Source organism: Dermacentor albipictus, chromosome 3 (assembly GCF_038994185.2).
Source record: "Dermacentor albipictus isolate Rhodes 1998 colony chromosome 3, USDA_Dalb.pri_finalv2, whole genome shotgun sequence".
Taxonomy (NCBI): Eukaryota; Metazoa; Arthropoda; class Arachnida; order Ixodida; family Ixodidae; genus Dermacentor; species Dermacentor albipictus.
Window position 1 is genome coordinate 167545855 of NC_091823.1, and position 67645 is coordinate 167613499.

At 44.9% G+C, this 67645-nt stretch overlaps 1 protein-coding gene across 1 annotated transcript; it reads right to left on the reverse strand.

The window, feature by feature from the left end:
* Nucleotides 1-9503: 9503 nt before the first annotated feature.
* On the reverse strand, nt 9504-46713 carry Pex16 (peroxin 16). The gene is made up of 8 exons (XM_065424669.1): nt 46560-46713; nt 39616-39728; nt 38797-38930; nt 35382-35545; nt 26009-26146; nt 21749-21821; nt 18623-18810; nt 9504-11315 (listed from the first exon to the last, which is right to left on the reverse strand). The coding sequence occupies exons 1-8, from the start codon at nt 46660-46662 to the stop codon at nt 11254-11256; spliced, it is 975 nt and encodes a 324-aa protein (XP_065280741.1). The 5' UTR covers nt 46663-46713; the 3' UTR covers nt 9504-11253.
* Nucleotides 46714-67645: the final 20932 nt, after the last annotated feature.

Here is a 67645-nt window from a genome sequence, read left to right on the forward strand (position 1 = left end):
CTCCTCGCGGGTCGTTGCACGTTGCCATTCGCAGCTGGTGCCGCCAACCCCATTGCGACAAGCATCTTTACCTACTAGTTTCGCAGTGCCTGCGGTGTACTGCTGTTTGCAGCGTACTGCACGGATTTAAAGGGACCCTGAAACGATTTTGGCGATTTTCTACAAACGTACTGAGTCGTTAGAGTAGGTTCTTCTGATCATTAATTGATGCATCTAAGTGCTCTGCGTAAAGCGTGTAATTTATTATAAGGTTTTAAAAATACCCATCGCTGCCGATCGCAGCGCACTGCTCGGCGGAATTTTAAGCCGCCCCTACCCATATGATGCAAATAACCCATATTACGTCACATGGGCGAGCTATCTGATTGGCTGACCAGGGCGCGTGGTCGATAATTTTTCCAACTTTATGGTGAACAAATGATGCTCGTAATAGTTGGAATGTTAGTTACCTTGTTTTTGTAAAAATAAAATAACTTAAAGAGAATACACAAGAATAGTTTTTTAGTACACTTCAGCACTTCCGGCACACAGCAAGTGTCGTCTGCTTGTGTTACAACGTACTCCATTTTGACGAGAGCTCCGCGGTCAGAGTCGGTCTCAGTCTTTTCGCGAGCACTATGATTCGACTTTGTTGCCTTGTGGACTGCAAACCTAGCGACCTGCAAACCGCGAGTCCAGTATTAGGGCAAACGCAAGCGCAAGGGGACAGGGTCTGGCCGCTTGACTGTGCCGGGATGAGCCACGAGATGTGCAGAAGGGCAAATGTGAACGGTCTGCACGGTGCAGCCACCTGGTGGCACAGAGCTCAACCATACACAGTAGCAGCAACGAAGTGTATTCTTTGCTGCTGGTGTGTATTTTTCGCAGGAGTGTAATCATCAACACGTTGATTTAAAAATGTTTAAAATGCTTTAGACTTGGTTAGAGCAATATTAGCGCTTTGTTTGACTGGTTAAGCGCTGCGCCAGCAAGTGTCTGGACCGTGCAGACCGATCAGGCTGCTCACGTACGTCTACGCTAAAGTTCCTTCATCAGCTTGAGTTTATGCCTCCAGTCATTTGCCGAAATGACCAGCTTGCCTGTTTTTAGCGGAGTACCGGACACGTTCGGCGCTACGACAGAATGCTCGCAACGCACGCTGCTTCGATAGCTCTCGGTCGACGGCCAAGCGGCTAGCGGAGAGGTCTCGCGCGGGAGGGGGCGTGCTCCTAAACAACCGGAAGTGAGCGATGTGACGTCGCATCGTGACGCTGAACCAGTGAAGGCGGAGCTTAGCGCCGCTCGCTCGGTGAGCGAGTTGAGGAGGAAAAGCATAGCTAGGGAGGAGGGCAACTTCTAATCGCTTGCAGCTCCATTAATACGTAACGCTTCACTTAAATTGTGGTGCGAATGTTCTACTTAAGCTGTACCCTACGCGCCTACAAAATTTGTCCGAACCGTTTCAAGGGCCCTTTAATAGGCGATAACCCAAATGTGATGCTGTTTCAATGCTGCAGGCAGCTGAATCGTACTCTGTCCTTCGGCTTTACCCAGCAGCTTGATTTGATTTCAGTCTCCTATGGCCTAATTAAAACAACAATATGCGATTCGGGCCGCTCTGAGGGCGGAATCCTATACCGGTTCGGAAAAACAACCATTCAATTCGCCGCTTACGTCACTAAATGTGCCACTCCCAAGCCGAAGGTGGAAGAAGGGAGCACGCGACCAATAGACTAGAACATGGATTGACTAGAGGGTACTACCTCTGAAGTGTACATCATCATATGACGAGCTAATCGAGGAGTTGCAGATTGTTTCTGCTTGCTGATTAGATATAAAATATAAATTAAACAATACACGGCAAGTTCCAATTAAAGTATACGCATGTGGTGCCAGGCGTTTATGCAATGCAGAAGTAATTTATTGATGTCATTCTTTTTCATTCTCTGCCAACAGACGAGGAGGTGCAATATGAGGAAGTGCAAAAGAGCTATAATGGAGTGTGCAAAGGGTGACAAGCAGGTAGCAGTCGGGACATTCCCAGGCAGGACAATGGACGCAGTACTGAGAGAAACAAAAAGCGAGCTTTGTGAGAATGTTGCAGAGCGCAATTTGGTAGTGGTAGCGGCGGGGCTAAATGATGTCTTGAATGGTGAAGCTGCAAAAGTAGTGGAAAGAGTAGCGGAGGGAGTTGACGATTTAAGGCCGATAGCACAGGAAGTCCAGATCGTGGTATGCACAGTGCCAGAGGTGCAAGGATGGAACGGAGAAATTACCAAGGACGTTGTGGCTGTTAATCGTGAGATAAGAAAGCTAAGCCAGGAGAAAGGATTTGAAGTGGCAGACATAAACAGAGAAGTGCATAGAGCAGGCTTTGGAGGAGGCTTTACACGAGATGGCATCCACTTTAATGGAAGGCTAGGAGCTGAGATCGGCTGGCGCCTGGCAGGTCGGGCAGTAGCTTTTTTAGGGGGTCCACTGCACCTCAGGGCGTTGCGGTAGGTAGAAACAATGTAGAAAGTGCAACAACAGAGGCTGACGCCAATAAAGTGGCCACTAAGAGGTCCAGAAAGAAAACTACAAAAAAGAAATTTAACACCAGGATCAGGTACATAATCATGCAAGGCGGTATAAAGGGAGCGAAGTGGTTAGAAATAGAACAGCAGTTAAAGGATGAAGAAGTACATGTATACGTGCTATGCGAAACACATACATCTCAGGGATCTAGAAGACCCACCGTTTATTGAAGGCTATGTCTGGGAAGGGAGCAATAGAACAATGGAGAGGAAGGGAGGAGGAGTGGGTATGCTGATACATCAAGGAACAAATTGGCAAAGAACAAAGATAACTTGCAAAGAACATGTCTGGGTATCAGGTACAACTGCCGGTAAAATGACATGGCTAGTAGCAGTTTATTTAAAGACAGCGGACAAATGTAGGCAAGAGAACAAGGATCTAGGGAAGTGTCTCAATGACGATATAAAGCAGTTTGGAGAAGGTGCCGACATTTGTCTGCTGGGTGACATGAATGGCCACATGGATACACAGATTGTAATAAGAAGTTGATGCTAGACTGCTGTGAGCGACACAACCTAGTTATAGTAAATAGAGAAACTAAGTGTGAGGGACAAATCACGTGGGAGTCCCGTAACAGACAAATGACCATCGACTACTGCTTAATGTTGCAGGGGTTGTATAGCAAGCTAGCAATAATGGAAATAAACGAAGAGGGGAAGTACAGCCTCGGAAGTGATCATAAGCATATAAGTCTACAGTTGGAAGCCCTGCTCAAAAGAGAAATGCAGGGAAGTCACAAAGAGTATGCAAAATTAAATGAGAAACAAATAGTGCAAATAGTGACCGGCATAGAGGAAGCAATAGAGAAACATCCCATAGAAAGGAGGGATTATAATCAGTTAGAACTACTCATTAGTACAAAAATAAAAGAAGTAGAAGGAGTAAACCGCTGGAGAGGAAGGAGGAAGCCACGAGGTTGGTGGAATAAGGAAATTAGAGAGGCCATCGAACAACGACGGTTGGCATCATGGGAACGCCGACAAGCAAAGAGGGCGCAGTTATCTGAAGAGGAAGTAGGCCAAAAATGGTAATCTTATCGACAAAAGAAACAACAAGTGCAGGTCCACGTCCAGGCTAAAATAAAGCAGTCTTCTGATCACTGGCTGGCTGAAGTTCGCGATGCAACTAAAGGGGGGTCAAGAAAATTCTGGAACCACATAAGCTGGCTGGGTAAAGCGAATCACAGAAAGGAGGAACAGATTCACGATGCCGAAGGAGATTGTTTAGAGGGAGATGACGCTGTAAACTACATTGGTTCAGTTATAGCAGAGTCATTTAGGAAAGACGATAGGGTAATCACACCAAATGTGGAAGCAACACAGCATAGCATAATAGAAAACAGCTTAGAACTGATCAATATTAACTGGAAAAAGGCAGAAGCAAATGTTCCAAAATGCACGTTCGCAGGGATAGACGAAATTACAATCAATTTAATTAAAGAATTTGGCCCAAGAAGCAAGGAAACACTGATAAAATCATTAGAGGCAGTCATAACAAATAAGCAAATTCTGCACAGCTGGAAACAGAGTAAAATCAATTTGATTTATAAAGGGAAAGGTGATAAGAAGAACATAAAATCCTTCCGACCAATTACGATAACATCAGTTATATATGGGCTGGCGATGCAGGCGGTGAAATTAAAAATGCAGTCATGGGTAGAAGGTAATAGAATACTCCGATAACTTCAGAACGGGTTCAAAAGTGATAGGCGCTTAGATGATAGCCTGTTCGTGCTTACTCAGTGCATAGAAATAGCTAAGGCGGAAAATAGACCTCTGTATTTAGCCTTCTTGTACATAAGCGGTGCATACGACAATGTGAACAGGAAACTCCTGTGGAACATATTAAAAGATGAAGGTATCGGTCATGAGGTAATTGATTTTGTACAGGAAATATATCGAGAAAATAATGTTGAAATAACATGGGAAGGAATTAAGAGTACGACAACTGTCGAGGTACATAAAGGATTAAGGCAAGGTTGTCCTCTATCACCGCTGCTGTTCATGCTTTATATGATAAGTATGGAAAGAAGGTTACAACGAAGCAATCTAGGGTATAATCTGTCGTACAGATTAGGCGGAAAGGTTGTTGAGCAACGACTACCGGGTTTAATGTACGCGAACGATATTGTACTGTTAGCAGATAGCCAGGAAGATTTGCAAACTCTGGTTAATTACTGTGGAGACGAAGGAGACAGTTTAGGTTTCAGTTTTAGTGCAACTAAGTCCGGTGGGATGTTTTTCAACGATGCAACTGATCAGGAGCTTACAATACAAGGCCATGAAGTACCCCGAGTGGCCGAATACAAATATCTCGGGTATGGATAAACAAAGGGCAGATGTACACGGAAAAGCACGAACAGTCTCTAATAGCAAAAGGGCGAAGAGATGCCGGGATAACGAAACATAGGGAATTGTAGGGGTACAACAGGTATGAGGTACTGAGAGGCATTTGGAAGGGAGTAATGGTGCCGGGGCTTACTTTCGGGAAAGCGGTCCTGTGTTTAAGGGCAGATGTTCAGTCGAGACTAGAAGTAAATCAGAGAGCTGTGGGAAGATTAGCACTAGGTGCCCACGGGAAAACCACAAACGAAGCAGAACGGGGGGTATGGGCTGGGCATCGTTCGAAGCACGGGAAGCTCAGAGTAAAATTTTATACGAAAAACATCTGAGGAAATCGGACGATAACGGGTGGGCAGCTAAGGTATTTAAATACCTCTACAGAAAGAGTGTTGACTCACAATGGCAGAAAAGAACTAGAAAGCCAACCAGTTAGTATGCCAGACACGAGGACGAAGAAAGACAGCATTAATGACAGGTTAAAAACGCGGAAGGTAAAAATTGGATAAATTCAATGGAAAAGAAGCATAGTGTGGAACTATATCGATACTGGAAACAGCTTATCAGGAAGGAAGCGTTTTATCATAACTCAAGAGGCAGTGCCCTACTCGTTGAAGCTAGGTCAGGATGTCTTAGGACGCGGAGCTAAAAAAGAAATTTAACGAAGAAGAAGACACATGTACCGTGTGTTGTAAATATGTAGAAACAATGGAACACCTCATCATAAATGGATGGTATCAATCCCGATGTCGATGCGGCCACAGTCACACTTCCTGATGCCCTAGGGTTCAGAGATAACAATAGCCATGTAAATAAGTATGTGGTGGAAATTAGCAAAAAGCGATTGGAGGATTGGTGGCTCAAAAGCAGAGGTGACTTAAGGTTAAAAGTGTAGGAAGACGAACTTATAACTTTTAATAAAAAGCTGAGCATGGTGGCAACTGCCATCACCCCGTTTCAAAGGGGACGCTCCTACCTTCCATCCCATCCATCCGTTTGGCAGAGCGCAGCGCTATGTCGTCTGCTACCAGGAGCTTGCACGATGCACACAACAGGAATGCACTGTTGCGCGACAAAACCGTCAACTTGTTCTTAGGGCAATGTTTTCTAGCCTTCTGTATCAATTTTCCTTCTTTTTTCGCCCTTCGTAATCGGCTCGGGCATGACTCTCTCGCCGCCGTTATCCTTGCGATTTGCCCCACGGCGCGTCATGTGACAGAAGCAATGGAACTTCAAATCGAACATTACAATATATGGGCCCTGCATTGACTGCACAAAGTAAAATCGGAGAGCGTGCTGCTGACAGTGTGCGCTGTGCCGTGAAATTGAGGAACAAAGTGCGGCACTTCCGAACTAGAGAAGAAAAGGCAGCCAAATAAGAGATCTCCACAATATCTGCCTGTCTTGACTGTATAGTTTTATCAGCCGAATGAAGGAAGCGCTGGACCAGCCTAGGTTGAAACCTTCTGATTGTTGAAGGCGATCTGCAAGCTATTCATGCTGGCGATAGCACTGGGAATTTGATCTCACCATGCAAATATCTCCTTCGTATTGGCTTTTAAGCCATGGGAAAGCTGACCCAGCCCTTCTATCGGCCAATACAGTAATTGCGAGAGCAACTTCATGGACAGTGTCGGCAGCAGAAATCTAGGCTACTCCGATGAGTGCTTCGCTTCCGACTGACCTCTGGGAGCTGCAGGCCAGTGGCGATGAACCGCAGCGTGTAATTCCTTCCTCTGCGTGGAATGACCACTGGTACGCTTGCACCCGTGCCTCCTCAAGTTGATAGCGTAGCTTGCAAAAGGTCCACTTGGAAAGCTGGCAGGGGATTTCTTCGAATGCGTATTGCACTTCCAGCCGTGGTCGACACTGAAAGAGCAACGCCAAGCAGACGACAAAGGCAAGTAACAGCCTTCAAAGCAACCAACGCATACACGCGCAACGCTCACGTGTCTCCAGGGTTGCGAGGTCGCGCGACCGGTGCACGGGGCCAGGGTCGCAAGCCAACAGCCAAGCCAAAGCAATGGTACCCAAAGTGGTCTACCCCTTCGCCGGTTCTGCTTTTAGCCAAAGATGGGTTCGCTTTGGAAATGATTGACAGATGCGTGAAGTGATCATAATTTGCAGTGCCGCCCCGCTGTCTCTGACGGCCTCTGTCGCAAGCAAAAATTTTGACCAATCAGATGAGACCAAGCGAACCATTCCCCTTCCGAACTGTTATAAGATTCAGTTCCTGGTCCCACCAACTGGATGGGCGCCGGCGTCTTGCGTTGAAACCATGTTTGCTGAGTGGTGAAATCAAAACTTACCGCCAAAATGCTCAGCCTGAAGAAGCTGCTGACCCAGGCTGAATTGAAGGAGCATGAATTCAGCATGAGCTGAATTGAAGGAGCATGAATTCAGCATGAGCTGAATTGAAGGAGCATTTTTGCAGCTTGCCGACAACACTCGTTTTGTGCCGTTTGGGCCCCGCCAGATCGGCATGATTTGTGCAACGCTTCACATTATGCAGATGTCAACTACAGTTGAATATGTGAAATTTTTGAAGTGAAGTTTTCTTTGCGTCTTCCTTCAACTTTTCCACTGCTTATGCCACTGTTGCTGCCTTGGACGCCATGTCGGGATGTGCTTCACAGCGTGGATATACATGGCAGGAGCACGGCAGAGAGGAAGGTGATGCGAGAAACACTCTTGGTCCTTTCCATTACATTGCTACAATAACCTCTGGAGCCCTCTGGGCATCGCCACAATACCCTCTTGATGGCAGTAATTATTCTTGACCCCTTGGAAAAGCATTGCAGAAACTGCAACACTTACTTTTGTACTAATTAACGTGCAACACTTCGGAGGGTACGTAGATAGAATGATGGAGAGAAACCAGCGAATGGGTAGAACTGACGCAGTGACAGAACGAGTGAATAACAGCTTTGCCACTCTTCGCCCACAGCTCCCATACATGGGGGGAGGGCGGGAGAAGGAAAAGGCGACGTAAGAAGGAAATGCTACTACTAGACATGACAGTGGTTGTGGACAAACAGGATAAATTTAAGTTCAAAGTATGGTATGGAACGTTTCTGCTATTTCTTAAAAATAAGCAATGTGTAAATTTGTCACGCAGACAAGTGACATAGGGCATGCAGCTGCAAAGCTGCATTAAAGCACCACAGCATCCAGGCAACACTATGGAATCGGCAGCTGTGCCCACCGTGGTGGCCTTGCGGCCATGGCAATGCTCAAAATCAAGGGTTCAATCCCGATAGCAGTGGATGCATTTCAACGGGGGCAAAGTACAAAAATGCTTGCGTACTTAGATTTACGTGCATGTTAAAGAATTCCCAGGCTATCAAAGTTAACCTGGAGTATCTAACAGGCACTGTGGCATGAAAGAGCACAATCTCATGAGATTACTAGAAACATTCGTAATCAGTCGTGTTGCATATGTGGTTCCTTACCTCAAGCTCTACGCTGTGGAGAAAGCCAAGATAGAGTGTATTATTAGAAGGGCCTATAAGCAAGCCTTGGGATTTCCAGGAAATACGTCAAACGAGAAATTCCTGGAGCTCAGCGTGCACAACACACTAGACAAACTTATTGAGGCCCAGAGAGTAGTACAGTATGAAAGGCTTACACAGAGTTTTACGGGGAGACACATCTTAGACGACATTGGAATAACCTACAAAGCAAAGCACGGAGTGTGGAGAGACATCCCAAGGAAAATAAGGGAACATCTCTCAATACCCCCAATCCCCAGAAATATGCACCCAGAGTTTCACCAAGACAGAAAAATCGCAAGAGCGAGAGCTCTCCAAAAAAGATTCTATAGGGCCAAGGACGTGGTCTGTGTGGACGCAGCGCAGTACGCAAATAGGCAGAGTCTGTCGACTGTTGGTAGGAATCTATAGGGTGATTCCAGAGTTAGTGGCACTGTAAATACAGGAAAGGCAGAGGTGGCAGAGGAGGCTGCCTTAGCACTGGCAATAGCCTCCACGGAGGCTAACACCGTAGTCAGCGACTCCAAGACAGCCGTCAAGAACTATGCCAAAGGAGGAGTCTCGCCAGAATTTTAACCAACTTTCGTGAAGATCGAAACGTTCACATTATATGGGCACTCGCACACTCCTCCCTTCCCGGGAATGAAATAGCGCACACCCTGGCTCGAGAACTGACGGGCCAAGCAGGTGAGATGCAAGTACTGGGAACAGAGAGAGACTGGTTGACCAGCTTTAACGAGATCGCCAAAAACTATAAGTTAGGAAGGGCCCATTTCCCTCTGGCACACTCCTCGGTAAGTAGATGGCAAGCGACGGCATGGCCCCTCTTACAAACAGATACATATCCGAATCCGGTGGCCTACCACTGATACTACCCGGACGTTTACAAAGATAGATATAGATTCTGTCAAAAAAGGGCGGATCCTACAACATATGGTTTGGGCTTGTCCTCGGACACCCACAGAGAATAAGATACACAAGACCAGAGAGCAGTGGGAGACCCCATTGCTCATCTGTGCACCAGAAGACCAACTTAAGGCAATCCAGCAGGCCAAAGATGCCGCCAGGGCCCAAGGGCTCGAGGCCGTCATCTAGGTAGAGAGGCCTTGGTCTCAAATCTGCTGTAATAAAATAAAGTTTATTCCTTCTCCTCCTCCACCACTACAATGTGCCTAATAATTCGATTCGGGTTTTGGCATGCACAGCCCCATAATTCAATTAAAGTTTGACAAGTCTGCCACAATGTGATGCTGTGTGAGGCAATGACAATGCTAACGTTCTCGGAGGTTATGAACAATGGCACACAACAGTGCCCCAAGCAAACATGTCTCTTTGCGTGTTCAGTGTACTACACAGACAAACAGCAGTGGTGCTTGCAAGGTAACATTTAAGGTCAACTCACCACTCTAATAATACTACATTAAATGCTGAAAAAATTAAACATTCACTGTCAGCACAACCGCCAATTATCCTCAATGAAAGCAAACAGCACAGAAAGCTTCGCTTACATAGATTCCCACAGTACGTGGGATCCGGATGATTTTTCAGTGACTTCAGATCGTACGTTTTTGTGGTTAGTATATTTTCTCTAGCGTTGCTTCTTAAGTGTAGGAACAAGGTTATACTGTGCATAAGTTTTTGCAATGAGGCATTCACTGCATTGCAAACTATAGCATCCTTAAATTTTTTTTATTTGTCAGTTCATTTATTCAGCCAGAAGTGGCAAAAATATGGTAATAGTAGTTTCGCAAAGTGGTGCCAAAACAAATAGCCACATCTTTCAATACACACAAGGAGATTCACGTTGAGCTCGTGATAAAGCAGCAACACTTTGTGCCCTATTTCCCAAGCAGAACCTTGGCATGAAAAAAGTAAGAACGACATAAACCACATACGCTCCTAAAGAATGGTGCTTTCAAGCAAGCCGTCTATTAGGGAGACAAAGTGTGATTCTTCCCACAACATGGGGCTATGCGAATGTATAATGCATGTTGATACAACTGCTGCACACTTCTTACACACCAATGACCTGACCAGGGTCCCAACACAAATCCTGAGCTTGCTCGTGTAGGACATAAAATGCAGGTCTCTGATAGATCACTCTGACTTGCTCACTGTTTCAGCTTGGCTGACAAAACTGGTGGCTTATGCAAATAATTTAATATAAGCAGTTGCTCATGTTAGGCCTGGCAAAAGAGGGCCTGCCAAAGAAAATGCTGATTGTTAAAATAGAAATCCACGCACGTGGCAGCAAAGAAAACAAAGCAGAAAAGATTAAGCTCTCACAGACTTCAGTAAGCAGGACATCACTCTTACCGTGGTATAATGCACAACCGTGCATACTTAAAGGTAAGTGCCATGTTGGTTTTGACGCATTGCCTGTTTTCAATCTGCCCGAAAGATACTGAACGAATTAGAGTAAAATTAGCAGCAATAACCGTTGTTGTTGTACATCATATGTTATTATGACATGACGCCTGGCATAATTATCTGCCGTGACAGCCACATGCTGCATATATAATGTATGGTGCAGCTAATGAATCATTCTATTAAATTCTCATCCAATCATTGCTACCTTCATGCCTGACAAAGGTGCAGAAATCTGTACCTTTGTCAAGAGCAGCCATGATAACAGCCACAGCATAGCTAACAACTGCTGAGTCACTCTTGAGTACAAACGAAACACCGTTGATGATGCTTGTCTGTTCACAATGGCATCAAGCTGTTCAAGAGGGATGTGGCTTCGCGACGGGCGCGCTAACAGCGAGGCTGCCGTAGTTTTGTTCACAGAGCATGACACGGTTGTGCGACCGACTGTCTTCAAGTGCTGTTCAAGTGTCCCAGACAGGTGCCCACAGGTTGTGTCCCTAGGAGGCCCAGTTGTGGCAGTATGTGCTCTGCCACTCGGGAATGTAGTCGGCCAGCGGCCCTGCAAATGGCACAAAACGCAGCAGACGGCTGTTCCGTACATGTGCACACACACACACGTACACGGCACGAGGCAGACAAACCTGGCAATACGCTAGAACACTCAACACGACAAGTGTTACCAATAAAGACCATCCATCAGGAAGTCCTGGATCCAGTGCACTAGCAACAAAACTTTAAAAGGGAACTTTGGACCTCGATTTCTTGACTAACAAGCAATTGTTTCTGGCCAAGGCCAATGGAGAAAAAACAAAAGTCTTAAAGAAGTAGCTCATTAGTTGAGACTGAATTATACCATCTCCGTAATGTTCTGTTAATGCATTCCAGCTCTGAATTTTTATTTACCAGAGAAGTACAGAAGCATCCTTACTGGTGGTGTAAAACTAAAGTATTTTATGTCGGTCATATCGACAAACATCATTTGGGGTATGCGATTTTAATTGTGACTTTTAATTTTAATTGTGACTTGAACAGCCCTGGTGATTTCATTCGTACTGAATTTGAACATATCACATTCAAATTTTTTCGGCACTAGTTCCTGGCCAGATTTGTAGGTTAAATGACCCCTCACCAGGCCACACAGCAAACTTCGGTTATACACTGGAAGTTGTTACATGTCCTCTGGGGAGCGTTCTGCCGTAAAGATTTTTCTAATTGGCTCATTAATAGCCGAGATATAAATATTTCAGTGCTGCAAACCTATGATTACAGGAGGCGAGCTCCACTGCCAAGCGAGACACTCTCTCCACTTGCCCGTCTAGCCTCCGCAAGCGAAATTCCTTCCTTGTGTTCTCCCGTACCAGACCTTGAGGATTGTGTGATGCATAAGTCATGGGCCCCGCTTTCATTTTTTTTCTCCTCACTTTCTTGCGTCGTGGCACACTTCCGCTTACGGCGTTGCGCGCGAGTGGTTGCAATTGTCTCGTTTCACGCTGCACGGGATTTTCTATGCTGTGCACGAGGAGAACTGACTAGCGTTATAAGTCTGTGCGACACGAATACTGAGGCAGACACAAGCGGATCAGAGAGCATGATCCCGCACTAGAATATGGTAGAAAATGACATAGTTTCGATGTCTGCGCACACGACTGCATGACGTGGGAACAAGCAGACGAAACGGAAGTACATCTCCCTTGCTGCGGTGCGGAGTAAAACAAATTTCTCTAAGCTTTGATTAGTTTATTCCAGCAACATATTACACACATAACAAATGTTGCCTTGAATAATTCTCGAAGTCACATGCCACTACGAGCGACGTCACAGCGTGAAAGCGTGTCTGTAGGCGCACTAGCATGAGTACGTCATCCTTCAGCTAAGAGTGCAGTGGCTGTGAGGAGAAGGGAAAACAGCGTTTGGTTTGAAATTTCAGATTTTTCTGCGGCGCATGGCGACGTAATACTTTGCAGACAAGATCGTTATCGTGCATTGTATACTCTGTGCTTGTCAGCTCAAAATGGCCTGACCTGGTGAGGGGCCCTTTAACAATGGTTATTAGAAAACAGAAAAGCAAGACTGCTTAAATGTCCACTGTTAATCCAACTCAGCTGAAAGCGCTTAACCATTCCTGCAGGCACTTCTTCAAAGCAGTGTGTTAATGGGAGGCATTGCTGCTGCACAGAGCATGTCTGCATCGTCTGCTTCACCACCACCAGCATCGCCAAAAATGCACCTTGTTTTCTTAGACATGGGGAAATATTTGGCACTCAACTGCAATGGGTGAAACCATTTTTTTATATTTAAGTCTACAAGATAACTTCCCTTTTCAAACATCCCTACTTATAACACATTTATCTCCCACCTTAATTACAGTGAACTCTCACTTGAGTGAACCTCAAGGGACCCAAGGAAATTGTTCACTTACCTAAAAGTTCACTAAACTGAATATTCACTACTATATAGAACAGAATAGGGCAACAGTACACATCGAGTCAAAGGTGTGAAATGCAATGTATTGAGTTATGTACATCAATGCGAAGTGCATAACAATTACATCGAAAGAAAAAGAAAGAAATAAAGAAAATCTGCAATTTTCATTTGCACTGGTGCTCTTAAAACATGAAGAGTAACAAAGCTGTCCAGAGATGCTATCTTTTTGTTCACTTCCTCTGGCACAGCTTATTGCCCAGACACAGCCTCGCAACTTTCCAAGGCGTCCTACAGTCTCGGCTAGAGTAAAGAATTTGAGTCTGCCTCTGCCATTGCATCTTCCTCATCGCACTCTTCTTCTTCGGGATGAACATTGGAAACAATATCCAGATATGATAGTCCAGCACCGGTAGCGAGCTCACTGTCGCACTGTACATAGCCTTCAAACGAAGACTTGCTTTGAAGTGTTGCCAGGGTCCACTGATCAGGTTCGTTCAACTAAAATATTCACTATTCAGAAATTCGTTTAACTGAAAGATTTTCGCATAGAATGCGTAGAAAAACCACCGGGGATTTTCTAAAAGTTCGTTATTCGGAAATATTCGTTAAACTGACATTCGTACAACTGAGAGTTCACTGTACACCCACATTTCTTGAATCTGTGCAGGAACTTTTGTAGTTGTGAAGTACACAGTGTGGGAGAGTTGTGCATGACGTATTAAGCGTAGGTGAGTATATATGTGCACTATGCACACTACATACTATGCGCACTACAAGGGTATTACCACCACTGGAAAAATGGCATATGACTACTATTGATGCATGCACTACTCAAAGGGACACTAAAAGCAACTATTAAGTCAAGATAAAGTGATAGACTAGTGCTCGAGAACGTCCAAGGCATCCAATATTATCACAAACAGAGCTTTGGTAATAGAGAAATTGAGGTAAGTACAGGACATGATTAGAGACAGCTCGGTGCATCCTAGAACCGGTGGTCATTACGAACCCCAATAGATCTACTTTATAATACCAAAGAAAATTCAGAATATACATTTCAAAGATAAATAACCCCGGAACAGTGTCTGGAAAAATAACTGCTCAGTACACCGCTGTTCTTCCGATACAAAAATGAAACTAAGACCAGTTCATTGCTCATGCCATGCGGTGAAGCAGTCCGTAGATTTTGTGAAGCATAGGCGCACTCCACAATTTTTTCACAAAACGTATGGTTTTTGTTAAACTTTGTGATTCTCGTAACACATTTTGAAGTCCGTCCTTTTTGGCATCTTCTGAGGATGGTCCGATGAGAAGTCCAAGGAACGTACCTAACCATTTCGTCTAGAGTCGTGCACATCTTCCAGGACCGATCACTCAGCGTAGCTGGGCAACTAGAGGATTATGCATCCAAGCATATCTGTTTGCATTTTTGCACATTGTCTTTATCACCTCTGGAGAGAAGAACAGTAGAAAGAAATCCCATGCCACTGTAAACTGTTTTGTGCTGATCCGTAGTGCTGGGCCGAGATGTGCTACGGGTGGCCTTTCTGGCGTGAATGGAAGTTTCTTTACTGCCGATGGCAGCACATAACCAAGCGAAGTAGAGTAAGTAATCAGTAGAGTTCTCAGGTCTTGGAAAAAGACTGGCAGATAAGTGCGCACAAGGAAGGAGACCGCTCAAGGCCATAAAGGAAACTCGTCGGTGAACAGCTGCAGATTTCTCATGCCTACTCAAAACATTGTTGCTTTCAGAGCTTGAATCTGCTTTACTGCCATCTTCGGAATCATAACTCGAGTCTTCATCACTAAATTCAAGTGCGGGTGCAGCATAGTTTCGAGCAGGATGCTTTTTTCACGACGCAGCCCCACGGGATGACACAATAGGAGCAACTTTCGATAACGCTTGCAGTGACACTGGCAGTGCCCCTTGCCGGGATTTTACGAGAGAAGCGTTACTGAAACTCTTGGAAACTGGTTGCAAAAGTCGGTTCCACATGTTGGACATGCAGCAGACCTTCAGAAATACATTTTAGTGGAATAAAATGACTTGGACACCAAACCAAAACTCAGTAGTTAACAGGTGGCATCATTTTCGGTTAATTATCACCGCTCAGCACTGTTGGACGGCAAAGCCGGCGATATAATTTAATTCGTGATGCGCTGGGAGTCATTTGATTACAAAATTTTGTTGCTGGTGTGGCGCAATTGTAAACAGCATGCTTTTTTCTCGAGCACAGCAGAAGGTGACAGCCGCACCTCTTTTTGTTACATCATACACACATTAGTTTGCAAAAAGATCTGTAAAAAATCATGACATCACCGGAGTGCGAAAATTTAAACTGATTCTAAAGGTGCAGTGCTTGTACTAACTACTGGATGGCCTTATATAAATAAGAAATGGTTCCAATACATTGAAATTGGCGACCTAAAGCATCGTTCACCGGTGATTGATTGAATAAGTGTGGCAACAAAAGAGTTAACCAAGAGCAGCTGCAGCGGTGAATCCAACGCTCTGTCTTGACTACGTTTCTCCATGTCCATGCGTGTGCGTTTTGCAAAGGAAAACATAGTGCCATCTGGCGGTCTCCGTTTTACTCACCGACAGTAAGGGTGGCATATGCAATGTGGTGGCAAGAGTGGTGGCATATGCAATGTCACCACTCCTCACTTCAGGGTGGGCGACTTGAATTGCGCTAAAGGTTTGCGTACCCCTCAGACACAATTTTCTTGTAAACTAAATCTTTTCTTGGCACAAAACAAGCTTTGCAAGGTTTCTGGAATGGTATTTTAACCGCCCATGCCATCTTTGTGCCCCTTTAATGCATTCTACCCCCATGAGCATAAACGTACCCTTTATTTTAAATTTATTCCTTCACTCCTTTATTATTTCATATCATACGGGCTCCTCGGGCCCCTTTCTTGTTGTTTATTATTTCAGTAATTCATTCTGAAGAACGGAAGAGCCTTCATGAAGCTTTTGTCCTTGAGCATATGCGACTAAACTTGAGGGAAGATGTAGGTTGGAAAACCACATTTTCCCTTTTAAAGATTATTTTTTAGACTTTGGTTTGAAAATTATGCTTCAACATTCTATTTCCATGTGTACAGCAACACCAAGGCATTTTTTCCAACCAGGAGACCACAAAGAGTGATCTTAATCTAGGCATGATAGCTGTAGATGCACGAAAGATGCATGATAGCATCTTTCTGTTCATGCTCTATCGATGAGGCTCACAAGTTTTGCCCAGGTGGTGAGCTTTCCTGGTGAGTAAGCACTAGGCCTGGCAGAGTTGGCACCAGCACATTCTCCACTTTTCCCCAGTTCTCAGTCTATGCTTCATGCATATGAGAGGCTCACAAGTAAGAAGATGCTGCTTTGCTGTATTCAGGGCAAGTCCCAAAATGCGGCCGAGTCTCTCAACAACAATATGTATTTGGTTTCTGCATCACAAGACATGATTTGCATCACATACTGTTGTCGAGATGGCCACTTCTACAGCTATACTGTGGTACAACTGAAGCCACAAAGCCTTTAAGGAGATTCTACAGGAGTTGGGCTTCCTGCTAACTCTGGAGTTGATTGCTCGGAGCAACCAGAGAAACCAGAGAAGAATCAAAAGTATGTCGGGAAAGCATACAGTTGAAGCTAAATCTCATCATTACAGTGACTGGAGGAGGAAGATCATAATGGTTCTAGGGTATGATCCACGTAACAGCCGAATATTGAAGTTTGATGTACTTCTTTTAGAAAGATTGGTCGGCATTCTGGTCAAATTTTATGCAAACTGATCATCTGCAATAGTGTAATAAGGATGTTTAAAGCTTTCAACTCCATTCTTCTTTTTACCTTCATGCTGTTATGCTGATCTCATGCCGTTTTTATTCCTTGTGCATCAACATCCTTGAACTTGATGTGGCTCAATCTTGGTCAAATTTCGTATGCACATGCACAAGAATGTGTAGAATGCAAGTACTAGTTAGGCTTTATTGATTTGCAGCAATCTTGGTCAGGTGCATATTAGGAAACCAAACACCAATGTTTTTGACAAGTACAGTTGAGATTAAATATTTTTTATTTAAATAATAAAGCTAAAATAACAAGATTTGTTAACTTATTAGTAATTATTTGTTTATTATAAGGAGCAACAGAGGCAATCTTACAACACTCTCCAAGGCCTGGTATGGAGCTCAAACCTTGCACATGAGACCCTACCTTTCCGAATTCCAGGAGGCACATAAATAACCAGATATATTTAGAAACTAAAACAATAACTGAAAATAGGAGAATTAACCGTATGTGGTGCACAAATTTTATTTAATTAGCATTATCATTCAAAAATATGGATCTCTGAGGCGCATCTCCGCTTAAGAAAATGTTGACATCATATTAAGCTTAATCTTCGTAACCAATAGTCACATTGTGACTAGGGCATTTTATTACAATATATTGAAACAGACACAAACACAACACAGACAAGAACAAGAACTGTTTCTGCCTGTTAAAGTTGTTTGTTCTAACATCAAGCTATAATGTAAGACAAACTAGGCCAACTTAAACGTAAAATGTTCTTTTTTAATGTTATGTTTCTTTGTTCTCTTTAACTGACATGCTTGTATTGTCTTGCAGTTAGGGAGAATGGAATCTCGTTAGTATAGAGCCTTAGTCTGTTCCTCTCTTTTCATCCTTGCAGCAATGCTCCAGCAAGGGCTCTTAAGGGTAAAATAAATTATGATTATAATACGCTGGATTTGTAGCAGCCTTTCATATAACTCTAAGGCTTACGCATAAAGTGTTTAAAGAATAAAGCAACCTCATGTTTGACAGCCTGAAAACAAAATATATTGTTTTTGATAACATGCAATCTTTTCTTTTCACACAAAAATAAAATAACGTGAGATAAAGCTGCACGAAAAAACGCTCAGCCAGCAAACCACCACTAACCAGCATGGCCCCGCACAACAAAGGTGCTAACCGGATTGGTTAAACTAGAGAGAGAGAAAGGAAGAGGGAAAGGTAAGGAGAGGATAAGCTAGAACTTTGGCTCACGCCTATCTTGTGCACAGATCCCAAACGACATTTACTACGCTTAGATGAAAAGAAAGTTCAAGAAATTCTTCTAATTAAATTGTTATTACGCATTCTAACGAAATGTTTATGTTAAAGAGTTTAAAGAGGTTACAAAGACTGCTGTGAACCTCGTAGCCTGCTGCCCCAAGATGAGCATTTCTATGTTTCAGGACATGGGTGCCGCGAAAGGAACAGCGTGATGGCATACCACAGAGGCACATACGGCAAAGTGGCTGTAACCCAAGTGATATCTGAAATAGAACAGCGCGGTTTTCACGGGGACAAGCACGGAGTCCCCATGAGAGCTGCGATGTTCTGTTTCAAATATGGCTTACCAACTCGCCCAAACGTCCATTTTAACCCAAGTGACTCACTGGTGATCCAGCCGAGCAGGGGCACCGAGTCGCCAAGCGCTCGGAGGGCGAGAGAAATGCGACGCTGGGAGATGCGCTCGTAGAAGGGAGACCGTACCAGGTACAGCGTCAGCTGCAGCAGACGACGACTCAACTCGAGCCGCTCCCGCGGCTGCAGGGAAGCACGTGTCCGCGACAGAACCTGCAAACTGAGAAGAAACAGTCGATGTAATTCATTAGTGACGGGTACCCTCTATAAAAGCCCACTGCACTGTCACTAAACCTACTGTATACACTGCCGTGTTTCATATGTAGCAGGCAATGCTGCAAAGGCTAGAGACTAGGCTTGTGCGAATGTCCAAATTTACGAGTATTTCATTGAATATTATGCTATTCAATATTCGCTTCGGATTGAATTTCGGCACTCAAAGTTTTAGAAGTACGTATTCGAAATGAACAAACATATGTATTTTTCAGCCACACTTCCCAATTAGGTCCCAAATTTTAGGGAAAAAAATTTGTGCATTCAAACTGAAAATAACTGCATAAAATGCCGGAGTCTTTGTAATAACAATCTCTATTCGCAGATACACAAATCGTTCCCGTAATATTGTTACCCAGCACAGCCAGAGACGAAGCTGAGGGCAGTACAGAAGATGACGACGCTCACTGATGTCACACAGACTGTCTTCCATCTTCTAAGCCAGTGAATGCATTGTAAACACCCGTAAATATATTTAAACCTCTCTCCTCCCTGTAACATTATGGTGGAAGTGTGGGCTATCTTTAGCCAGCTGCTCCAATCCCACCTATTTGGCAATGCTGATGGTGAAGGACTTAGCTCTAAAGGGTGTTTCACAGCAGCACTGCCGTGAGACCGCACCTCAAGGGGAAATTTGTGCTGCCGTGAAGCCACACCTTTAGCAGAAATTCGCATGTAACCCGCACTCTAATTTTACCCCGTCCAAATCGCTGGACATTTCAAATAAAATTTTCACTCACTCACTCTGCGCTAGCAGAACAGAATGGGTTAAGCTCGTGTGTAGACCGAAAGCATCAAAATGAGTTTGCGCAACACAGCATAAATTGCCGTTGCGCAACCGAGGTCGCACTTCACAACATCGTAACGGCATTTGAAGGGCACACGCAGAATGCTCCTGTGGCTTCAACCACCGTAAAATTTTAGGTAGACTGACGTGCAACAGCGAGCAAGAGACTGTAAACAAATTTTTGGTGCAGTTGGAGTCATAAGAAATGTTGAACTTACATTTTTGGAGAACATATCTGAATAATGGCACTTTGAATATAAACTATACTGACTCCAGGTATGAACTTGTTTGCTTTTTAACAAGAACCAACTTTCTTAAATGTGTCATCATTTGGCTTTTATGTCAAGGTTTTATGCAAATCTCACAGCTATATGAACTATCTGCATTGAAATTCTTCGACACTAATAGCTTCGACTTTGCTTCAAACCAAAATGCTGATATTCGGACAAGCCTATCAGAGACACTTTTCTCACTGCTGAGACCAAAAAACTGTGCGTCGCATATGAAAGAAAGATATCGGTATGCTTCTCACGATTTGTAGCTGTTTGGGATGATTGGCGAGTGCATAATGTCGCGTAGTATGTATATGCAAAAGTGAGTGAATGTGTGTATGCCAGTTTCCATTAGGCCATAGATGTAGGAATGAAACGAGCCACTGAACTTTACCACTGCACTTTCCAGCGCCATGCATTTCTCCTCACCATTCTTCCTTCAACAAATATCTAACGTTTCCTTGTGAGAGTACTGCAATGACATCTCACTGTCTGCATTTGCATGAACGGCTGTTAACATTTCAGCACAGCTTGTGAATGATGCAGTCCATAAGCATAAACAATTTATGACATTAAAGTTGTGACCTTTGCGGTGAATAAAAATTGGACGAGATTACATGTCACAGAGAATATCAATAAAGGCGTTTGTATGCATAGGATTTATTTTTATAGCATTTCATTAACGGCTTCACAAAACTTTCGCTTCACATAAATTCCATCATCTGCACTAGATCTGCATAGTTTTTAAAGTGATTTGAGCTGCACAATAAAGTTGAAGTGTATGACAGCCATGTCACTTGCATGGTAGCGAAGTCAGAGCTGCAATGAAACAATTGATTTCTGGCTTCCTGAATGGAAAAGTGCTACTGTTGTTGCAAGCACATAATAATTGTGGTGATGTAAAAAATTGGGCTTTTCTCTACTATCACCATAACCTTTGTTTATAACCACACAGCATGCCTTCATGAGTAGGGCTTGCATGCTTTACCCTTCTTCCCTTGTTGCTATAGCTTTTGTTATAAGCAGAATGCTTTTTTGAAGTAAAGCTCAGTTATGGATAGCACTGTGGGCTCCAGTCACATATCCAAAGAGGTTCCAACTTTCAAGTATGGCCAAATATGGATGGATTGATCTCCCAACACAACACAGGGCTCAATAAAAAACACCATACTGGCCATGCTTCGAATGATTTTCAATGACTTGGAGTTCATTAATCATATTTTGTAGCAGAGTCTTCAGAAAAAAATTCAAGAGTTTTCAAGGGCTTTCACCGCTCTGACAAGGCATTTTTGACCATCACTACACCATGACGGCTGACAGCTTGAAAAGAGAACAATGTCTTAAACAACGAGCAAACATTTGTTTTCATTGCACATGGAATTAAAACGGTGCCCGCTAAGCCTTTTGGCATAAACGAAAACCACTCGGGACCAACAAGATGGCTGTTTACAACTAAGATGCTAATTAGACTGGATTAACTCTTGGCTTGCATAAACCTTGTGCCCAGATACACAAACAAAATACACTAAGCTCAGATGAAACAAAAAATGAAGGACTTTAAGCACCTGAGGGATTTCAAGGCCTTGAAAACAGCAGTTTCATAATCAAGGATCTCCAAGCATTTTAAAGACCACTATGTACCCTGAAATTATATGCGTACCCAAAGCTTGGAACACAAATGCTATTGTTTTCCACACCCCCTCCCCCGTTGAAATGCAGCAGCCGTGGCTGAGAGTCAAATCTGTGACCTCATGCTTGCAATTCTAGCTTTCAGTGTGCCAGAGAAGGTCCCCCTACAATTTGAGGCGCGAGCAGCTGCAGCTTACCTGGCCACGTCCAGACCAGCTGCCATCAGCCAAGGTGTCCAAGAGGAACGGCCGCACAGGCCAACGGCCGATACTGGAATCGCACGTCAGTCAAGGCTTCAGCTGATTTCACCGCCTCTCACTTCTACTGGTGATCGCCTTCTCTTCACTTAAGTGAGAGAGTGTGTCATTAATGCACAAGCACCAAACTGCACTGAGCACATGCAATCACTCGGGCATTTTCATGTCAGTAATCAGGCACTAAAAGAAAGCTGCACAACGTAACCAGCAGCTGTGCATGTTACACAGTCTGTACAGATTAAGAAGAAAGCAGTAAAACATGTTGTGGGACTAGTTGATACATAGCTTTCAACAGATGAAGCGCCAATAGTGACGGCACACAGGAAGAAATACGAATCTGAAAACCTGAAAAAAATTGTGCTGTCATAAGGCACAAGCAAGCTTTGACGACCAGATGTTGAAGTTGAGGAAGGCTGGCTTTCCTTGCTTGGTTTTAAGCGCAGTTTTGGAGGCGTTATTGAAAAATGTAAAAAAAGAAAGAAAAAGAAGTGAAGAAGGTCAAACAGTCGAAAATAAAGCTACACCAGTGGTGATACCATATTCCCATAAAGTGGCGCATAATTTTAAACACATCGCTGTGAAATACAGAATTCCTGTGGTTTTTTCTGCACCCCGGAAACTTGCTACTTTGTGCCGCCTGATTGGTTCAGATGACTCTAAGAAAGTAGGGTGTTCTATTAAACATACGAACCCTTTTGTTAAGTGTGAAGAAGGGGTCGTATACCGCATACCGCTGAAGTGTGGGAAAGAGTATATCGGCCAAACTGGCCGATGTATTAATGAACGCCTGCGGGAACATAAGCTTTAATGAAAAATGAATATGGTTCAAACTTGCCGCTTAATTGCAAGGCCTGCGGGAATGAGAATAAACAAGTATGTGAAGCAAGGCTTCATGATACAACAATCACGTTTAAAAGTAAAGATTCTGTGGCACGTGAAACGTTGGAGGCCAACCAGATCAAGAAAAGAGGGGACACCTGTGTCAGCACCCCACCTCTGAATATTTACACAAATGAAAGCATGTTTTTAGATAAGCTTTAGATTTAGATTAAATGTGATTCTCTTCATATATATCTTCAGTGTTCTCGCACGTGCGCATTTACATAGTCAGTGTTCTTTTTTTTCGTTCCCCTCTCCTCATGGCTATATAATCAGCCACCTTTGACTTCAATAAACAGTTGCAAGTAAAAAAAAAAGCACCTTGTCCCGTCTGTATTCCTTCCTGTGTGCCGTCACTATTGGTGCTTCATCTATTGAAAGAAAAAAGCATAGAGTTCCATTTACTGCGGCACTGTCGGAGTGAAGATGGTGGTACAGAACACCTCGCAGTCACCACCAGAATCAATTATTGTCGGCGGTAGGTATCTACTCGAGCAGACCATGACGACTTCTGTTCCTTCGACCAACAACGGCCATTGGCCACAATAGCAACCCTTCACTGTTTGCCTGTCCAAGAATTCACATCTTTCAGTCTACACCAGACGTAATTATTGTCGGTGGCGGCTGCCCTTTTGTACAGACCATGACGGCTTCCCTTCTTTACCCACATGTGGCAACAAAAACAATCTTCATCTATGCAAATGCAACAACTTAATAAGTAGCATGATTACTGGACAGTGTCAAGAAGCTATCTTACAAGCAGCCACGTTTGGCTGTCCCTGTGTTCAAACATAACAGGGTTCTGAGAAAGGAGGAGACTGCCACGTGGTGACTCTGATTAACAATAGCTATAGGCTTAATTATTAGTGCTTCATTTTCACCAAATCAACATGAAAAGTACTAAACATACTCGAGAGGTTTCCTGACTAATCTGCAAGTGGTTGAGGGCGCCATGAAGACTAGATATTTAAAGTGACATGACAGAGAAACAACACGAAATCAGTTCACACAAATGATGTGCTATTTCAAAACTCTACTTTCAATAATTTAATCGTAAAAGATTGATTACTAGAGAAGAAAATGAAGGCCAAAATTATGCGCAGAAATTCAAAAACGCAAGGCACTAGTATGCGAATGATAATTTTAGACGATGAATCGAATACGAATGAAATAGTGCCGGAAGCTAATCAAATACACTTGAACAGCGAACAGCAGTTTTCACCTTTATATTAACAATGTTAGCGAGTGTGTCATTACCTTGCACATTATAAAATGCTGGTTATTAGAAGCACAAATGGAGCATTAGGAGCAAATGAGTAGTTTATCTTTGTACACGGCTTATGGGTCAGCACATATGGTAGCGGTGTAGTGAGAAAAGTGATGCTCTGAGCAATGTAGCATGCTCCACTATGATACGAAACTACTTGTGTTTTGTGTCTGCTAAGTTCGCAGGGATGATTTTCATTACACTTTTGCTCCAATTATATGCTTCATCATGCAGAGTTGGTGATTTGAAGTACTTGAAAAACAATTTGAAACATTTCCATTTATGAATAGTGACTACAGCCTGCACTCTATACAACGGGCCAGTGTACAACAGACTCTCGGATATAATGGACCATATTTCAGCCTTAGTTTGTTCTGCCCATTTTATTAATGCAACAAAGTTCACTTTTAACAGACCGCGCTACAACGGACTATTGGCTACAGCAGACGAAATTAGCGTCAATCTTTTTTTTTCAAAATCCAGCATCTAAAACTATATTAAACGTACGTTTGCCGTGTCGACACGGGTTGACAGCTGACTGGCAAGGGTCAGCCTACGATTGCAGCTCAATATCGCCTGTGTGAAAAAGGAAGGCGGGGTGGAAACATGCCGCCTTCGAGGCGCGCACGTGAGAGAGAGAGAGGTTTTACTCTGGTGGCTGCTGCTTGAGGCGCGGCAGCCGTATCTTGAAAGCGATCTGTGATGTGGACAAAGTGCGCGCTCACCATATATTTAAAAGCCATCTGTGGTGTGTACAAAGAGCGCGCCCGTGCAGATGCCGTATCTTGAAAGCCATCTGCGATATGGACAAAGTGCACGCCTGCGCAGACGCCGTATATTGAACGCCATCTGTGGTGTGTGCAAAGAGCGCACCCGTGCAGATGCCGTATTTTGAAAGCCATCTGCAATGTGGAGAAAGTGCACAAGTGCGCAGACGCCGTATCTTGAAAGCCATCTGCGGTGTGTACAAAGAGCGCACCCGTGCAGATGCCGTATTTTGAAAGCCATCTGCGATATGGACAAAGTGCACGCCTGTGCAGATGCTGTATATTGAACGCCATCTGTGGTGTGTGCAAAGAGCGCGCCCGTACAGATGCCGTATTTTGAAAGTCATCTGCGATGTGGACAAAGTGCGCACCTGTGCAGACACCATATTTCGAAAGCTATCTACGATATGAACAAAGTGCACGCTTGCGCCGACAGCGTATTTTGAAAGTCATCTGTGATGTGGACAAAGTGCGCGCCAGCTGTATTTTCAAAGCCATCTGCAATGTGTACAGAGTGCACCCCCGCGCAGGCCTCGTTTTCAAAGCGATCTGCAATGCAGACAAAGTGCGCCCAGTGCTGGTAGCTTTGAATGTGCTGTGCTTTCGCCGTTTAGTTGGCGCTGAAGCGAGAGACAGCACAAAGGTTAATTTGCTCGCTGCTGCAGCTGTGCTTATCTTGCTTAATTTGCTATCGCAGTTTGTGCAGTTGACCACTTCATGCATGCAGTGGTTGACTGCACAAAGCAGATTGCACCATGTGACACAGCTTTTATAGTTAGCTAGAATATCAGCCACCTTACATTTTACCGTGTTTTAACATTTCCCATTCCATTGCTCTTGGAGTGGTGCATCACCTCTTCATTATCCTCCAAGTTTTGGTCCCACAGTTCAATACTGGTAAAATGCAGTATAGGTACAGTGTGGTCCAGGTAGTACGGACCGGAGTAGACACACACAGCCTTCTTGACCGTCTTGTCTGATTCGTGCTGTCATGAATGACCAGCAAGCCCCAACTTTCCACACTTTAGTAAAATGCACTGATTGCACACTTTTCCAAGATATCAGCAAGTTGTCAATCATGGCTTGGAAGTGCATGCCCTATGCATTTCAGCTCATTTTTTATTTGCCTGGAGACTTTGTTCTCATTAATGAAATCCCCTGTGAGTACACGGTCTGGATAAACATACTCCTGCATGGCTTCAACGGGCTTACTACCAAGTCATGTACTGAACATTGCTTTAGCTTTGCACATTACTCAACAGCTACATACTTTTCGTGAAAGGATACGGTGTGCAAGCGGCCTCACGACATGGGCAACCTCTGCAGCTAACTCGAACCCTTGCAGAGGCTTTGGGCTGGCTGTGGCCGCGCCTGCACCCAGGGGTGCTGCAGGAGGGCGCCACTGTCTTCTCGACATAGGTGGTGCTGCATAACACAAGTGGGGAAAAATGACAGGGATTTAGTTGTGGGTGAGCCATAACAAAAAAATTTGCTCAATGAAACAAGAAACAGTACAAAACAAATGATTCCTTCCACTTCATAATGATTGCCATTCACTCAGGGCTAATAATGTTCACTGTTAATAGTTAACGTACTGCAAGGCTTTTGTTATGCAGTAAATTGCATACTTGTTAAATCTATTTTTTTTATTTTCTGCTTAAGATAGTTTTCAACTGCATTTTTGTTACTAGTCCTATGCCAGCCTACAGTTGTATATGGATAAAGATGTGTTCACAAGAATGTTCTCACCTTACTTATGGAAACTTATAATAAATTTATTATCAATATCAAGCATTCTATTTGCGATTTGAAGCCCATTTACATAGCTATTGGCTTTAATTTAAAAGCTTATGGGATGCCTATTTTGCAACCGAACAAATACTGAATTCCCATTCAATTTGGACATGTAGCTGTGAGACATCACAGCACTGTGTCAGCTGCACATACTAATATAGTTGAACCCACTTATAACAATATTCAAGTGCCAAAAAAAAATCCCATTGTTATAACTGATAATTGTTACAACCGGGTTGCAGGAAAAAAGCAGAGTGGACAAACATCTAAACATTTTAATTCGATGGAAAGAAGTGCAGTTGAACCCATTTACAACATTGCCAGTTTTAACAATACTCGAATGTTACAATGAGCAGCTGCAACACCATCAACTTTTGTGTGTGTGTGTCCTATCATATAATGAACCGCTTGCTATAATGTTCCCATGCCACATTATTGGCTAAACAATTAAATGTGGCTACTGGGCGCCTCAGAATGAAAAAATAAAAATAAGAACAGTAATAAGAAAAAGATGTGTGAGTCATTGCTGCACACTTTCTACACACTTGCCATTGCGCCACGCACTCGTTGCAATGCCCTACACATGGCGAGCCTCGTGTGCCCACTTCCCATTTCCCTTCAGAGTCGCAGGCACAGGCGACTCGTGTGCCAGAGGGGTGGAAGGGAGGTGGGGGATAGGTGCATAAGGCTGGCAATGCATGGGGCGTTCCAATGAAGGTGTGCTGTGCGGGGTACGTGGCACAACGACGAGTGTGGCAAAGGTGTGCAGCATGCAGGTAGGCGGCTACTTCTTTTATTTCAGGGACTTTGCATTCTTTTTCATTTTGGCGCACACATCTAGTAGCCAGATTTATTTGCTAAAGTTGATAACGTGGCACAGAAACATTGTAGCCAGCGGCTTATTTTGCCATAGAACACATACAAAAGTTGACTGTGCATCAGCTGTTCATTGTTGTGTTTGATATATATTGTTAAAATTGGTATCATTACAAGTGGGTTCGACTGTAGTGATGACTGCAGTCAAAATCCATGCCGGAGACCCAGTAATTCAAACTTTTTTTAAAAATACTAAGCATTCTATGGTTCATCCCAGGCACATTGCTGTAGGTAGGACGGTAAATAGGTTCCCGTCTCCCATCATTTTGGGCATCTTAAAGAAATAGCCGCAGAACCCACTTCATGATGACTGTCGATGGTAATGCATTAACATGAATCAATATAGTGACACACTGTATTGCCACCGCCGAAACGAGTAATGTATGAGGTGTGTACTGTGGTGGGACTCCTCTTTTGTGACTGCCTAAGGTCACTCGGTGCCATTTCGCGTGGTCTCCGAAATGCGTGGCACGCCTGTGTGTGCGAATGCTGAGAAAGAAGTCACGCAGCAGGGCTCCTCTTGCACGCTTTGTGGATGTGCTGCGCCACCTAAGTGGCACTGCCGAGAAGTGTGCGTGCGGCCTCCGAGATGAGAAGCGTGGTGCGCCAGTGCCTGCGACAACTGAGAATTGTTCCCTTGCTTGCAGCACAGTCAGTGACACATACCCAGTCATGGTGCAGCTCGCTAAAGTGCTGGCTTGAAAGGCGTTCATTGAAAAGCAGCACATACACTGGGCATTTGTGGTGCAGCCTGTTAATGTGTCAGGTTGCTGTTCTTGAGGAACCCTTTAGACGTCGGTTCAATTCCGCTCAACATCAGAGAAATTTAAGGCATCCTTTTTGTCATTGTACAGCAGCATATTCCCAGTGGCATATACCTAGTTACCCAAGTTGGCGTTAAAGGCGTTCATTGAAGAATGGCATGCACCTACTGGTACATAACCAGTGACCCGAGTATGGCTCAAAGAGTTGGGCTCAAAAAGGAGCAGGGTGGTTTCTTCTGGTACATGCATAGTGAGGTAGGATGCATAGGATGCATGCATAGTGTGCTGATGGATAAAAGAAGCCATATTTTCTCACGTATAACCAAAACCTCCAATTACAACTCCCCAGAGAGAAATTTGGAGCCTTTTCAAGATGGTGCCAGTGATATTCTCAGTCATTTGGTGTTACTGGCACCATGTCAAGACAATGTGTCTGGCACACCAGATGATTGTCCCTAATGTAATATTTGAAACTATTCATCCAAGCATAACCTGTTCCAGACACAGAAGAAGCTGATGCTTCTCCTTTCCCCTTTGTAATGAATTCAGAACAATTTAACTTCGAAAACCAAGATTGAACTGCGGAAGAGCACAATTGTCACGCCCTTAGCTGGACACCCAAGAATGATGCAGTATTTACATTCCACCATCGTGTGAGCATGAAGTGCTCCGAGCGAGCATCCTGATCAAACTGAACTCGCTGAAATGCTGTTGGCTCAGCTGCAAGGCTGGTATTCTTCGGCAATCACTGTCAGAAATAGGCTACAACAAAGTTGCAGCGAGCAGCTGAGCGAGTGCACTTCAGCGCAGATGGACAGAAAGAAGGCAGGGAGGCGAGAGAGAGAGAGGGGCGGGAGTGTGCCCTGACGTGGCATTTGGGTCAGCTAGGCAAGTGATGCTGCTGACACTACCCCGTCACTTGTGCTCTGGTATTTTCGAGGTTGAAATTTCAAGATATCCAGAGTCCGGCACAAAAGTTTTTAGCTAAGAGGTGAAGACCACGTGGGCTGACGCCGTAGCTGGAAAAAAGTTTGACTTAACCAATATTTCAAGGTATCACAGTTCGAGTTAGGGAGGGCTTATTGTAGCTGCACACAAAAACGCTTAAATCTTTGTAAAGACAGTCTCCATTCATGGATGTGCTGACTCGTCCACATCGTGTGTTAGCCAGCGGCTCTGTACCCTTTTTCTTTGGCGATGCTGATAGTCTTCAGCTTTGGCTGCGCTACTGCTGTCAAGCACAGCTTATCGAGATCCGAGTTCTGATAAGCTGGTTCTGCATGCGCTATTCAGTAACGCCGCCAAAACGCAAAGTGGCGACCCGAAAAGACGAGGGGAATGGGCAACCATATAAGAGGACAGAAGGGAGCTTGAACATGCAGGGGTTGAGAAGGACAAGAGCTTCTTTTTCGTATTTGCCCGAGTATCATGTGCACGTGTAGGTTGCAAGAGAGACATCTGGGGAGTTTTACTGGAGACTTTAATGCAATCTGGGGACTTCTTGCTGGGGACTCTTGCTTCTAATGTGCGTTTGCCTATGTGCTACGGAGGACCACATGCTTTGCTACAGTTAGCTACATATGCAGATGTCAACTAAGTCTGGTCATTGGATGTGAAACATCAAATATGGGCAAGACTTAACACATGCAATTGCTTTGACGATGGTGCACTTCTGCACCAAGTACCTAGAAATATGAAACAGATATGCACTAATTGAATTTACTTGCAAAGCAATGATATCCTATGCAATTTACGTGAATGATCACATCATTTAATGTGCTAGGACTCACAGATTTCTTGGCCTTATGATTGACAGAGGCTCTTGTTGGTCTTCTGATTAGATGTGCATCAGAAGTCCTGAAGCACCTGACAGCAATCTCACAGTTGTTCATATTTTTTTGGGTGCAAGGACCTAAGGAACATCAGCATGTATGTTGTTTAATGTTGTGCAAGTGCATTCTGTTTTCTTTTAAGTACAACTTTCCCCGGGCCAATACAAGTACCATGAACAAGCATGGCTGCACAGTCAACCTGAACAGTTAAACATTGTCAATTGATTTCACGAGACTGACAGAAATGCCTGAAAAATCTAAAAACTGAATTAACGAATGGATCAAGAAAACACGAAGTGTTCAGTGCATCAGCATGCTGTTATTTAGCAAAACATTAGTTCTCTTAGTTTTTATTATGCATGAAACCTGCATTGAAACTGCAGTTTTCGTCACCATTTTCAAATCACAACCTGTCAGGAAAACTTGCACAAAATTTCTACAAAACATTGACGACTTCCTTCACAGTGAGGCAGTGTACATCTTCCTGTGCACAAATGTGTGTCTTAACACAGCGCACACTGCCTGCCTGTTTCATAGCAAGTGAGCTTGCTCATAATTATTCATCCAGTACGATACAGTCGGTGTGGGTACTGTACAGTGCGGAATATAGGTCGAGGTTTTTTCCAAAAAATATTACTAAAAGTTTACCCCTCGACTTATATACCGGCCCTTGGCACAACATGAATAGTTGTCTGGCAACATGTAGGAGCGCAGACCTTTCGGCATCCACATCGTTATTGCCTCCTTGGTGACCGACGCGGCCCAACTCACAGGCACCGCACGGTTCTTTATTCGATGGCGCGGTGCACCCGGAGCTTGAAAACAGGGTGGCGGATTTCGTCTGTGAGCATCGCGCCAGATCTCTGCCAGTGACAGCAGAACTCATCCGCATCAAAGCTATTAAGATCGCCCGAGAATCCGGACTGCCCAAGGAACAATTCAAGGGTTCCATTTATTGGGTTCGTCGCTTCATGCGACGCAAGGGATTCGCACTTCGACGGCGCACATCAATCTGCCAGAAGCATACGAGGACAAGCTGGTCGAATTCAAGCGCTATGTTATCCGTCTCCGGCAGCAGCATGGCTACACGCTGGGACAGATCGGCAACGCTGATGAAACGCCGTAGTGGTTCGACATGCCGTCGCCCACCACAGTGTGCAGTGTGCGGCGCAAAAGAAGTCAAGCTTCTTTCTACGGAGAACGAGCATTCGCGCTTCACGGTGATGCTCGCGTGTACTGCAGACGGCAGAAAGCAGTCCCCATACATAATATTTAAGAGGAAGGCGCTGCCGAAAGAGGCTTTCCCGCGGGATGTCGTTCGCGTGAATGAAAAGGGCTATATGGACGAGGCCCTCATGCTCAATTGGATTAAGACCGTCTGGAATCGGGGACACGGCACACTCCTGCGGTGTCCGAGCATGCTCGTCTTGGATGCCTTTCGCGACACTTGACCGCAGGTGTGCAGCAGGCACTCCGTGACGGGAGGACGGAACTTGCCGTCATTCCGGGAGGCATGACGTCAACACTTCAGCCACTGGACGTTGTGCTCAACAAGCCCTTTAAAGACCGTGTCCGTAAACAATATAATTAGTGGATGGTCGGCGACAACCCGACGACCCCAACCGGCCGGCTGCGCAGGCCGCTTCTCGCCACTGTGGCCACATGGGTGTCGCAGGCTTGGCGCTCGCTGCCCGACGATATAGTGGTGCGGGTATTCAAGAAGTGTTGCATTAGCAACTCTTTGGACGGCACCGGGGATGACATGTTGCAGGACGCAGCCAGTGAAAAGCAGTCATCTTCGGACAAGAGTTCAGACAGCTCAAACGAATGAGCAGGTGACGAGTCTGGTGGCACCACTAAATAAAACGAAGTTTTGTGCCTTATAATTTTTATGTTGACTTCTTTGCTTCAATGTAAGGGGGTCGACCTATATTCCGCCTCGACCTATATTCCGCATTATACGGTAGTTGTTGAGGTGCTTTTTACTGCACGTGATGAAGACTTCTGCGATGTATGCCACATTGTGCATCTTGCACTGAATCAAAATGAAGCAGCTGCTGGCTGCAACTGCTGGCTTCAACTGCCATTGTCACTACGATACAAGAATTTGTCTGTGGTCATGATGACAACATCTACAGTCCTGCAGGGATGGGTCCAATGCGACGTTATGTGTAGTTCAAATCGCCTAAAAATTGCTTTTTTTTTTGCAACATACATTTTTCGGAGTGTCAATTTTTATGTTACTTCTGCATCAAGCACTTTCTGGGTGAACAAATAGTGAAATCACAGAGTAATAAAAAGTACACATAAGGAAATGAGACTTTCACGACCTGCACTGTAGCCCAAGGAATGCTACAAAAAAGACAAGAGCCAAAATAGACTAAACGGTAACAAAGAAATCTGCTCCAGAAACTGAGCAGCAAGTAAAAAAAAGCAGTTTTGAGAAAAAGGCTCTCAAAGTTTCACCTTCTCTTCAGTGCCCTAAAAGGCACCAAATTTGTAGTCTGATGTGTTTTGTGACGAGGGGCTTCTTCGACATGTGGCCTCTGGTCTGGTGTGCCTTCGTTTCCCCTTTTTTTCCGTGTGGTATATTTTGCTGGTGCTCTGCAAAGATCATGGTGCCTGGGTTTCAAATCAAGTGAGGTGTAGAACTCTGTGTGAGCATGAATATAGTTCCAGTGTTGTACCTACAGACTGCCTCATCGATATAGCAATCTTCAGTGCAATCAGTGAGGCATTTGTTTCTTTTGGTGGATTCGACCATGTTACTGAATGAAGGCTCTCAGCAGCCTTCTGAGTCATCTTCCTTTGACAATGGCTGTGGAACCTAGAATCAGAGAGTCACTGATAGATATGCAGCTGCTAGGTGCTTTCCAGCTTGTACTTTTGTACGATGCCTCGCTTTTTTGCAGCCAGGTGTCTGTGACAGCCCAAAGGGCCTAGTGAACAGAGCTCATGGTCAGGTTCTTTTTATGAAGGGGTAGTGTGATATACATTGTTGTATAAGATATTGTGACAATATGATAATACAGTCGGTACACAATGTGCTTGGTCGTGGGTCTGAGATGCCGATGTGTGAAATGCCTATCCATGGGCTCGAGGGGTCGACGCTCGATGTGCTTAGTCGCGCAGTCTGAGGTGCCAATGCATGAAACGCCTAGCCGCGAGCTCGAAGGGTAAGTGCTCAATGTGCTTAGTAATGCAGTGCGAGGCGCTGACGTGCTAAAACGCTTAGCTGCAGGCTCGAGCAGTCAACGCTCGATGTGCTGAGTCGCGCAGTCTGTGGTGCCGATGTACGAAACACCTAGCCGCGTGTTCGAGGAGTCGGCGTGCCATGTGCTGAGGCGCGCAGTCCGAGGAGCAAATGTGTGAAACGCCTAGCCGTGGGCTCGAGCAGTTGACACTCAATGTGCTTAGTTGCACAGTCTCAGGTACCGACACGTGAAATGCCTAGCTGTAAGCTCGAGGAGTTGGCACGCAATGTGCTTGGTTGCGGGTCCGAGGAGCCGACATGCAAAATACCTAGCCATGGGCTCAAGGAGTTGGCGCATGATGTGCTTGATCGCGGGTCTGAGGTGTCGACGTGTGAAATGCCTAGCTGCGAGCTCGAGGAGTTCACGCCCAATGTGCTTAGTCGCGAATTCTGAGGTGCTGATGCGCGAAATGCCTAGCCGTGGGTTCGACGAGTCAGCGTGCGATGTGTTTGGTTGCAGGTCCGAGGTGTCGATGTGCGAAATGCCTAACTGCAGGCTTGAGGAGTTGATGCCCGGTGTGCTTGGTCATGAAGTCATGGGCGCCGATGCTCTATGTGCTTAGTCGTGCAGGCGCAATGTGCTTGATCGCTGAGCAGGAGGCGCCCGAGCGTGAAATGCTTAGCTGCAAGTCTGAGGATTGTATGCACAATGTGCTTGGTTGCAAATTCCAAAACACTGAGTGCTGAAAGGCTTAGCCATGTGTCCGAGGATTCAGCGTGGGAAGCTTGGTCGCGAAGTCTGTGTAGCCAATGTTCAGGGATCTGAGATGTCCACAAGTGGAGGGATCGGCCATGCTATGGTGATGTCGGCGTAGCGCCTGTTTTGACACTCGTTGGGTTTATGGAGAGTGGAGATTGTTCAGAGATCGCGAAGCGTAAAGAGCCGAGCAGACGGCGCTCCACCAATTGCGAACTGCGCTGGAGTCAGGTGGCAGGCGCAGGCCAATCTTCAATCACTAGCTATTTGTCTGCTTGTTTCTGCATGGAGGAGCTAGCTGAAGTGGCAAATTTGAAGACCAAGAAATGCGCTTTCCGACGAGACCAAGATGACGGCGCCCGGCTGCATTGGTTTGGAGATATTGTGGCTTGAAAAATGCTGTCCTTTCGTGATTTCCACAAAATTTCTCACCACCTTGGCTCATGCAACAAATTTTTTTAGCACTTCTACGAGGTTTTCAGTGATGATATTGTTATGGAAGGATGAAAGAAAAAAGAGGAAGAAGATCGGAGACGCTGGCTGCTGCCTGTTGTTGGTAGTCAGCCATTTTATCTAATCTCACTCATTTTGTATATATATTGTAAATACAATCTTCTATACTCCCAACATCCACTTAACAATATTTCGCAATCAGATAGAAAAAGAGTTGCAGAAACTTAGAATGTGATCTTGAAAAAATTTATTTTTTGACCATTATCCATGATGCAAAAGCTGTGTCCCCTCAGAACTGCAGCACCCCCTGCCAGATGGCACCAAGTGCCTGAGTTCGATAGGGTGCTCTGATGCCTGTGCGCTGCCATGAACAGCAGAAAAGGCGCGCTGCGTTGAGGCACCCTACAGTATAATACGGAGGAGAGCCAGGTCGGAGAAACGCGTACGAGTGCACGTGTGCCCTGTCGTCCTTGAGCGCGTGGACGCGAAGGTGGCTTGCTGGCGAGTAGAGTGTGCTCTACTCACGGTGTGCGAGGGGTTAGTAACAGCAACATGCTGCCGAGTCGCAAAACAGCTGTTGATGCTGAAGAGAGGAAACGCAAGCACCAAGGCAGAGCATGTTCAATGGGCCAACGAGAGTGCCACCATTCATGTTCAAGAAATAAGTAAACTTTTATTTGTTTGACGTGGCCTTATAGAGGGAAATCGGTAAATTCCCGCTTTTCACGATCTAAGGAAACTGTGCGAGATGTGCGGAGTCCTGAGATAAGCTCCAGATAAGTACATCTTATATTTTGAATTACTGATATATCAAACTATTTCGCAATCCCCTTGCAATAAGTTCGATATATTGATAATTCAATATACAAAATTTACCTAGTTTAAGGTTAATCCCTTGAAATAGTTCGATATATGCGGGATCGACTGTATGTTGCTGAGACAACTTTCCACAGGTGGCTAAAGCTGAAACAGGCAAATGCCACATGCTCACCTGCGGCCAAGGTGCGCAGTGGCCGACCACTGTGTCGCAGCTCGTAGCAAGGCTGGGCAGCAGCCGGGTCACCACGGGCCAGTTTTCGGTCAAAGGGGGCAACGCTGGGGCTGCACTGAAGCCCCTGTCTGTGGTAGAGGAGGAGTACCAACCGAAGGCATGCCCTGGATGTGCACAAAAGCAGGCAACAGAGGTCACGGTCTTATATTCACACTTAGCCTGTGGCACTCACAAGAGAAACCTTACAAGGTTGAACAGGCTGCACTAGTGTTTGATGTAGCTGCTTAACTCTTTGAGGGTCAATGACGTAAATATACGGCGCTGCGAACATGTCCAAAAATGGTCAATGCCGTATATTTACAGTGCCGTCGGTACATTTAAAAAGCGCGCCAATTTCCTAACTTTTTCTTTTCTGTCATGTGCTGCCACTATGTGGGAATACAGAGAATTTTTTTCGCGCGCCTCCCTCTCTTGGTTTTCGCTGCATGGTTTGTTTTAGAGCCAGTTTGCTCCAGCGCGTCTATATACTACCACTGGTGCATTGGCGCGCGGGTGCGCGGGCAGCATATCGGGATTTGTTCCGCGGGCGGTTTTGGCTTCTTGTGCTTGCAAAACTGACGGTTATGTCATTACTAATCGCCCAAAGGGCGATCGCCTCTTTCTTGCTTGTTTAGTGCTCACAGTGGTGCGCATAGGAAGGATGCCGCCGTGCATGCGTTTCCGTTGCTTCTTCTTCTTTTCATTTTTAATCTCGCAAAAACCAATTGCCTCTGGTTGGCAATAAGATGAAGATTAGCGGAAGTTTGTCACACATCGTGCTTTTTTGACGGGCCCACAGCCACACAGTTTTCTTGAGTGCGCGCACCTACGCAGTTTGATTAAGCTATGGATGTACATATAGTGTAAGAGCGGGAAGGTTGGAGTCTTGCGAAATATTCTCGTCTGCGCATTTTCAAGGCCTTGAACTATGTGTATAAAGATGCATCAAATTTTTAATTCTTATAAGTTTATTTCCTTTTTTATTATTGTTATTCATGAACGAAGAGTACATATATACCAATGAAAAATATTTTTTTCTCACTTTACGGTCACCCTAGAAAAATTGCGGTAAATTTTTTTGGAAATGAGTCTCTAAGAAGAATGATAATCTGCAATAAAAAAACCAACTCTGGGCGGTCACATATGGCGAAAAAAATTGACCCTCGAAGGGTTAAAAGGGCCTGAATTACTTTTCATCAAAGACGAGAAATACATCTGAGGTTAAAGTAGATTATTTTGGAAATACTTTACCGTAAGAGGTATTTCAATGCGTTGAGCAGAAGCGGAACTTTTGGCAATGAAAGGTCGCATATGATCCCTTTCGCGGTGCTTCTGCTCCTTCTTCAATGCCATGCACTGCGAAGGCTATGAAGGAGCGGTGCGCATCCACCATTGAACATCCCCGTGGCGCCAGTTCAAATTTGATTTTGGACGTTGATGTAGACACCACTACTTCTGGTTTTGGCACTTACAACGTGCTAAGCGCAGTTGTCCTCAGCGAGCCTCAGTACGCTCAGCCAGCAAACTCGTCGCGGCACCCTGTGGCTGCCGCGGTACCTACGCTACGTAGCAGACTGCAGCAGCATGCAACTGCAGTGCGTATGCACAGCGATTGTTTTGTGCATGACAGGGTTTAAGTGTGCGCTTGTGTTCATATGCTCCAGTCTGGCCATGCTACGAGGTGCGGACCGGCTTTGTCCTGCACCAGCTTCACCGACTGGAAGTAGCCACATTCTACTCGCACATGTTGAAGCATTATCAATAGCCCAATACGAATTAAAGCCTGCCAAGGCGTCTAACCAGGAGCGAGGGGGAGTGAGCGTGCGTGCAGTCTGACTTAAAGTTTCGTGTGGTTAATGCTAGTTGAGTGCTCAAAACTAGTCGAAATTAGCAATACCTGATGGCTATGACACCGATAAGCAGGGTGACCAAAATTCAGTTCCAATGCGGGTGGCCACGGCCAAGCGTGAACAGACGATAGTCAGCTTCTTCTGGAAGTATGCAATTCTTATGGAAATTCAAAAGCAGATTTTCACTTACTTCAGCCAGTTTATTAAAATGCGTCACTAAATATGCAAAGTAACAGTAGGAAGAAGTGCACTGATCCCAACCCCTTGCTTGACTGATGTCAGCTATTGGCCAGTAGCAGTCGCGTATGGGAATCTGCTATATTACGAAATCAAGCAGCCCAAAAAGAGTGAGGAACAGGGTTCTGTTGAAAAGAGAGTCACTGAGAAAAAACTGACATCGTGCTCCACTTGTGAGCTCCACGTGCCCGTGCATGAGTGAGAAATTTGGCTCAGATATTCACAGTAGCGTTTGCTTTTCTGTGTCTTTTCACCAAGTCCGAGGGGTGGTTCAGGACCCCTGTAAACTAGTGGGTCGAAACAGTAAAACAGTGTAGCAGCTTACACAGTAAGTGTGGCATGATAGCATGAGAAGCCATATTGTGAGCGGTTGGCCTCTGGTGTATGTTATGCAATGTATGATTTTATGCCGGCAAGCTGTGTCACAGTTGGTCAGCCGTGATCGGTGATGTGTTCTATTGTGTGACTCCACATTTACTCAAGTCTCTAACTGCAAATTTTCACATAGATGAACAGACTTATAACAATTTGGAATATATAAGCAAAACAACATTCTCCTTCAAATTGTTTTTCTCTGTTGCTTCACCCTGTACCTTTCCACTGGGAAGGGGGACAGTTGATGCCCAGGGCCTCTTCTTCCCTTCTTCCCCTTCTCTCATGAATACAATAAGTTACTGCTACTAGTACTGCTGCTACTACTACTGCAATGGGTAGGCTAAATGGTGTGAATAATGTGGTGGTGAGTGGTCAAGAGGCTACTGTTTAAAGCTAGCAGACTGGGATAATGCAATGCCAGCTTTTTGAGCAATTTAGTTCACATGACCAAGTACGCAAATTACGATAACCTCTCATTGTTGACTGTATTCTCATAAGAATGGCTGATGGCAAAGCAATTAAAAAAACAAAAACCTTAGGAGAATTTGCGTGTGCAAAGAAAAGGCTACACATTGGCAACAATCATGACAAGCATAGCAGTACATGTTCCTGAATCAGAATAGAAGCACCTTTTGGCCAGCCGTTATTTGCACATGACGCAAGAATTTCCTGAATACCCAGGTAAAGACAAATGTTCTTGAAGGATCTGAAAGCCTTGAGTAGACGACACACTCAGAGAAGCCGATAACAGTACTGTTTCAGAAACACTGGTTGCATCAATGTGTGCAGATAATGCAAGAACGTGGGCTATGAAACAAAATATGATAAGGTGTTGCATCAGCAGCCATAACAAGACCATGTAAAGGAAACACAACATGCAGCAATATAAAATAAGGGTAGAGTGTGCTCCTCACTTGAGCGTTTGGACGATGGCAACAGCCACCCACCGCGCCAGGTCCCCGCGAAGGTGCAGCGCGGCCAACTCGGCGAACACCTCGACATACTCGACGACAGCCAGGCATGACTGGAGCCGTTCCACGGCTCGGTCCTAAAAAGCGAGGCATGTGAGATTAATATAGAACAAGGAGTACTTTTGTTTTGCAGAAGAGATGCAGCACAGAAAGTTATGCAAATCAGCAAAGATAACAAAACACTTTTCTGTGTCTTGCGTAGATTCCTTCATTTTTCAATTCTAGTCATGTACGGAGAAAAGAATACAAATGTAAAAAAGTTGCAGTTTCGCTCAAAAGGCAAAGGATCGATGCCGTAAACAGGACCAGGTAAAGTTCTTGTCCTTGTTCTATCTAACTCCTCGTTTTGCCTTCATGCTATGAACTCACGATAACAGTACACATTTGAGTTGTAAACAAATTGTACACCAAAAAACTTGGTGTGCCTTTTCAATTTCTCACATTGAAAGATGTTATAATTCATGATTCCTTGAAGGTTTATGTAATCAAAGTGTCACACCATGATTACGGAGTAATCATGGTATGACAGAGCTACCAAAGCAAGACAAAAATTTTATTTCATGTTCTCCTTTAGAGGAAAATATGCTTGCAAAGAATGTCACTTAGCAAAGTGAAAACTACTAGGATGCGTGTTTGCACAACCAAACAGCATCTACAAAGCCTGCAAGTGAAAAAGCACACACACAAAAAAAGATGGATGGCCCTCCAATCGTTCCAAACGACAAGAACCAACTAGCATCTCCAAGGAACATGTGTACTTACCAAGTGCACGGGAACATCGGCGGCATGTCGCAGAATGAGGTCATTGAGGAGCGTCAGCAAACTGGACGAGGAATAAAGGAACTCTGCAACAACGGCCGACTTGCCAAATCGACCTGCACAAACGCCAACCAAAGAGGTTAGATTCTCTGATTTGTTGTAATGCTAACTTCTCCCTGGTAAATGTGAGAGGGAGTGAATAACTCCAAGGTCCTACCAGTGACTTATCCCACAGTAAACGCAAGTAAGTGTAAATTTCACAGTGCAGTTCACATGTCTCGCTCAAAGCTCATGTGTGCAGTACAACAATACTTGTAGCCTGCAGTTCTCTTTAGGAGGTAAGGCCTTGATATACGCAAATGGCCAATTTGAGTTGTAAGCGATTCTCTTTGAGGTGGACAGAAGAGTTTGCATTGGTAAACAAGAGCAAGGCAATGACAGAGTAAATTGTTAATGACTTGGTATAAATACTGGGGAAACAAGAGAAGACTCAGCCTGCAGTCAATCTTTACACGAGAGCACTTGTCTTTCTCAGGACAACAAGGCACTGAAAATGGCTGGCGACAGTGCGTAGTTATGCATCCTGACTCTGCCCCTAGTAAAAATATGAAGGTTGCTTTGTTTGCTTGTTAATATTCACTAGCACCACTTGTCTATTTTTCACTGTTCTTATTTTCATTCTCGTTTCAGCAGGAAATATTTCCACTGTCAGCTGGAAAGTCCTCCATAGCCAATTGTATGTAGTACTTTGATTTTGTGCCTCTTTCCCAAATAAGCGATGTATCTGTGGGGCGTGCAGCATAGTCAAGCTGTATTTAATAGCAGCTTTTCCTGTTTGTCTCCAGCATCATGCACTATGTACTTTGATCCAAATAAGTTATTATTATTATCTGATACAGTAAAAGCTCGTTAATTCGAACCGCAAGGGGAAGCCGCTTCAGTTCGAATTAACGAAAGTTCGAACTAACGAAAGTGAAGGAGAGCAACAGTACACTGTGATTTGGAAGCAGTAGGGAATGTCAGAAATTTGGCGTGTCAGAAAGTGATGGCGTGTGCCGCGGGCACACGCCATCTTCAAGTCGAAGCTCTGGGTCCGACTGTGCCACACCACCGATGTCCACAGAAACGAACGTTAGCCGAGGCTTAACACCATCACAATGAATCGCGACGGCCGATACCTCCTAAGCTGAAAACAGAGGTACACAACCGATGAAGACTGCCGAGACAAAGACGCCGAACATTTGAAGGTGGCGAAGGCCCTGATTCGTTGGTTCTTGATTGCAAGCGCAGCTGCGACGTACTTGATTCGCCGTGTTTTGGAGCTTGCCGTGCCATCTCCGCACAACATTAGCAGCTGTACAAGATTTGCAAAGCCTCCGAGATTCGCAACGGGCAAGAAGTCTCGGAGGTTACGTAGAACGGAGAGGCGGCAGCCGCCGCTGCCTTCTGGCTGACCCCGCGTCGGTTAGATTTTTTTCCGATTTTGCCTTCTCTCGCCTTTTTCTCCGTTTAGGAGGCAATACAGCCTTGTGTGTAGGCAGTAGGCGCGTTTCTCTGGCCGTGTGCCAGGCGAGCGTAGTTCGAATTATCCGTGAGGGAACCTTCTCGCGTTCGAATTAACGGACTTTTTTATACATAGACTTCTGTGGAGCTTGGCCGGACCAAATCGTACAGTTCGAATTATCCATAAATTCGAATTATTGAAGTTCGAATTAACGAGCTTTCACTGTATTGTTATGGTTTCAACATTTGTTTACACTTCTGCACGTTATGCTTAAATATGAATCCAGCTTTATACTTTTTTTTTCCTCTTGTGTATGCAGTGCTACTCGTCTTGCGACAATTTGTACAGACAGTCGTGATATCTGTGATGTGTAATGTTTTGAAGCAATACATTGAATTGAGCTAGTAGGCGCAGATCTATTTCCTTAACACAGCACAAACGACACAGAGAAGACACACACACACACAAAAAAAGTTGTGCAGGCCCCACGCACGGTGGGATTCAATGTTATGCAAAGCATTTTGCACACACGTGGCTATCTAGCACTGTTTGGGATTCTACAAAGCAACGCCAAGTGGAGCAACAGGTTTGTGTAAATTGAGTACTTGTACGCATGGATCAGCGAGAATATGTGCCTGTGATGGCAACAGCGTGACAACGACCACGTTGAAGACAATTGTATGGCAACAACGGCGCAATTTCTGTGTCGGCCGTTTGATGCATACAGCATGGCAATTGTTGGATCCTACGTAGGCAGTGGATGAGCGTACGCGAGAGGAACATGGACTGTGATGTCATCAGCGACTACATGTCTCCAGTGGAGAAATGTTAGAGCATGATTAACTTGGGCAATCACGGAGTTGGTAAAATGTCGCACAATTTCTATGTAGCATGCTATGAGGAAAGTGGGCCTATCCTGAAGATGGTGCAGTCTAAAATGGAGCCTCAAAATGCGAGCTGTCACAATGAGGATGTGGCACGGCACGCACGCGCCAAGTGTTTTGAAGAGCTGGCTGGCTTTGGAATGAGAAGTATGCATGCGATCGTGGCCTAATGGTTAGAACACCAAGCTGCTGTGCTCGACGGCAGAGGTTCGATTATATCAATGGTTGCACATTATTACAGTGGAACAAGACCAACCGCAACCCTCCCACCCACCCTCCTACCCACCCATCTACCACAAAGCACCAAGAACAAGGCGTAGCATGCTTTGGATTAAAACTACCAATATGAGCGATGAGACCATTTATTCAAGAAACACACATTATATACACACAAGATTAATGCATGCACTGCATCAAATCCCAGCAACTCATCCAGCTACTATTCACCTGTGTTACAGAAGTACTATTTCACTATCTAGTAGTGTTCAGGAACTTTGGCTTATACATCTATTGCCGTATTCTTTTGTGCCTTCTCTCTTTTGTTGTTTCTTAGCACAGTGCTAGGGCCTAATGCAATTTCTGTGGTTATTATTACCCATGTACAAATTTTTAAAATTTCGTGACTTGTCAGTTGATGCAATTATTTTTATTCATGTGCCTTGCAAGTAATTCTGGAATGTGCCTTAGGGCACATGCTAAGTGCACAACAAATCATCCATAAGCACAGGAACACTGAAAATGTCCCCACAATCAATATCCAGGCTTCTGTGTCGATGAGTGCCACTGATCTCGTCATCATGCATTTGCAGCTCGCTATCTTTGATGAGTATGTTTTATGGCTCTCTCCACCATGGAAAAAGATGGCCAGTAACTGTCAGATGTTTGCATATTTCCATAAATATGCCTCACGCAATTATTTATGACACCATTTTAATTCATATTTTATTCAACTCTGGATATTTCAAATAAAAGCCAGAGGTCATGAGCGGTTCAAAGCAATGTGGGTTGAGTGTAGCTTGTAAAAGTTGACAGAAATCATAAGCCTTTATTGATCAGGACAACTCTGTACCAAGATGAAGACAATTTTTGTCGATTGCATCTGACAGAGATTAAAGCAAACACATTTGATGCACAGAAACCTGCCTTTCTTACTCATTAAGCTTAACAAAAACAACAGCAAAAAAATATCCAGTTAATGTTTGGACTAATATTTCGCAGAAAGAAAGCATTTTTTTACTGACTGAGCAATTTTTCATTTTTTCTTGATGAACCCGACAAGTAACAGTACCAAGACTTCTATTGAATGATGAGTATCCTTTGCGCACTTCAAGCATTTTGAGAAAATTGATAGATCTATCTATATATCTATCTAGTCGTCTATCCGACCCGGTGCCCCAAGTTGTCTACCAGCTTGGGGAACTAAGTACATGATTGTAGCTGGATGCTGTCATGGTTGCTCCATCATCTTCGTTAAAGGGACCCTGAAATGATTCGGACAAATTTTGCAGACGTGTAGGGTACAGCTAAAGTTAATCATTTGCACCGCAACTTGTGTGAAGTGTCTCACATTAAGAGAGCTACGGACGATTACAAGTCACCCTCCTCCATAGCCATGCATTTTCTCCTCAACTCGTTTGCCGAGTGATTGGGGCTAAGCTCCGCCTTCACTGGCTCTGCGTCATGATGGCAAGTCATGTCATCCACTTCCGGTTACTGCTACTGTGTTTTGTTGAGCTCTGTGCCACCAGGTGGCTGCACCGTGCAGATCATACACGTTTGCGCTTCCGTTCATCCATGAAACGGCAAGGTAAGGTGGCCAGGCCCTGCTGCCTTGCTTGCGTTTACCCGAATACCAGACTCGCGAAACGCTATTGTGGTAGTAATCCTCTGGTGTAAAAGGACGGCCGCAAACACGCAAATTCTGGCGCCCATGGGATAGTGACAGTCAGATGCGCTGCAGCCACTCCGCTTGTCTGCTGCCTTGCAGAGGGACACAATGTCACAGCTTGACGTTGCTAGTTGCGACGCTCGCAGCCCACAACGCAACAAAGGTGAATCATGGCGCTTGCGAAAAGACAGACCGACACTGACTGCGAAGCTCTCGTCAAGATGGAGCATGTTGTAATACAAGCAGACGATGCTTGCAGTTTGCCGGAAGTGCTTAAGTGTAGTGAGAAATTGTTCTTGTGCGTTCTCTTTCTGTTACTTTCTTTTTACAGAAACAAATTAACTAGCATTTCAACTATTACGAACATCATTTGTTCATCATGAAGGTGGAAAAATTATCAATGACGCGCCCTAGGAAGCCAATCGGATGACATGACTTCTGCAATGTGGTGTGTTGCTACATTGTTTAATACTAACCACATTACTGTCAACAGTCATTGTGAGATGGATTATGCTGCAAATGTTCTTGTGAATGGTATTTTAGTAAAGCTTGCATAACCTAGAAAAATATGCAGAGTAATCTGCCTGGCTAATTTCCTTCACTTTAAACTCTTCCATGCACTTTACAGGACTGCACTATTTGTTTCTGTTGAGTTATGGAGTCAAGTTGGGTGGAGTTATGGAGACCCTGACAATGCTGGCATCTGCTTGTATTTTGATGATGATGAAATTCAGTTGCATAGTCAATGTTAATGACTTAAGGTGAAATTTGTGCAACTTTATAAAGAGAGGAGTGGTTGCAGTCAGCACAAAAAAAAATGAAACAAACAAACAAAAGGATTAGCAACAAAAAACTCATTAAAAAGGCTTTTCTTTGCAGCGATAGCTAATGAATTCTTGAAATAATCATGATCAACTATGACAGCAATATATGCAGTAAGGCAATTAGACTCTTTGACAGTTTGTGGTACGAATGACTGAAAGATGTTACCTCTGCATGATGGAATTTCAAGCTTATGACAATGATCAAGCTGAAGTGCGAACATGTAATGGGGAGATAAAATTATAATTTGGCATGCAGACAATGAATAAATATGTTATTATATGAATAAATAAATAAATATGTAAATAAAATGCTGTGATAGTAGGCCAAGGCTAGACTTCGTTCTTCCACCATAGGCCAAAAAGAGAAATGCAGACTTTGCCCATCAACACTGCGATCTTAACTCATTTCCCTGTGGCAATATGCAGCTGGGAGCTGGGACAGAGTTGAATGTTCACTTTTGGCAGTGCAATCACTTTTGTGTAAAAAGCACTGCATGTATTGACATCTATGGGTGAAAGCTTTCCTGGTACTGAACTCAGGCAACATGCTTGGCACAGGGACAGGGACGCTATTGCCAGTAGGTGCCTGCATGTCCAGTGCTAAACATGTGAAATCTCGTGAAAGCGATTGTATCCCCGAAATTTATTAAAGATCACTGAATTATTGTATAGCTCTGAGCGATTTCTGCAGTGTTTCGTGTCCCACACAGACTCTGAGAATGCTGGCATCTGCTTGTATTTTGAAGGTCAGGATAAGAAACAGTGTTGCAGATGAGCATGATGATGTGTGCGTCACAAGGAACTTGTATTTGAAAAGATGGCTATATATGTCCCTGGTCGACAGCCTGCTGCCGTTATAGCAAATGAGTTCAGAGCAAGATGAATAGCTGAAGTCTGGTCTTTCTTTTTTTTGTATGTTATTCAAAGCACAAAAAGGGCAAAGTGAATCATCAGCGCGCTACACTTACTTCTAGTTTTCAAGTACCGACTTCGAAGAGGCTCATTTAAAAGTAATGAAGCAGGGAAGTACAAATGCTAGTTGTGTGAGCATATAGAATGGTGAATCTTCACGCAAGATATTAGCGCCAGCGATCCCGCAGTAAATGTGAGAGTTAAATACGTCTGAAGACATCATGGGTAAGGAACACTTGAAAATTTGTGCTAGCGGATACGCGATAACGGTGGCCCGCGGAGTACAGCAAGACAAGAAGGCAAGTCGACACACCTCGCTGTACGCTCAGCACATCTGTGATATTCGCGGCAAGAGGGTAGCACCATGCCACTCAATGAAAATTATACCAAGGTGGTCTTCACGGCATTGTTCTAACAGCATTTCGCAACAAGAACAAACAACGACCGCGCAGCACGAATGCGCAAACGCGGAAGGAAAATAATCACGTTGCGAGTGTAGTCAAGCAAGGTCTCCCGTCATCTTTTCTTTTTTTTTCCATGTCTTGCCTTGGCGACAGCAGAATGCGCCCGCACTGCGTCCGCTTCATGCCGTGACACGCAGATGACACCTGTCAATGACCGGTGCTCGTCGCCGCTTTCAAATCAAAACCCGCATGAGGCGAACTTGTAAACTACAGTTACACTATAGTGGTCCGTAGCATTAACACAAATGTAGCCGCTACAGCAGACGAAGCTATGCGCTAAAGTTGATCGTGCTAACTCTGACCGGGCAAGGCACAAAAGAGCGCAGTGAACTCAAGCAGCAGGTGCGCGTCGTTGCCAAGTGAAAGCGGAACCGTGATCACTTTGAGCTACTCGGTGAAAAGTTTGCTCTGCCCGAGCCGGATCACGGTGACAACACTAGAGGACTAAGAGAAAGTAAGCGGCTTTCTAACCTGCCGTGAAGTAGGAGATCCAGCGAAGTACAGTCTCGAGTTCGGTGGCTAGAGCGGGATTTGCCTTTACGAACTCACGATACCGGGCGAACAAGTCCGCCATTGCGGGTCGGATGTTTATGCGAAGCGTGACGCAATACGGTTATGCACACTTGCCGAGGCAAAATGCACAAAAGTGCACGAATGCGTGTGTTAGGAAGCGCTACCTGGTGTGGTACTCTTAGTTTCGGTTTTGGTTAACGTGGTGAAAAATGGAATGTGTTTATTTGCTACGTTTTCCGTACGCTGTTTCGTTGGTTTATAAATGTGAGCGTTATGAAGTAGCTATGCGGAAAGCCCCAAAGTTCGAAAACGAGACGAGGGATGCCTCCTACCCACGACCGCCACGACGCTCTTACCTTTTGCGTTTGTGCAAAAACAAGAAAGGGGCTGACAGATGGAATAGCACACTGCGGTATAAAGTTCGTAAACAGGGATAAGGTTCCTCAGAAAGGCTGGCCAACGTTTCGATAGGAGGACCTATCTTCGTCAAAGGCCTTTGACGAAGATAGGTCCTCCTATCGAAACGTTGGCCAGCCTTTCTGAGGCACCTTATCCCTGTTTACGAACTTTATACCGCTTTAGCGTCTACAGTAAGCCGCTGCCTCGAAACATGAGGTCAGGTCGTAACAACGGCCGCAGAGCGGCTCGTACAGCGGCCTGGACTTCAGATCACATAGTAGAAGAGAAACAGGGGGTCACTCTCTTCACAGACGCTTCGTTACCCAAGTTTTCATCGAAAGCCACGCTGGCATTTACGACGCGGGATGTGCTCGTAACCTGCGCCTCCATCAAGACGTCTTTTCCGGAGGTGGCAGAAGAGGCCGCGATAGCGCTAGCACTCGCGCAGCCCAAGGGGGGAAGAATTGTGACTGACCCACAAAAGGCGTATAACAGCTACAGAAAGGAGTGGGTGTCTCTTGCGGCACTAGATATTCTCAAGAGTAAACGCGACGTACCTGAAAGGAAAGTTGAGTTGATATAGACACCGGCTCACCCTGGGCTGGAGGGCAACGAACTTGCCCACCAGTTCGCCTGAGAGATATAACACCGGGTAGAGGAAGGTGAGCCACAGTCCATAATTAGTTATATGGACCTTACGAACCATTAAAAGACGGAGAGATACAGGCAGATACAGGCGGGATCCTACCCGCGCCCTTACCTTCAAAACAAGATGTACCCGGAAAGGTACGAGAAGGAATGTAAATTCTGCAAGACTCAGTTAGGCCCGCTCCAACACGTCATTGGAGTATGCGATTTCGTCAAGGTAATCCCCTACCTCTTACCTGCCCCACTACCCTACCCCATCCCTCATCCACCCTTACCAAGGGACGGGAGACCTTGCTAACCAGCCCCGCCCTGAGGGGCCAAGCGGCTAGGGAAGCATATGGGGCCCGTGAAGAGGGAACCACATCCATCGACGGCGTTTATGATGTCGAGCTCGGCTCAATAAAGTTGAGCCGAGCTCTCTCCCTCTCTCTGGTTCCTGTGTGTGTGGGGGGGAGGGAGATTCAGGAGTTGTAGGATCTCATGCCCTTGCTGTGTGTATGACAGCCTCCATCACTGCGCCGCTCTCTGCGCTTCGACGATTTCGGTGACGGTATTATGGAGTCCCAATTGCATCATTCTCTCGTTGCTTGCCCATGTAGGAAGTTCAGCGGCTGCTCTGTAGACTGAACGCTGCAAAGTGTCGATCTTTGCGATGTTGATCTTTCGTAGTTGTAGGAAAGGGCATGTGTATGCAATCCTGTAGACGAAGTAAGCCTGGATTAGCCTGCATGCCTCTTTCTTTTGGAGTCCAAACTTGCGACCAGTAATACGTCGCAGCAGCCTTATTATCTGGCGAGAGGTGCTCGCCAGTCTCTTCATAGTTTCTTTGCACGAGTCCTTTTGCTCTAGGAAGAGCCCCCGCACTCTGATAGTGGCGACCTGGGCTGCTACTTCTTTAGTGACTACTATTTTCAGTGTAGTTTTGATTGCCTGCGTTGTTTTGCCGGCAATAAACAGTTCTGTCTTGGTAGAGGAGCATTTGAGGCCGTTGCTGGCCACGTAGGCTTGTACCATGTCGGCTGTTGTTTGCAATGCCTGTTTGACGGCCCCGGCATTGCGTTGCCTCGTCCAAATGGTAACGTCGTCCGCATAGATGGCATGGCGGATGAGCGGGATCTTGTAAAGTTCCTTGAATAGGTTCCTCATAGCACAGTTGAAAAGAAAAGGAGATAGTACTGCACCCTGGGATGTACCCCTAGCGCCGAGATTGATCTGAGGGCTGTTGATATCTCCAATGTTTAAGGTGGCTGACCGATCGCGAAGAAAGGCAATGATGTATCTGTGCGCCCGTGCCCCAGCATTCATGTCCAATAGGTTTCTGAGTATGGCCTCGTGTCTGACGTTATCGAACGCCTTGTGCACATCGAGCCCTAGCATCGCGCGCACTACCCCCGGGATTCCGGCATCCACAACGTCTCTTTTGAGCATCCATAAGATGTCTTGCGTGTACACAGCTGGCCGAAAGCCAAAGAGGGTGGGAGGGAATAATTGGCGTTCCTCTACATTCTCGGCGAGGCGTGTTAAAACCACGTGCTATAGTGCTTTGCCGAGACATGACGTAAGTGTGACAGGGCGGAGATTCCCCAGTTGCAGCGTTTTTCCAGGTTTTGGAACAAATACTACGACAGCCTCCTTCCATGGCTGTGGCAGTTCTCCGGTGCGCCACACCTGATTGAAGAGGCCGGCTGGGCTTCTAATTGTCCGGTCATCGAGGTTGCATAGCATTTTATTTGTTATGCCGCCTGGCCCCGCCGCCGAGGTGGTTCGCCAGTGTACTCTGCGTACGTCAGCTCATTTATTAAAATAGCGGCTGGTGAGCTCTTGTACGATCTCTTGCTCCGAGGCCGGATGCACCCAAAGGAGCCGATTGACCTTCTTGGCCGTTGCCCCTCTGCTGCTATCGGGATCGAGCAAATGTCTAAACAAGAATCAGGGGTTCTCCGAGCCGAGCTGGTCATTTAGCCTGTTGCATAGCTGCATCCATTGAGCTGAATTTAGCTCGCATGAATACTCCAGTATTTCCGCCTCAGCCTGGGGCAGTGCTAAGTGTGCGGTTATGTTTGTACATCATCCATTCTGCATGAAGAGACTGCTGCTTTTCGCAGAGGCTGATCAGCTTAGAGTCAGGCCTGGGGCCATCTTCCTCGGTGGGCGCCTCAATCGTGGCTTCTTCCGCCTCCTGGAGTAGCTGCACCGTCCGCTCGTTTAGGTGTTTAACCTTCGTTGCTGCCTGACGGTTGCGTTTGAATCTAAATTGGTCCTGCTTGGTATGGTTAACGAGCAGTTTCTTCAATTATTAATTAATAAATTTAATTTTGGGGGTTTTACGTGCCAAAACCACTTTCTGATTATGAGGCACGCCGTAGTGGAGGACTCCGGAAATTTCGAACACCTGGGGTTCTTTAACGTGCACCTAAATCTAAGTACACGGGTGTTTTCGCATTTCACCCCCATCGAAATGCGGCCGCCGTGGCTGGGATTCGATCCCGCGACCTCGTGCTCAGCAGCCTAACACCATAGCCACTGAGCAACCACGGCGGGTCAGCGAGCAGTTTCTTCTTTTTATTATACTCCGCTGCCGGTATTCTAATGTCCAGGACATAATTATCACTCCCCAAATTGAGGCCTATATCGGATCACTTTACTCCCTCCACTTGCCGGACGAAGGTCAGATTGGGAGTGGTGTTTCGTGACGCGCTGTTGCCAATACGTGTCGGCTTCGTGGGATCTGTGAGCAGGGTCAAGTCGTGGTTGTTGGTTCGATTTGCTGCCGACACTCCCTTATTAGTATTTTGCGGGTAGCCTCACATGGTATGGCTTGAACTAGTCTCCCAGGACGACGAGCTGGGCTTGTGCCGCCTCTTTCCTCGCTTTTCTCATGATTGTGGGGAAGGGTATAGTATTGCACTTTGGCTCGCTATATATGTTTAGTATGTAGAGGCATTTATGTTTCCTGTTTTTGGGCATTAGCTACACAAATGTGTAGTGCAGATTTTCGATTTGCATTGCTGTGATGTTGCGATGCACAGCAATGGCTGTTCTTGCACTCGGTTTCTTGCTTGTCGATATCTCATTAAAGCAGATATATCCAGTTATTTTGATTGCCGATTCTGTTTCCTGTAGAGCGATGACGTCGACCTTGGGGTCGAGGTCCGCCATTGCGAACTGCAGCGCTGCCCTGTTTTTGGCAAACAACCTGCAGTTCCACTGTTATGCCCTAACTTGTTCCGCCATCACCTCTGCAGAATACCATGGACCTGGCGTCGGGTGCATCTGTGGGGATGCCGTGTTCGTCGTGAGGTCGTCCTGCGTGACTCGTAGCCATGTTCAACAGTGGGAGCGAGCATTGCGGGGTCTCTGTGTTGCTGCCTAAGGTGGGTAGCATGCTGATTATTTCGGTTTTAAGCATGCCATGGAAGGCTTTGAGTGTTTCTTGCATTACACTCTGTATTGTGTTGAATCATTCTTCGATGCTTTTTGCTAGGCTTGTCATTGTTTATTCAACTGCTTCGACTCTTTGGTCGAGGCTGTTTGCGGGTTCTGCAGTGGAGTCTATATCTTCTGTTAGTTTCTCCTAGCATTACGTGCCTTATCCACCTCCATGCTCGCCTCGGCGTTCCTGTGTACGGATGCGGCAGTTTCTCTAGCTGTAGCTGTTACCCGGATGGGCGTGGGATTTTCTAGGGCTTGGATTTTATTGTTAGCGGCTGCTAGCTGTTTTCTGAGCTCCTTTACGTCTGCGGCTAGCCCAGATCTCACCGTTTCGTTGACGTCTTCTCCGCCAGACTTTCTACCCCGGTCTGTGCTGGAAACAGGGGACTGCCAGGCCAATCGTGGTGTTTGTTCGTGCCTGGCCAGTGATGTCGATCGGTTGGTGCCGCGGCCGTGGCGGGAGGAGCGACCGCGTGCTGCGGCCGGCCCTCTGCTGGAAGTCTTCTCTCGGGAGCTCGAGGGGGCTTGCTGCCCCAGGATTGGGTCTTGCTGTCGGTCTTGCGTCACCTTGGTCCCTCGTATGCCTTGTACCGCGTCTGCGGGTTGGACTGGTGCGCCGAGGTGATGAGAGCCGTGCGCTCCTGGTCACTGACTTGTCGTGGACTGTGCTGTTGCTGCTTGTCGTTGCTGCTGTGCTGTTGTACTTGGGAATAGTACTTAAACTTACAGTTCATACTACCGGTGGGGTGGCCACCCTTACATATTATGCCCCGAGCTATGCATGCGGGCTTGGTGCCCCACTCCGATGTGGCATGTGTCTCATCACATCTCTTGCATTTGGCCTTTCGTTTTTGGGGACACACGTCCGTTCGATGGCCTACTTTCCGACAGTTGAAAAAGACTTCGATGCGGTCCCGGAAAGGGCAAAAGACGTACGTGACTCCCCAGTACCTTACATAGTCCGGGTGGACGGCCCCGGAAAATATCGCCACAATGTTTGGATTTCGCTGGTCGCCTGGCTCCGACGATCTTGGTGCCCTTATTTCTGGCTCGCAGTAGGTCAAAGATGGGTGCATTATCTTCGTCAGAACAAGCGTGGTACAGTATCCCTTTGGTAGAGTTCTCAGGCGCCGGAGCGTAGGCAAAAGCTTGTATTTCTTGCTGCCCGATTTTGATGACTTGTAATGTGATGTATGCGCCGGCCCTATCCGGAGACGGGATGTTAATCAGCGCCGTATTGTTGGAAGCATGCACCCGAGCTGATTCTCGTTGACGACTTCGGTAAAATTCACTTGCGTCGCGGCGCATACTGCTTTAAGTAGTTATGTCGCACCGTAGCTTAGCAGACTGACAGCTGTTCGCGGTCAGAGGATGATTTTGTAATCTTCGGGCGGAAGTCTCGGCAGTGGCTTACGTTTAGGGAGTGGTGGTCTGAGTGGAACCGAGGTCTCCCCCTGTCGCAATGCACGGAACCCGTAGCGATAGCGGTATGTGTCATTTTCGTCTCGATTGCGGGCGATTGGCGTGCGCACCAACGCTGCGCCTCCAACTTCGTCCAGCTCCCGCTGTGATACTCGTTTTCGGTGATCTTCTCGCCATCTACGACCATTTACATTGTTGAAGGTTGCGTAGTTCAATGGACTGCGCGATGGACTTCTTCTGCCACGCCGGTGCTACAGGGTTCGTGACGGAGCGGGCGGGCGACTCCGACCACACTGGCGTTAGGGCTAGCGCAGCGGGTCGGCGCGGCAAGGCTTTTTTCGAGCCACAGATGCGAGATAAGAGTCCGACTTGACCTTTAGTTGTCGATGTGAGTCGATCTTCCACTGCGTCCTTTGCAAAATTTCAGCGTACAAACGGTGATCATGCGACAGAAACAGTCATAGAATGACGGAGCATGCGTCTCCGCTCCTGCATGTCCAGCGAGACTATTTTTCCCTGCCGTGCTCCTCTCTTGTGCTACTTCCTGGACACGTTGCGACATCTAATGGCGCTGCCAAGAAGTTAGCGCGTGCCCTCCGAGACGAGAAGCGTGGCGCGCCGGTGCGTGAGAACGCTCGCAATTGTTCCGTCGCTTGCCGCAGGAGAAGGTACTCAGTGACACAAGTTGGCAAGATGTCCATTGATGAGCGTCACATAGTGCATTCGTTGGGCAGCTCGTTAAAGCATCGGGTTGCGGTCCTTGATGAACCCCTGCGACATGGGCTCGATTCCGGTCAGCATAAGTTTAAAGGATCATTTATGCGTTAGCATTCTTAGAGCACTTCATGCAGTTTCTGGGGGCTATGTATGTATCTATGAATATATGTCTTTAATTATTTCACCGCCTACCGGGTTCAATAGGGAGTCCATTGTCGAGTGGGTAGTGCATTGGACTGCTGTGCTGGTGGAACAAGGGCTTATAACAAACTGTCGGACGAACTTGGGTCACGGAGTATATGCCAATGTGTACATGTGTGGCACTTTTCAAGGAAGCTGTTTCAGGCCGACATGGGTCCCTGTATACGCGGGACTGGGTATTTACGGCTGTTCAATGAAACTCTTTGATGCCGACTTGGAGCAATGCGTACGTTCCACTTGGTCTGTGCTGGTCTTCAATGAACCCTTTGATGCCAACTTGGCTTACTGGGTATGTGCCAGTGGATGTGAGCCACTCTTGAATGTGAACGTCTTTGACGCCAACTTGGGTCACCAAGTATGTGCCACTGCGAATGTGGCGCAGCGTTCTTAGCAATAACTGAAAGGCAGGGAGCGAATGAAATACAAGTTATGTAATAATAACAATATACACCGTTAGAATTTTATACGCCAACGCTGCTGTTCTAACACATGGTTATTAGTATTCGAGAGCTGCAAGACGCAGCTTTCGTGGACAAAATTCCTACAGCTGCTGCCGTTTGAGCGAGAACTGTAGAAGAGACAAGATGACACGACGGTGAAGTAACAGGCAGGATAATTACTGGGTCGTTTAATAAGATTGAAAAAACGCGAAAGGAATGAATTCTCAAAGACCGGGCCTCACACCTCTAGGCAGCTTACGGCTTCCAGAATTCTCGTTTTTCCACTAGGTTAAACATCGCCAAAAGTAAAAAAAAAATTCAAAACGGCCTTGACAGGTTGAAAGCCCCTCAGTTTCACGCGTCGGCTGGTTTTCCTCTGCTAAGTATTTCGTTCGCGATCAAACGGGAGTCGACCCATAGTTTTTGACGTAAGCGCCGCGTGCCGCATGCAAATTTGCCCGTGCTAGGTTGCGTTGCGGCAAAGTCCCCGCCGAGTCAATAGGGAGTTTTAGTGTAGGGGACGCAAGCGGCTTGCGTACGCAAGAGCTAGGGGCCACGCTACTGCGCATGCGCAGACCCCTACGTCTGACTCTGCGCATGCGCAGTATCGTCGCCCCTAGTTCCTGCGTACGCAATCCGCTTGCGTCCCCTACACTAAAACTCCCTAATGAGCGCGCGACAGACGGCACTTCCTCGAGCGTACAGCGCGATCTGGCATGCGAGTGATCCGTTACGCATGGACGGGCTTCCCATTGCACACATCCTTAACCTTGAACCAAGCGGGCAAAGAAGAGAAAAATCTACGCGGGACGTTTCTTTATATTGCTTACTTGACAAGCTGCGTTCTGAGCGGCGCCGAGTCCTCCTCGGCCACTACGTTCTTTTTTTATTCTTCTGTAACGCCACATCGTCAGACCTGGAGGCGGTGCTCCAGAAAACGCCGTTTCCCATGAGACTGCGCCGCGTTAGGTGAAGCTCGGTGCAATAGAAGCCGTCCCTCGTGAAGCTTACGAGGTACACATCACGCTGCAGCCAACCGTGTAACGCCGCCGAAAACCTATAGCGCGCAGCTCCCTTTGAACAAGATATTATGGAAGCTCAAATTAAATGAGCGCCTGCGTGAAAAGACTGCGAATACTCTGACAGTGAAGCTGCTGAAAGTAACAACGTTTCACTTTGCAGTCCTCCGACGCCTTTAGAAAATTTATGTAAGTAACTGAAACTGTAGACAACTCTGGCACTTATATTTGGGGAGCGCCCGCGGCTACAATCAAACCCCATGTTGTGGACACGCTCTGGCCTCGAGCTGTGAGTCGAGCCACGACGGCGCTACCTGCAAAGAGTGTGCCTTCATCCGACGAGGCCACCAGACTATGATTCTTGGCTCTATGGGATCAACCATCGAGCACTATTGATGTATATCGCCGAAACCGGCCTACATTTGTATAATTATAAATTTATGCCGTTGGACAAACTTTCGAAATAAATAATGATGATAAATAAAACCCAGCAGCCTTTTGGTGGCTACCGCGACATTGTGCTCGCAGCGCGCACTTCTAAATTTTCATTTACGCTTTCCCTTTCTTGCGGCGATCATCTCGTCTTTCAAACAGCAAATGGCTGGCTGGTTGGTTTCTGCTCGCGAATGCAAATGGATGTGACGCACGCACGAAGAACGGACTTGACATAACTATTCATCTGTACCACCTCAGCCGAAGTGCCGCTGAAGCGGCTTTGTGTGAGCATAGCGCTCGCCCCGTGTTCTTGCTTCGTCCTGGTGTCGTTCTTGCGCTATGTGTTCCAGTTTACGATTGAACTATAGCAGAACGCCCGAACTTCTTCCCTGTTTGCGTGGTGTGAACACGGTCCTTGACAATCATTATATATGTTTTCTACCGGAATTTCCCTTCTTTGTACGGTTGTGTTCAAAATGAATTCCGCACAATGAGGTTATAAGAGATAAACACGCCGTATGATAAAATAAACCACGATTAAGTATCACAACGTTTACCAATTGAATGAATGAATGAATTAGTTTTATTTCACAATATATCTTACAGGTCAAAACGTACAGAAGGTCCAACAGTCAAAGAGTGAACTGGGGCTTCCTGTACCTAGTAAACATACAAAGTTAAATAGACAGCAAAAATGACAAGCGAAAAATGTAATTACAAGATACATAATAATGGGATAAAAATACGGAAAAACGAGAAGATACATACACATAGATATACAGGTGTTAACTGTATTATAATGCGAAACTACGTATACTAACAGGGAAAACAAGAAAAAACAACAACAAACATATCTATTACACTAGAGCAGTAGATACAAGAAAAATAATTAAACAGTACACTGTTACAGACATGTATCCCGCAGCAAAACATTTTTCTCTTCTTTATTAAATCAGTGACATTTCTGGAGTTTAATGACAGGTGGTAATGCATTCCATAATGAGATGGCGGTGAAGTGAACAGTCTATTTGCCGTAATTAGTACGAACTTTTGGTAAGATGGAGTTGTTATTTAGTGCGAACCGTCTTGTGTTGGTGTTCATCAGAGATGCTTTGGGAATTAGTTACAACGATATTTAATTGTTTGGTAGTTTGAAAAGGAAATTGGCTAGGTTATATTTAACAAGGGCCGCTACACTGAGAATATTACTTGTTTGTAGTCATTGTTTAGCATTGGCTGTATGCGGACTTCGCATTCTGATTCTGATTACCTTATTGAGGACAGCTTGCAGCAGTTTTAAATGAGTAGTATACGTGTTACCCCATGAAATTATGCGGTAACTAATGTGTGAGTGGATGAATGCGAAGTAGAGTGAACAAGGTACCGGTCGTGAGAAGAAAGGCGTTGCACTTATGAGAACGCGTGTTCAATGCGATAACGCCTTTTCGATATGAGCGATATGGCGTTGGAATTTTAGGTCACAGTCAATATTAACACCTGAACATATCCATTCTTCACTTTGCGGTAATAAATTGCCTCGAATCAAAATGAGCGAATGCATAGCGACGATTTTTGTTGCGATGAAAATGAAGTAAATTTGGTTTTAGTGGGATTTCTTCTAAGCATATTCGTCTTCCACCAGCCTAACAAATTACGAAGATCTCTATCGAGCGTGGTACGTACGCTGACAGACATTTATCATAATTGAATGTCGTTTCGTCGTCAGCGTACAGTACACAGTTCGAAGATGTGAGGCAGTCGGGGTGATCGTTAATATAAATTAAAAACAGTTTGGACCCTGGATAGATCCTTATGGTACGCCTAAATGAGTCTTTATGGGTTTAGAATAAGCATCGGAAATACTGACAGCCTGATACCTCTCTCGTAAGTAATTGCGTAATAGTAGTTAAGGAGTACCTGATATACCTAACGTTTCTAGTTTAACCTTATGAATGTCGGGGTTAATGCTGTCGAAAGTCTTTGAAAGGTCTACAAATATGGATCCTGCGATTTTTCATCATCAATAGAATTCTTTACTTGGTCGATAAAAGATGCGAGTGCTAAGTCAGATGAGTAACTGGATCGAAATTCAAACTAGGTAAGATGAAAGAATACTAAAGTTGTGCTGGTATAGTGTTAACCATTTTTCGATTAATTTTCGATGCGTTTTTCGGTAATGTTACTGAAGAAAGGGAAAACGCACACTGGCTTAAAGCTAGCTAGTAATGAATGCTCACTTTTCTTAAACCAACCGTAGTAATTCTACCACGCTTAAGTTCACTAGGAAAGGTGCCTGTGTTGAACATTAGGTTAATATAATTTCGGAAAGAACGAACGATATTGGTTTCGAAATTAGTTTGACGAGACCAGGATGAATATTATCCAGCCCAGCGCTGGCCATATTGAGATTGGTAATTACTGACACAACCTCGACCACTGTGTTAAGAAATAAATAAAGATGATTGGGGAAGGCGCTTTAGAGCATGTACTGTTCGGCTTGCGCAAGGGTTTCAGCAAAGGAAAAATCGCTGAAAGCTTCCGCAATCATCAGCGGCTTCGAACAAGTTAGACCATTGTGGATAATTTTGGATATGTCATCGGCCTCATTTTTGCTGTTTAGAAATGATTGAGCAATTTTGAATTTCTTTTTGGTGTTAGAGCCACATTCATGTATTTTTCCTTCATAATATTTGGTTGCAGCTTTTTAAGCTGACCAGAAAGAGAGTTGCAATGCTTCTTGTATCGCACATGCAGGTGGGTATTCAAAGGTTGCCTTTTTTTGTAAAGGTTTTTTCGGGTACGCATAGCTTTCAATAGTGTATCGGTGATCCAAGGATTTTTCGGTGATGCTCATTTCTCTCTGCGTTTTGTTCTCTGAGAAATATACTGACGCTATGATGAGAACTTTGATAAAAAATGTCAGAAGGCCAGCTGGTGATCGTTGGCGGCAATAAAGGAGGACCGGTAATTATTAGATACTGCTTCTAAGGATAATTTTTTTTATTGATCGAGTACAAGTTTGGTGTCGAAACTGGGTGAAGAACAGCGAACCAAGCCAGTGCGCAGAAAGACAGGGTAATGATCAGTAATATCAGTTTGAAGTGCACCTGCTTCTGGTGTATACAAAAGATCGGACAATGCATGGTGGATTACAATACTGAAACCACCAACAAATGGCCGAGCTAGAACGTAAATACGGTATTCATAACCAAAAATATGAAAGCAAGACGCATAATTAAATGAGTTCGGGACATGTTCATTAAGCAGAGGTTCATATATATCGCCCACAGTTATATTTTTTTCCTCTATTGATATGTTTTCCAATGTTTTTTTCGATAGAACCGATATCAGGAACTAAGGAAGAAGGTGAACGATAAAGACAACCGAAAATGAAGTTTCTGTTATCTATGTTGAAGAAGTTGGGATAGAATTTTAGCAAAACTAATTCAGAATTTTGAATATTTAACGTGAGGTCATGTCTTCACTTATACGGTATTTCAGATGAGATATAAATGACTGTTCCGCCATGGTTGGTGGTCTGAGGGCGTACTTTGATTTACACGAGGGTAAAGAATACATGTTCTTATCAACGTCGCAGAACCATGTCTCGGAAACGGCTATTATCGAAAAGGGATACGAACATCTCGAAAGAAGATTGTGGAAGTCATTATAATGTTTACGGAGGATTCGCGCCTTGAAATGAATAAGGGAGTGATTAGAATGGGGAAGAAATTCGTCTAACTCACTCGTTGTTTAATAAGGTGCCATGATCAATTAAGGGGGTGAAGGCAGACGTAAACTAAGCAAAACGATGACTAGGTAATCACTGCTAGGTGTGATTTACCAGCAAAGGGGTATACCTTGGATTCCTCGGCATTCATGGCCTTGATTTGGCAGTTGATGAAATTGCCATCTGCGTTGCTTCTTTAGAGCGTGCGCGTTGGAAAAAAGCGATTTGTTTGTCGGGATCCAATGCTCATTGATATAGACCGCGCTGCCTCTAAAGGATCTTACACCGATGTCGCTTAGGTGACGCTTAGCCTTATGTGCCTTGTCGATGAACTCAGCCTTTTTTGTGCGCGAACAAAATCTAGCCACGATGTTTTTTTTCTTCTGAGCTTTTGTAAGGACTCGGTGTCAAAATCAGCAGGTGTGATTGGGCATCCAATCTTATCGCTAGTGGTTAGCATAACTTTGGTTGCGCAGGATGCCCTTGACTTCAATGTTGTTCATTATAGAATATTACTGCTCTCCGGCGACCCTTACAGACCGTGCCTTGTTCTCCGTAATACGATTTTTGTTGCCAGTTACATGCACGGAGTTTTCATCACGCAGGTTTTCGATGATGCAATTTAGGACAGAAACACTTGCTTGCAGATTGTCAACTTGTTCTTTTCAATTCTACAGCATCAAGCCCAGAAGATTGCACACTCAGCAGGAATTTATCGAAAATGTCGTCAGTGAGACGGTTGCTTCGATTTCTAGTTCTGCCTCAATTCCTTCAGTCGTCTTGGTAAGTTCTGCATTTGTCGGATTTTGTTTTCAGGATATTTGGTTCACACAGACAGTAGCAAAGCATCATTATCACTAGGTGGGGGGGGGGGGGGGGGTCTGGCACAGTATCGACGAAACTTTCCACCAATCAAACGGATTTTTGGGTATATGCACTCTGATATTCTTTAACCCTGCTGAAAATATGTTACGAAGCTTTGCCTCGTTGCCCTATAAAAGTAGCAGTACTCAAAAGGTTGCGTGAAAGGTTTGACTAATATTGTGGCCACTATCTAATATGATCACATCCGGCAAACCAGCGAAAAACTGTGTGCTTGACAGCGTTCTACTCGCGAATTATAGAGAACAGATCTGTTGTGCGACCCGGGTACTCTATTGGTGCCCTAACCCGATTGGTACTCTAACCCAAATAAATGTAAAGTAGTGGTATTCTCCCGCCAACGTAACTCACTAGCTTACCCATACACAATAAATAACGCAGACGTAGAAACTGCGCAGTCTTACAAATACATTGGTGTTACCCTTACTAATGACTTGACTTGGAGCACACATATTAATAACGTCCATCACATCTTTTTATAAATCTCTTGGTTTCTTAAAACGAAACTTAAAGCAAGCACCCAAGCAGGTGAAATTGCTAGCCTACAAAAGCATAATCAGACCTAAAGTCGAATATGCATGTGCCGTATGGAGCCCTCATCAAGCATATCTAATCAACGCACTTGAATCGGTGCAAAAGAGTGCCATAATGTTCATCCATTCAACGTACTCATATGATGTCAGCATGTCAACATTGAAAAAAGAATCCGGATTGGTTACACTCGCTGATCGGCGTCACATCTCAACACTCTCTCTTTTTCATAAGTTTTATCATACTTCACTTAATCAACCACCATACATTATTCCCGCTGCCCGTATATCACATCGCACTCGGCACATGTACTAAGTTGGCCACCCTCGCACTCATACTACCACTTTTTCAGGCTCATTCTTCTTTAGCGCAGCAACAGGTTGGAACAACCTGCCCCACCGAATTGCCGCCATAACCTGTGCACCTACATTCATGCAAAAACTAACAGACCATTTTTCAGATTAAAAGAGAAAAATGTACGGGATGTGCTATCTATGTGTGTGTACTAGGTGGAATTATATACCTCATTTTCACGTGTGTTGTATTTAAAACTTACGCTCTGTTATTCTTAAACTAATGTATAATAAATATATGTATGCCCACCCCTAATGTAATGCACTTATGGGGCTTTTAAGGTAATAAAATGGAATGAAATGCTTACTGTCACAACAATTTACAGCCTGAAAATGGGTTCGCTGTACCCGTTAATTCTCTTGGTCCCTCCGTTGTGTGCCCGCTTCCTCATCCTCACGATACAGTGACTAAAAAAAGTTTTTTCCCGTCATCGGCACTAAGGATTGATCTCATGCACTTGCGCCAACGACTACGTTTGCATAACAGTGGGTCGAGTACGAAGGAGCAATCAGACCAGCCGAACACGATAGCGTCTACAACATGAGCTCGTTTGTCGAGATTGCTGCGGCAGCCTGCGGCGAGGCGAAGAAAGCACAGCTGGTCCCATTCGTCGCCTGTTATGGCTGGGAAACACCGACTCGACCACTCCGCACTCGCATGCGCATTGCACGTGGGTGGACATTAGCCAGCCTACATCGTTGGCATTAGTAGCTAGAGAATGTATTTCTGGCGAAACGTGACATTTTGGAAGTGGAAAGTAAGGGATGCTGTAGATTCTAGAATTACAGGATCTGTTCAGTGCTTTGGAGAACTTCAAACGCGATTTCTGGGCAGGAATGAACGAACCGAAGGAAGCTGCGTCGTTTTGCACCGAGGTCTGCAGCGATGTTGAAGATGTGGCACACGATATCAAAAGTCCAAGACCTAGGGCCAGAAGTGCAGGAGTGGCTAACTGAAAACAGATAACTAAAAACAGAAAACGAGCGCTTGTCACAAAAGTGAGGCGAGCTCGAACAGTATCAGCGTTCAAATAATCTGGAGAGAAAGGGCGTACCACCTGGTGGTGATGCGCTGACTACTGCTCAAAAGATAGGGGAAAGTGTGGGCTGGAGCATTGACGGCATCGGACATTGGTGTCTGTCAACGGGTTCGTACGCCGAAACCTACACTGCGAACATTGTTGTCCGCTTCGTCAGGCGTTGTAAAAGAAGTAACTTTCTGGCAAAATGCGAAAGGAAGAGGATACACACTACAACACTTGGTCGCCATACGGCGACTTTCATCTTTTAGAATTAACACTTAACTCAACGGAACAAGGCGCCGCATACAGCTTCCATCTACGCCACGTCCCCCCCCCCCCCCCGAAAAAAAGGAAAGAAAGAAAAAAAACGGGAAGGGAAGTAAATAAGAAGTTTGTAGGGACTTTCACTGGTAAGGTGCTCGGAGGAGTCTTCTCCTGTGATCGATGTTGCCTTCCAAGCTGATTTGTAAGAAAATGTGTTAAGTTTCTTTGATTGTGTGTGCCAGTATTGTTCTTCGTTATTCATGATGACTGCCTGCAGTGAAAACCTAGAGTATACGATGATTTCGATCTTAAGTCACGGAATAAGGATATATTTTCTACTATACGTCAATGCCAGAGGTATTAGAAGGAAAGTCAATGACAAGCGTTTCCATAGAAACAGTGTCCGTAAATCATATTTTCTCTTATACGGAGACAGTGATGCCCCAGGTTTTACTTGATATTTTTTGAGGATCTGTGCCACGCTGACAGAAAAAGCGGTGGCATTGCTAATTATTTAGGAGAAAGGTATTCCCTAGAAAAATTTGATCTATCAGTGACCACAACGAAATTTGAATGTCTGACAATGCACGTACATAAACTTGAAGCGGTTGTCGTTTATAGGCCACCGTAAGAATATACAAGGCACTTTTTGGATTTTGGGGACACATTGTATATTCCCCATTACATTGAAACACTTATATAATTATGGGAGACGTCCATATTCACCTTGCATTAAAGGATGATTACGCAGGAGATTTTGAGAAACTACCTTCTGCGAATCGGTGCGGAAATCATATACAGGGTGTCCCACATAATTTTAGCCAAGGATTTGAAAATGAAAGGCGCGTCGGAAGCGAATTGAACTGAACACATACTATTTGCAATAGCCTATAGTAACCCAGACATTTTTTTGTTTTCCCCATAACTCACTAATTATTTAAGTTTAATTACCCAATTTTTTAATTATTGACTGAGGAATCTAAGTATGATACACCGATTTGTAGAGCATCTTCAGAATCCACAGATCATGCTGTTTGCTTTACGATACGTCTCACGTACGTAGCCCTTTTTTCCGGGTTGCAAAGAAATCCCACGAAATAGGTAAAAGGCAACGTGACAGAGCGTTTGCGCAGTGGTATTGTGCTGCTTTCATGTGTGCGTTCGGTGAACAAGGTCGGCTGCATCGTGACTGGCGATGAGGAAGCGGCAGGGCGTTCTTTATCTCATCGGTGGCGCTCGGCCAGCAGCATGCATTTTCGCCGTCATCCGACGGGAGCCGAACTCGTTCACCGAACGCACGCTTGAGAGCAGCACGACACCACTGCGCAAGCGCTCCGTCCCGTGGCTTTTTTCATATTTCGCGGGCTTCTTTGCAACCGGAAAAAAAAAATGACTACGTGAGAGGAATCGTAAAGGAAAGAACTCGGTCAGCGGTTTCTGAAGGTACTCTACAAATCTGGGTATCATACTTGGGGTCCCCAGCCAATAATTAAAAAGTTGGGTAATGAAACCTAATTAGTTAGTGAGTTATGGGGAAAACGAAAAATTGTCTGAGTTACTATAGACCACGCTCTTAGAAGTGCTTCTAACACCGTGCTATAGACTATTGCGAATTGTATGCGTTCGGTTCAACTCGTTACCGACTCGCCTTTCATTTTTAAATTCTTGGCTCAAGTTATGTGGGACATCCTGTATGTTCTCCTACAAGCTCAACCACACATATTACAACGTTACTGGACATATGTGCTGCAAATTCTAGCCCATCGAAAACCAAATGCGGTGTCGTGCCAAGTGATCTTAGTGATTTGTTTAATGGTTTGCCAGTGATTCGCCGGTATATCATTGCACATCAACGATATCGGAATCATAAAATCAACAGAAATAAACGTTCTTTCGACGTCGCATTAATAGCGAAACTAAAACCTGGTTCTTTCAGCCGATGGAAGCTCTCGATTGAAGTTATGTACACCGAAAAAAGAAAAGAAGATTTAGATGAGGCCTACAATGTCTTTTTGAATTCATAACGTCAGTGTTATGACACGGTGTTTCCTAGGGAAGTTTCCTTTTGCAATAAAATAAGAATAAAAATAAAATAAATAATAATAATAATAATAATACATCATCGGGAGCCCTTGATAAATCGTTCAATTTAAGCGCATTGAAAGGAAAATGACATTTCAAATATTGTCTTGCGCCTGCAACATCAAGAAGAGTTCACCGAGTACAAAAGTAATAACACTTTCGTTAAATAACAACCTGAAGGAAGGCATACATGAGCCCAAAACAGATTAGAATTGTTGGGAACAGAAAGACAATACATCACAGCACGGATTATAAATTTTAGTAAACAATCAATCTTATTGCGCCAAAACACTGACCAAAAGTAGGAAAGTAAAAACTCCGTGGCGCAGCGCACTGTATGCTAACGCATGAGCTATCATCTTCCTTACACAAATTGTGCAGAATGCTTTGATAGAGTATAACAGACACGCTATATTGCGTAGCCGTTCCCAAACGCTAGTAAAATGACTGTCCCAAGACATGCTGGAACCGAAATGGACACCGAGATATTTTAGCGAGTGAGTAAAAACTTTATTGAAAATAAATAAAATAAGGCATGATAATTGGGGCCTCTATTCCAGGGCCCCACTGGCGCGAGCGGTTCGCTGGGCTTGGTCCAGAAGAGCCAACTGGCTCTCCCGAGCCTCGTCCGCAAGCCATGCCCCCCAGTGCCTATTCCTCATTAGTGGATGTTGGAATATTATGGGGCTGTATGTGTGCGGAGACCTCCTGGGGCACTTCCATGTGATGTGCTTTAGTGTGGGTGTGTCTGTGCACCACGGCCACTCGTCAGTGAACCTCGTGGGGTGTATTCTGTGCACTTGAAAAGTATGAAATAGGAGAGCAGGCGTACTTATTACACCCAGGAGAACGAAGAAACAAAAGAATGATGACATGAATACGTATCATGGGATTGGGAAACATACGAGTTTGGTTTTATTTAGACTGATGGAAATTAAGTTATTACATGTAATAAGACATAGGAGGGCTAGGCTATGGTGTGAGCCATCTTTTATTCCGAACCCCCTGGCACTTCGTCGCCTGCGTGCAGACCCTTTCTAACTTCTTCACAACGTCCACGTACATTACAGTACCAACTCACGACATTTACAGCGCCAATTTGTAATTCAGTTACGGCTGGATCATAATTAGCATGACGGGATACTAGAAGCGTGCCATCAGCGTACTGAAGAACTCGGCAGTAAAGAATAACTTCAGTGAGATTGTTCACTTATTAGTTAAATAAAAGGGGTGCTAAAATTTATCCCTGAGGAACTCCACTGGGCCGCTGCCTGGGCCGACTTTTAATGTTACCGATTACCACAACTTGAGTTCGACTATGCAAATAATTCTTAAGAAAAGACAAAAAATGCCCTCGGAAGCCACAGCTATGAAGTTTACAAAGTAATACATCATAGTTCACAGAATCAAGAGCTGTTGATACATCTAAAAGTAACGCACATGCAAATTCACTGTTTTGAAGAGCATTATTAAGGAAACAAGTTAGTATATCTAACTCTAACTGAGTGTCACGCCCGGAGGTAAATCCATATTGGTTGGGTAATAGGAGGCTATGTGCATCAATGAAGCTTTGCAATACAGGAAACATATGCCTTTAAATTAGTATAGCAATGCACAAAAGTATCGAAATAATTCTATAATTTGTGACAGGATTAGCCTGCACGGTTTTGAAGAGGGGAACTACAAGAGCTTTTTTGAAGCCAGGTGGCATGATTTGTCTTACTATAATGTCGTTTATGATTCCCGAAAGGACATTCTTCAGGGCTTCGGAAGTATCTGCGAAGAACGTCCGCAGACACGACATCTAATCCCACAGACTTGCTCTGTTTGAAGTTTAATAGGATATAAAGAATATCGTCTTCAGTTTCAGTACCGATTGAGGCCCAAGATAACTGGTCGTTTTACCAGACGAGTTTGTTGCAGCAGACAAGAAAGAATGAATAAATTGGTCCGCTAGCGAAATAGACGGAGGTCCAAAATTTTTAGCAATGGTTTCATACACACCTTTACGGCGAAGACCCTTTAAATTCGTTAACCCCACACCACGCCTTAGATGGATTATTCCTAGATTCAGAAAATTTATTTCGGAAGTGTTTTCGCCTTCTAGCTCTAAGCACCACAGTAACTTTATTACCAGCCATCGTGCAAGCTGCATGTAGAAACTTATTTTTAGGGAAACGACGATAACGCGCCCAAGCTGGTTCTTTTTTGCTGTCACGGATAAAACATTTCCGTTTATCCATGTACAATCCGGTTCTTGTTGCTTCATAATGACTACTCTTTTACGTGAGTGCATTGTCTGTGTGTAAACAGTAATAAAAAAATTCACACAGTTTTTTCCTTACGGGACCTTTCGCAAGGAAGGATCGCCTATCGTAATGCTGTAACGACAAGTCAAGCTTCTTTTTATCGGCAACGTCTATTTCTGATATCGATTTCGGGATGGTAATATGCTGTGACGATAAAAAGCTGCGCCCCACAAAGAAGTGATCGGACAGATTTTGCTCAACAATAAACGGAAAGTATCGGTACGTTTTCGGTACGGATATTTGCATGATCTGGACATGAAGACACGACACGAGTGAGGCGCCCCAAACTTCGACAAGTGTCGGAAGGTTGACAACGGCTTCTATCCTAGCATCGTCAAGCACGTTCCAAGTATTCAGCTACGATGGGCCATTCTTTCTTCAGCGCGTCAATAACATCACCTGTGATACATACATGACCAGTTAGAAAAGTAAGTAGACGCAACACACCCACAAAATTTCGAACGCTTTGATTTGGAGGCATGTAGAAAGCGGGAAAAGGGATGGCAAGGTATTACGTGTGAATACGAAGCGCTAGCGATTCAGCAGTTGCAAAGGTTATTGTCAGTGGACTCGAAATCCAGCCGTCTTAGATAAAAATAGCAATTCCACCATCACGGCTGTCCTTGCGTGCAAAAAAAAATGATTGTGATAACCTTGGAAGGAAAACATATGCTCTTACCTAATATTTATTTCAGTTATTACGAAAACATCAGCTTTGTAACGCATAGCACCAGCTTGGAAGCAAAATTCATTCCAGTGCTTGCGAATACTGTGCACATTTAAATGAAAAACAGTAAAGGTGCTTTGGCCAACTTTTGAAATATTAGACAAAGCATAAAATCAAGGCATTGTTCGCAAACAGCCATGAATCAAGGAGAACAAACAAAGAGGGAAGAAAGAGCGATCAGGCTAGCTGAGTGAAGTCAGACGGACCCATTATACGCACAATTGCCACCCTCTTCCAAGCACCAATTTTGCCATGTATCACCCACACAATCTTGAAATACACTTTCTTAGCCTTAAGCTTTGTCACCCAGAACAATTCTCGGTTGTAGTCTGTCAAGTTTTCGACAAAGATTATCGAGGGCTCATTTTCCTGTGCCAAAGAATGCAATTTTTTCCGCTTTGCCAGCCAGCCGTCTCGCATGTCTGCCGAAA

Coding starts and splice junctions, on each gene's coding strand:
- Pex16 (XM_065424669.1), bottom strand. CDS start 46,662: ATGGCGGACTTGTTCGCCCGGTATCGTGAGTTCGTAAAGGCAAATCCC. Junction 39,729..46,559: donor GATCTCCTACTTCACGGCAG/GTTAGAAAGCCG, acceptor GCGTTTGTGCAG/GTCGATTTGGCAAGTCGGCC. Junction 38,931..39,615: donor CCGATGTTCCCGTGCACTTG/GTAAGTACACAT, acceptor CTCGCTTTTTAG/GACCGAGCCGTGGAACGGCT.